At 49.8% G+C, this 71,640-nt stretch overlaps 2 pseudogenes; one reads left to right on the top strand and one right to left on the bottom strand.

Annotated features, from left to right (window-relative positions):
• Positions 1 to 23,867: 23,867 nt before the first annotated feature.
• LOC134389499 (selenoprotein F-like) lies at positions 23,868 to 24,346 on the bottom strand (annotated as a pseudogene).
• Positions 24,347 to 41,300: 16,954 nt separating this feature from the next.
• LOC134388114 (rho GTPase-activating protein 27-like) lies at positions 41,301 to 49,451 on the top strand (annotated as a pseudogene).
• The last annotated feature ends 22,189 nt before the right edge of the window (positions 49,452 to 71,640 follow it).

Here is a 71,640-nt window from a genome sequence, read left to right on the forward strand (position 1 = left end):
GTTGATAATGATCCATTTTTGCCCATTTTTCTGTTGAATTATTTACCATTTTCTTATTGATTTGTAGAAGGAGTCAGTTTAGACACAGTGATTTTGGGAAAAAATACTTACATTCAAAGTAATTAACTGGCAAAAAGAAAAAAAAAAAGCAAAGTAACTAACTGGCATGATCTTTCCAAATGATTGGACAGATAGGATGTTAAGATTCTGAGGAGATGCCTCATGGTTTGTGCCTGTGACCCCACATTATTTCTCTATTAATTATGCAAACTGATAGCTCTGGAAATTGGAAAGCTAGTATTTTCCATATTTGAATATCCCCCATGAGGTTGCCCTGACTCTTTTACTTATTCTGTTCATTCTTTTCCTACTTATTCAAAGATATGAACTGTGTTTCTTCACAGAAATTTCCAAGGAAACTATTTCTTACATTGAAAATAATGGGAAGCATACCATTGGACTGAGAAACTGTGAGTATATTCTCTCCAGATATGAATACAAAATACTATATGCATTGTAAGACCTTTCTTGGTCCAGAATTTTGAGGCTGATACTCTGAGAAAAGATATTTCCTCTTCCATATACCCAAATCAACCTCTACTGATTGCAATCTTATGGTTATTTAAAAATTAAATTTGGTGGGCCCTCTTTAAAATAAGTTAGGGGCAATTTATTTTCTGTTATATAAGTAATACATGACTATATTCTTAATGTATAAAAATGAAATAACAGGTATAGTGGAAACCTTCTTTGTGCCCTAATTCCTCATCCCTGAGGTAAGCACTACTCTGAGTTTGGTATATGTCCTTCCAGACCTTTCACCATGCATTTGCCTACATATATGTACACAAAGCAAAATAGGTCAAACTAAGGTTGTTGTGTGGTTTCATCTTTTTTTTTTTTTCTTTCACTTCATGATATGTCTTGGATTTCTTTCCTTCCTAGTACTTAGCGTGTTTACTCCAATCACATAAACTCCTAATTATGTGCCATACTCTGGGCCATTCTTGCCATGTGACAAGCTGGTCACCATGGGGACTCTGTATAGAAGAAGGCCCTCACCAGATGTGGCCCCTGGTCCTTGGACTTCCCAGCATCCAAATTAGCTGAGAAGAAGAAGAATCTTGCCAAGTGAGGCAGTGTGTGCAGAAGAGGGCTGGGCTCCAACCCAACACACCCCACCTTCCATGTCCAACCAAGGCTCCACAGACCACCTGCCATGTTCACTCGGGAGAAGCATAGCTCATGAGTCATTTGTGTTGAAATCTGACAGAACCAAGTGATCCTTGGCCAGTCTGCTCTAAACAGGGTGGCACATAAGGAGAAAGTTGATGGACAGACAGTTTCCTATCTGAGGTCCTAGGAGAGAAGTGCTGCAGTGGCCAGCTCCCAGGTTCTCAGCAAGTGTTGGGTGATGCATTCAGATGGTCTTGCTGTTGTCTAGCTTCAGGAAAGACCCTCAACTTTTCTGAGCCCTGCTTTCATCCTCTGTAACATGAGAATGATAACACCCACCTTGCAGGACTGATAAAGGGTTAGAAGTCATACCTAAAAGTATGCACACAGTGTCTGGCACATAGTAGGTACCCAACTGTTACAGACCAAATTGTTTCCCCAACCCACTCCCAAATTCATATGTTGAAGTCCTAAACCCCAGCACCTCAGAATGCAACTTATTTGGAGATAAAGTCATTGTAGATATAACTAGTAAAGATGATGTCATATTGGAATAGGATGGACCCCTAATCTAATATAATTGGTGTCCTTATAAAAAAGGGGGAATTTGGACACAAAGACCCACACAGGGAGAACACCATGTGAAGATGAAGGCAGAGACTGAGATGATGCTTCTACAAGCCAAGGAAGGGCAAAGATTGCCAGCAAACCCCAGAAGCTAGGAGAGAGGCCCAGAACAGATCCTCCCTCACAGTCCGCAGAAGGAACCAGCTCTGCTAACACCGTGGTCTGGGACTATTGCCTTCAGAACTGTGTGACAATACGTGTCTGTTGTGTAAGTCACTTTGTTATGGAAGCCCTAGCAAATGAATAAGCCAGCAGATGGGAGCCCATCATCTTTGATAATCCCTGTGGCTCCATCTCTCTGCACCTTCCAGGTGGTTTCCTCCAAGGGCACCCTGCAGACAATCAGGGCCACCACTTGGAGGGATACACAAAGGAAATGTGCTGTTGGTGGAATCACTGGGTGTTGAGACCAGAGAAGTGATGATTTCCCCTCCTCATCTAAACATCTCTGCCACCCACAGCTCAGTCTGGGCAGGGTCTACCCCACTGCTCCCCCTTCTTGTGTTCCTGTGCTCATCTTCTGCTCCTCCTCTGCTCACATACCCATCTGTGCAGCGGGGTCTTAAAGAAGACCATTGCCAGTCCCAGTGAGGCTCCTGGATCTGCCAAACAAGGATGCCTGGCTTGGTGGAGGGATCTCAGGAAATTGTCATGACAACTTCCTGTGCTTGGGAAGTGCTTTTGCAAGCTGCATTCTTAGCTTTTGGCCATCAAAAGTGTCACAACAGGGCACAGAGATAAGTGGAGCAAGCTGGGTTCCTGTGGGTTGTGTGGCCAAACAATGAATAAGTTTAAATAGTGAGAACAGGAAGATGATAGTGTTCTGAGTTATTTAAAATTCTACATCTTTTTTTTTTTGGCAGCTGGCCAGTGTGGGGTCAGAACCTATAACCTTGGTGTTATAAGGCTGTACTCTAACCAACTGAGCTAACCAGCCAACCAGTGTAGGGAAAAGACTGCAGAGAGTGAACAGAGTCCTCAAGGGGCCAAGGGGCATAAAGAAAAGGCAGTTCAAAGAAGTGAGCAATCAGAGCATCAAGAGGAAACAGAATGGCCAGCCATTTCTGGAGAACATTGCTAAAGAAAGAAGGCTCAGGATACCAAACCTAAGAGAGCTGGAACAACTTCACATGGTGTGGAGGCCCAGGAAGTTAGTGGGAAACCCCTTCCATGTAGGGCTTTCATTCACAGAGGAACATAAGGACACAGTCTCTTCTTTCCTGAATCAGTTGTCAATGGCAGGTCCTCTGCTTCCACCACTGCAAAATCCCTACCTAAGATGAGAAACAGATCCAAAGACTCAACCCACACCATTTTTGCTTTAGAAGATGCAAGTGCTAGAGTTAAAAATATGAAGGCTGCTAAACCAATCTTACATTCCTTAAAAAATCACCATTTTCATAAAACTTGCTTTCATGTGGTCCACAGAACACCCAAGGCCAAACTGAGTCAAAAGCTCAGAAAGGAAGGATCACTCAAGAGTATGATGTTTGCAAAGAGGCTTCCATTCTCTGCAGTGAGGAGCCTTATAAATTCCCTTTTGTGAGGGGCTTTTACATCTCAGGAGACTTGAATTCTCAGGAAAATCCTTTCCCAGAATTGTTGGCTCTTTCACAGCCTTCCATAGAAAAAAACACTACCGAAGAAAACACTACTGAAAGAAATACTTCCGATTAAACCGTTTTTGTAGGAAACACTACTGTTCCAACAGAAACTATCCCTGAAAACACAATTAACAAGAATTCTGCTGCGGATTCTGCTGTGACTGCATTAAAGTCAGTGCCTGCTAAATAATCCAGTGAAACACAATGGGAATACCACAGCCTGGAGACTGACTTACCCCCCAAGCACAAAGACTTCAGTTACCAATCGCTTTCAACCCCAGGTGATCATTGTTCTTATCCTAGGGCGCTCCAGGAAGCCTGAAAAGAGGATAGTCCTGTTCACAGATATGTAAACAGAGGACACCGGTGTACATAGATATGTCTGATGAGGGAGAGGAAAGCGAGGTGCCCTAGGGGTACACAGAGTGACCCTGTCCTGCCTCAGCCATCTGCACATTTTATTTTCTTGCCTTTCAGCACTGCTTGTAAAATGCTTTTTTTTAAAAATTAAAATGTATAAAATTCATAAGCAATTCTAGCCATGTGGTAAGAAATTAAAATGTAAATACTTAAATATTTATATAAAAATAACAAGGGCCATGGGCAAGAAAAGCAGGACTGAAGGTGGAATCTCTTGCGGGAGCCAGTGGTCCCATAAGAGGCAATGTGGGCAAAGGATGAACAGAGCTTCTCTCCCTCATATACCAATATAATCCATTTCTGGGAACCTTGAAGGGTCTTCCTCAAGGGGTGTAGATTTTTAAATCAAATACCAGTTGCTTTGGTGCTCTCTCCCCTGGTTTATCAAGAATCAGTCACTTACGGGCCGAGCCCGTGGCGCACTCGGTAGAGTGCAGCACTGGGAGCGCGGCGACGCTCCCGCCACGGGTTCGGATCCTATATACACGAATGACCGGTGCACTCACTGGCTGAGTGCCGGTCACGAAAACGACAAAAAAAAAAAAAAATCAGTCACTTACAACATACTTGAGTTCCTGCCCACAGGGCATCATCCACCTTCTGGCCCCCCTCTTTGGTCTTTGGGGTTGTAAGAATATTTGGATCACTGAGCCTACCGGCACTGTGGGGCCAAGTCCTTTCTTTTCTCCCAAGCCCTCAAACTCATGCATGAATGTAAGAAAATAATTCATTTTCAGAAATAATTCAGGCCCAACCCAAAAGTTGTCTGACTGGTCAAGCCCATTGGGGGGGGATGCTGAATAAAGTTCTCCTTCCAAGGATAATGAGTTACCAGCCCTTAACTGCTTACTTCAAATGGATAAAGTTGTCCTTGAGATGGTAATGAGTTAATAACCCTTTATTGTTCTCTTCATTTGCTAATGTTTCTCCTTTCATGGGTTTTGGGTGGGCCTTTTCACAGGCTTGTCCTGAGCCCTCAGACAAATTTCCTACAAGGGGGTAGTAAATTGGGGTACTCTTAGACATCATCTGGGAAGACTGCGCATCCCATAGTACTCTCAGCCAATGAGGAGGTGGGGGCAGGGACTTGCTCAAAAATTGCTTTTTACAGCCCTGCCCATCAGACACCCGAATCTTGCAAGGTCATAATTAAAGTCTTGCTTTGCTGTACCTTGTGTCTCCATGTCCATCCTTTGGCCTTCGATGGGTGAGGGTGTTTCTCACAATGAATGTGTGTCCACCCTTACAAGCTAGTGGAAAATTCATTGTTTTTGTTTCTGCTTTTAAGAATCCCAACCCTTGTATAGCTAGTAGGGAGGTGCTAGAGGGACAGGACAAAGAATGTGAGAGAGCAGTAATTTCCCAAGAAAACATATGGGTAGGGTGACATCTCCAGTCACATGCACTGCTCTCACCTCTCCTGACCCCACTGAGGGTCAGGTATGTGCTGCCCAGCTTGTTCTAGCTCTGCCAGCAACACATCTACCCACTTCCTGTCTCACCCCATGCAGACCCATGGCTGCATGATTCCCAGGACAATTTACAAGTACAATTTGCAGAAGATGAAAGCCTTCCCCCACTCCATCTTCAAAGAAAAAGCCACTAATAAATCACATTTAGTAAGTCCATGAAAGTTAAACATATCAGTAAAAGAAAATCTGAATGAACTGGAATTGATAATCCACCTATCTGAGCACAAATCAATGTTGGCCGTTCAGTAACATGGATAAAGAATGGTGCCATCCACAGGAGAATGGTGTGGAGCCCCCAAGGACAGCAATACACACTGGGGACTGCCCATCAGTTCTTCATCTGGTTGATCAGCTTGCTGATGCTGGGCAAGACACCTGTTCTCTTGATGTCTGCCCAACTTACCTCCCAAAGTGACTTACTGAGAATGAAAAACTTAGTATTTCTCTAAGTGGTGACTTCAGTGAGCCAAGAAATACTGAGTTTAAAGTACAAGACTAAATAGTAATAATAGGAAGCAATAGCAGCAGCTACCAATTACAACTTGCTTAGTTGGTGCCAAGCCCTGGCTGGCTTAGGCATTTTCACAGTCTTAAATCATTTAGCCCAACAATCCCTGGAAGCATAGTATCATTAATCTTCATTTGACAGACGAGGAACCAGGACTAAAAGAATGTAGGTAACCTGACAAAGTGCCCAAGGCCACACACCCATCAGGATGAGTTAGGGTCTTAGACTTGAACTCACTGTCTAACAGACTGCTAGTCTCCAAAGCCTCTTAACCATTACACTGCCCTGCTGTAGGGTATAGGGATATAATGAAGTATAAAGTATAGTGCCATCAAAGAGTCAATAATAATAATACTGATGGCGAGGAGGATGGCTGCTTATTGAACACCAGCTCTGGGCCAGGTACAGTACTAGGCACTTTAGCTATACTAAGTCATAAGGACAGAAACTCCCATGCCAGCTTAAACTCTATAAATAGGGCTGGGGTATTGATTTTAAAGAGTGTTGGACATAAGCAGGGAGCTGACAGAAACCAAGAACAGAGATTCTTGTACTTCTGGGCTTCCCAAAGTCTAGACTGGGATTCCAGGTAACTCTAGGTTCCTACTTTGGCAAATTTACGTTATTTAAAATTTGGTCCACAGACTGAGGCTTAAATAATATTTTTTGTGTAACACTGTCTCACATTTGTACAATTATTATTAGTTTCAAATGCTACCCTACTGTATTTCTAAATTAAAACTCCCAAGAGAGATTCTGCTTGGCCCAGCTTGTCCTAGATTGGACAGGGTTTCTGCCTGAGCCCACAGTTTTTACCTGTGGGTAAACTTTTACCTGTGGATGAACTTTCCCTCTTTTGGCTAGGTATGCACTCCTGGCTGTAGTCTGGAAAGGGGAGGGGTGCCCAGAGTCAGGTGGAACAAAACACAGTTACAAAGGGCTGCCTCTGTCTCCATCTTACTGACGGGCAAACTACAGCTCAGAAGACCAGCTCTTAACTGAGACCTGATTGATGGAGATGGATGGACCCAAGGCCAACAGCTACTAAATGAATAAAATTTCTCACTGATTCTGATAAAACCTGTCGGAGAGACATTTTTAAAAAGATGATGAAATGAGGCAATGCATGGCTAGGGCAAAAATGATACAGAAAAGAAATGTAGCATTTCAGAGGAGGGAAGGTCAGGCAACCTAGAGAGAGCCTGTGAAAAAGAGGGACCTTGCACTGAGCCTGGATTATATACCAGACACCATGCCTTGTGCTGGAGAAAGAGCTGACGACTAGGACAGAGGCCCTTTCCTCAAGGGACTTGTAGACTGAGAAAACAGACAGACGTGAATACCGAGAAGACCATGTGTTAGACAGGACAGTGGCAGTGGACCAAGACGTGGCTCTTGGTTGGCTGGAAACGAGTAGATGTAAGGGATGGCTCAGAGGAGGGGAAGTGGAAGAAAAGTTTTTAGCTGAGAAGAGGAAGGAAAGGCATCCTAGACGGTATGAAGGTAGAGGAGCATGAAAGCTCAGGGTCTGCCAGAACTGCCTGCAGGCTGGTATTCCGGAGCACGAAGTGCGAGGAGCAAAAGGCAGTGCATGCAACTGCACAGATGACAGGGAGCCAAGTCCCCAACAAGAGACTCCTGTCACCCAGGAAATTTCAAGGGATTTAGGAGCTCTGTGTCATGACTGGGGCCAGAGACCAAATGTTAGAACAGAAGATGCTCCTAACACCCTATTGCTCAGGAAGTTACAAGGGTTTTAGGAGCTCTGTGCCAGAAACTGGAGACAGAGAGCACATTTACATTTATGTCACACCACAAGGGAAAACAGAAACCACTCTAGGTATTTCAAACAAAAAGGGATTTTATACAGGCAATTAGTGCTTATCACTGGAGGGGCTTGAGGTGGTGAAAGTTGGGGCATGGCGTGAAGGATCGTTATTCGTTAAATCACAGCTGATTTCCAGAGAATCAAAGTCAGGAAACTTGAGAAAACCACACTGATGTCATTGCAGCTCCTTGGTCTCCAGGCTGGTGACTGGTGGGGGAATGTGGAGTCCAGCTGGCCACTAGAGCCGGCATGTCTGATGCTCCAGAGGTGACTTCTACTTCCTCTCCACCTGCCAGATTTCACATGAGTACCTTTTATTGGCAGTACCATGCTGGTAAGGGAGTCTTAAAATGTGGTTCTTAGACTTTTGGCACCTGCATAGACAGGGTTGGGAATGGGTTCCAAGAGGCAGCCAACACTCTGCAGCACACCTCCATATCCAGGTGTGGCAAGGAGGTATAGGCTTACGGGTGTCCAAGAAGAGGGGTCTATGTGAAGTGACATGGTAGAGACTAGCTAAGTCAAAAGTCCCTGGAAGGTGTCATTATAGCTGGGCAACAGGTGAGGTGCAGGTTGCTGATGGTGTGCAGTCATCTCCAGAAGTGATTGGAGAAATGTGTGGGGTTGATTCTTACTTTGTTCTGGAATGTTCTCACTGGAATAAAAGCTGGGTGGTCTGTAGGCCAAACAGTATCAGAGAAAATGTAGCCCCCATTCAAATGGGTTGCCAGAGAAAAGGTGACCAGAGGGAAATACAATTTCTGAAAACATAGTCTATGAACTTCTATCCTCAAACATCACTGGGATGCTTGTTTCAGTGGCTGATCCACAAAACCTTCCTTCCAACCCATCTGCCGCACCTCCTGAGTCAATCTCGGAGACAAAGGGACCTATTTTAACAAGTCATTTTATGCTCACTAAAACTACTGATGTATGATGCTGAGGGCAGGGAGGAAGCGGAGGTTCTCTGGCAGGAGATGAGGGTGGAGGAGGCAGGACAGGGTGTTACAACAAGGAAGACGATTCTCACCTCAGACTCCGAACACAGGTAATGCTGCCACTGCCTCCCCCACCCTGGAGTCAGGGCCTCTCACTCCTGGGGAGCAACAGGCTGTACTGGCTCTGGCTCCTATCATCCCGATGGGAGTGAGATGGGAGTGAGAGGTTGTTGAGACTGGAGGATGGGGAGCAGGAGAAGCAGACCCATTCAAGAAGAGGAAAAATCTGAGGCCTGAAGCACAAGTGGAAACAGTGGTTGGAGCTGAGGCTGTGTGTGTTGGAGGGTGGTGTTGGAAAGAGGGTTTGGCACCACACTGCGGAGCGTTTTGACTTGCAGGGCTGAAGGAAATTCAGCCTGCAACCTGCAGGCTTCATGTGGATGAGGGCCAGATCCCAAGGAAGGTGGACAACAAGATAGAAGGAAACTGGGTCCCTGACAGATGAGCCACCAAACCAGCCCTGGACTTCTTAACCAGATTGTACATGAGAGTTCAATAAACTTCTTTCTTATTTAACCCACTGTTGTGTTGGGTCTCTATTGCAGCAGCTGAACCTATTACCTAATAAAGGAGTGGGTATGTCGGTTAGCTATGTCCACAATAATGCTATGTAACAAACCATCCCCAAACTTAGTGGGTTGGAATAACAATTCTCACAGGGCTGCAGGTAGCTAGTATAGTTATGCTTTAATTCTGTGCTGGTTGGGTTATCTCTGTTTCTCCTTGTGGGTCTGCAGATCAGCTAGAGCAGCTCTGTCCCATGCATGTCTGTTCTGGAGCCCAGGCTGAAGAGGCTACCAGGAGAAGCACTTCTCATGGTGAAGGTGGAAGCCTGCAAGGGCAAGCAAAAACTCATAGGCCTCTTCAAGCCTGGGCTTGGAGCCGGCACATTTTCATTTCTGCTTCATTCCATGAGCCAAAGCAAGCCACATGGGCAGTTCAGAGGTAGGAAAGTGCACTCCTCCCGCTGTTGGAGTGAGCAGGAGTGAAGCCATGTTGTGACCTAAAACCACATGGGCTGTAGGCAAATTTTAAAGAGACAGTTTTTTCCTTGGCATGCATTTCTCAAAGTTCTTTTCCCATGGTTATTTGACATTTTGAACCTTGGTTATGGGACAAAATGACATTATTTGCATGAATGTACAGCTGTTTTACAGCCAGCCTGAAGCTGCAGACTTGCACATACTATCCAAGGGAAATCAAAGAAGATGTCAATAAAGCTATGCTGATTCCACCCCTACAACAGGACTGTGAGATAACAGCAAGGACAAGAGCAGAAACCAGTCTTGGCAAGACTTTGCATCTGAGACCTTGCCCCCCCTCACTGCTTATGTCTCCCTTCCTTCTGCTTTTCATTTCCCATGTTACACTCCCTCATCCCCCTCTTAAAAAACCCCTCAGTAAATCTGAGTTTCTGAGATGGCTTTAGCCTGCCCATTCTCCTTCAGGACACCGGTATTCCTGGATAAAACCTGACTTCCATTTTCACCAACATTTGACTTTTGTCTAATTTTTGTCTGGGGACAGGCAACCAGACCTGTGAGTTCGATATCACATTTTGGGGAGCCTCAGCCAGGAGCTGAGTGTGCTCTGTAACACCACAATGAGATTATGGCATGTGTGTGGATACAGGGAGGGGTGAGGAATTGGGGCCAATAATTCGAACCCCTGCGTGATGCATCCTGGTTTGGAGGGTTACACAACCTGGGTCCACTCTTTTAGTGGTTACTAGGAAATGTCGCATAGTGATAGTGTCTGTCACCATGAAGACTCAACCACAGTTCTCTATTAGGTCAGGAACCCTGACAAGGCAAGAATCACATTTCCTTCCTCTCCACATGGCCCCCACTCCCTTCCCCCAATGCCTAGCACCAAGCACTGCCCTTAGAGATGATTCAGGAATATTACTGAGTGAAGTTTAGACTGTTGATTCTCTCCATGTGATTCCTGATGAAATACAGACTGACTTCCTACAGTCAGCTACCTGTGAAGTAGATCTTATTCTCCCCAATTGATAGATGAGGAACTGAGGCTGGGAGATAGATAACTTGCCAAGTTCAAAAAGATATATTAGGGCTTTTTATGTTCCATTTGAATGAAATCCATCTAAAACATGCTTCAACAAAAAATGCTATACATTATACTGGCTCATATAATTGAAAATCTCTGCTTTCCTCTGTGATGGTTCCAGCCTTGGGAGGACACACATCCCACATCTACGAAGATGGTCATCAGTAATTCCAACTAAAAATATTAAATAGGGAATTTTTTTTTGTGGCTGGTCAGTAGAGGGATCTGAACCTTTGATCTTGGTGCCACAAGGCTGCACTCTAACCAACTGGGCCAACCAACCAGCCCCTAGGAAGGGATTTTTAACTGAGGGTGTGCTCCAGCAAAGAGAGGGTAAATTAAGCAAGAATAGAGGGGAGCCAGGAAAAAAAGGCCCCAACCCAGGAAGCAGTGAAGGGAATTTCTAGGATGACACCTGTGTGACAGGTCTAGGAGGTAACTAGGGCACAGGGAGGACAGAACTCAGAGAAAGGACTCTGAGAGCATGGACACTAACTGCTATGTCAGAGCACTGGAGGACAACTGAGGATGTGATAATGGCAGCACCAAAAGAAAGGAAGAGGACACTAAACACCCAGTGGAGGTTGGGGGGGAGATGTAATCAGAGCACATTATTCAGCTCTGTGGTGAACAATATTTACATAGTCACAATTCTATAAACATTATTTACAGGAAATAGTGACATACTAAACCTTGAGAATGGACTGGGGCTGTGGATGTAAAAGAGCTAAATCCTTGTCTATATTGCTAGGAATTTGAACGTTTGTCCCCATCCAAAGCTCCCATTGAAATGTGGCAGTGTTGAGAGGTGGGTCCTTTAACAGATAATTGGATCGAGAGGGTTATGGCAACATTAATGGATTAATCCATTCATGGATTAATACGTTAATGAATTAATGGGTTGTTGAGGGAGTAGAACTGATGGCTTTATAAAAAGAGGAAGAGATACCTGAGCTAACATGCTCAGCCCTCTCATCATGTAATGCCCTACGCTGTCTCAGGACTCTGCAGAAACTCCCCACCAGGAAGAAGGACCTAACTATATGTGCCCCCTCAACCTTGGATTTCCCAGCCTCCAAAACTGTAAGAAATAAATTTATTTTCTTTATAAATTACCCAGTGTTTTAGTCCATTTTGTGTTGCTATAACAGAAATGCCTGAGATGGGGTAATTTATAAAGGAAAGAGGTTTATTTGGCTTACAGTTCTGAGACAGCTGCGTATGGCACAAGCCTCAGGCTGCTTCTATTCATGGCAGAAAGTGGCAGGCAGCCGGCAGGTACAAGCAGATCACATGCCAAGAGGAAGCAAGAGAGAGAGAAGGTGGCAGGATCTTTTTAAGCAACGAGCTCTCACGGGAACTAATCGAGTGAGAACTCACTCATTAATCCTCCCTTCCCCAGGGAGAGCATTAATCCATTCATGAGGGATCCGCCCCCATGACTCAATCAGTTTCCAACACTGCCACATTGGAGATCAAATTTCCACATTAGTTTTGGAGGGGACAACAAATCCAAACTCCATCATTCCGCCCCTGGCCCTCCAAAACTCATATCACTCTCACATACAAAATACAATCATTCTATCCCAACAGTCCTAAAAGTCTTAGCTTGCTCCAGCACCAACTTAAAAGTCCAAAGTCTCATCCTAGACCAAAAGCAAAAGTTCTTCCAGCTGTGAACCCGAAAAACAAAACCAAATTTATCTACTGCCAAGATACAATAGTGGAACAGACATTGGGTACACATTCTCATTCCAAAAGGGAGGAATAGGCCAGAAGAAAGAAAAAACAGGCCCCAAACAAGTTTGAAACCCAGGAGGGCAGACATTATGTCTTAAAGCTCCAAAATAATGTTCTTTGACTCCAAGTCCTACATCCTGGGCACAATTGGGCATCTGGGCCCCCAAAGCCTTGGGCAACCTCACTTCCACAGCTCTGCCAGGCACAGCCCAGTGGGCAACACTGGTGCCTGTGGCTTTTCCAGGCCTGTGTTGCACGTCACCAGTTGCCCCGGAGTTCTGGGGTCCTGGCAGCAGCCCTGCTGCATTGGCTATGCTAGACATTTCCCTGGTGAGGGCTCTCTGTGGGGATTCTGACCACACTTTTCTGCTTGGCATTGCTCTAGTAGAATGGCCTCTGCAGTGGCTCTGCTCCTGCGGCAGGTCTCTGCCTGGGCCCCCAGACTTTTCCATACATCCTCTGGAATCCAGGTGGAGGCTGCCACGCCTCCACTGCTCTCACGTCCTACCGGCCTGCAGACTTAACACAATGTGGACGCCACTGGGGTTTTGGGCCTCTACTCTCAAGGGCTACTGCACGAACCACACTTGGGGCCACTCCAGTCGGAGCAGCTGGGATGCAGGGAGCAGGATCCTTAGGGCAGCTGTGCCCCAGGTCTGTCCTCCAGGATAACTGTCCTTCCAGGCTTCATGGTCTGTAATGGATGGGGCACCCTTCCAGACTTCTGAAATGCCTGCAGGGCTTTCAGCTCATTTTCTCTGCTATTAGCATCTGGCTGCATCATCACCAAGATAATGTCTTTAGCAAATAGTTTATCTGCTTCACCCTTGCATTTTTCTCCAGCTCTCCACTTCTCTACCACACAGCTAGGCTGCAAATTTTCCATATCTTGACATTCTCCTTCACCTTTAAATTCTGGCTTTAAGGGCCGGCCTGTGGCTCACTCGGGAGAGTGTGGTGCTGATAACACCAAGGCCACGGTTTCGGATCCAACATAGGGATGGGCCAGTTCACTCACTGGCTGAGCGTGGTGCTGACAACAACAAGCCAAGGGTTAAGATCCCCTCACCGGTCATCTTTTGAAAAAAAATAAAAATAAAAATAAAGAAAGAAAGAAATTCTGGCTTTACATCATGATTTTGCCACCATAACTCAGAGTAGGCTCTTCAAAGCAACCACGCAGCTTCCTTAATGCTTTGCTGCTTAGAAATTTCTTTGGCCAAATGCTCTGGTTCACAACTCAAGTTTCAACTTCCACAAAGTCCAAGGGCATCGACACAATGCAGCCAGGTTCCTTGCTATGGTGTAGCAAGGGTTATCTTTTGTCCAATTCCCAATAAGTTCCTCATTTCTGAGAGCTCATCATCCACATGGCCTTTACAGTCCACATTTCTATCAGCATTCTCCTTGCCACATAAGTCTCTAAGACATTCCAAACTTTCCCTCGTCTTTTTCTCTTCTTCTAAGTCCTCCAAACTCCTCCGACCTTTGCCCATTACCCAGTTCCAAAGATGCATCCACATTTTCAGGTATCTGTTTAGCAACACTCCACTCCTCAGTACCAATTTTCTGTTTTAGTCCGTTTTGTGTTGCTATAACAGAAGTACCTGAGACTGGGTAATTTGTAAAGGAAAGAGGTTTATTTGGCTTACAATTCTGGGACAGCTGCATCTGGCATGGGCCTCAGGCTGCTTCTACTCATGGCAGAAAGTGGTAGGCAATGTTCTCACTTATTTGTGGGAGCTAAAAATAAATAAATAAATACACAAAAAACCAGGGGGAGGGGAGGGAAGAAGACATAACAATTACAATTCCTTGAAGTTGATACGACAAGCAAACAGAAAGGACATTGTTGGGAGGGAGGGGGGAGAGGGAGGAGGAAGGGAGGTTTCGGTAATGGGCCACAATAATCAACCACATTGTATATTGACAAAATTTAAAAAAAAAAATTTAAAAAAAGGAAAGTGGCAGGAAGCCGGCAGGTACAAGCAGATCACATGCCGACAGGAAACAAGAGAGAGAGAGAAGAGGTGCCAGGGTCTTTTTAAGCAATGAGCTCTCACGGGAACTAATCAGGATGAGAACTCACTCATTAATCCCCCCTCCCCCAGGGGGAGCATTAATCCATTCATGAGGGATCTGCCCCCATGACTCAATCAGTTTCCAACACTGCCACATTGGAGATCAAATTTCCACATGAGTTTTGGAGGGGACAACACATCCAAACTCCATCACCCAGTGTGAGGAAAATCAAGACAGACTGGTCAGGCTCCCTCACCTCATATCCAGCTGAGCATGATGTAAATACATTAATTGCATATGTGTGCCCAGGTGTTCCTTGGCTATTTGACTTGCACCCATGTGTGCCTTGGGTATCTGACTCTAGTATAAAAGACAATGGCTCTGATCCACTGGGGACTGAGCTTGCATCCAAATAAAGCATGTCAACCTCGCCAACATCTCTCAGGATCTTTTTCCAACTACCTAGCTCACCACATGCATATGAAGGGTCTGTGACCCAGCCTGCATATGAGGGGTTTGTGACCCAGTCTGCACAATGGGTTTGAAGGATCTGTGACCCAGACCAACACCCAGTTTCAGTTAAAAGCAACAGAAAATGGACTGTCAATAGACAGTGTCTAAAATGGACAAATCAGGGCTGGCCAATTAGTTTAGTTGGTTACAGCATGGTGTCTGGAACCCATCAGTAAATTTATCATGGTCCTCTGAATATTTTCGCAATTTTTCTTTACATTGCTGTATGTTTGTTATTGCAAAGGGAACTTGGACCCTAATGGTACCTTCAGCACCTGCCACTTCCCAGAGAGGGAGGATGGCTGAAGGGGACAAAGCAGGGTACAGAGTGCCACTTCTTGTATGGGAAGGGCTAAGGGGGGGGCTGCAGGGGCAGAGATGGCAGACGTTGGACAATATGGAGGGGGTCTATTTTACCCCTGACAGACAGGTGGATGCTGAAGCAAGGGGTCATCATTTAGATCTGGAACTTTTTTTGTGGCTTTTTGGGATCGGTCTTTAAAGTTTTGTTGCATAATGAGGGGGGGCCTGATGCAGAGTTATAAAGGCCTGGACATAAGGAAACTCTGACCATTTCCCTTGCCTCTTGCAAAACAGATCTAGTAGGTAGATCGTCTTGTAATTGATGCTTCCACTTAGAGGCCACAACTCTTGGTCCCCAAGATTTTTGTTTTTTATTTTTTATTATTTTTTTCAAAAGATGACTGGTAAGGGGATCTTAACCCTTGACTTGGTGTTGTCAGCACCACACTCTCCCAAGTGAGCCATGGGCTGGCCCGTCCCAAGTTTATATTGAGACCAGGACTCATTACAAAAAAAGATCAAGCATTTTTTCTTCAGATTGTCTGGATCAAACCGGTCCCAATGGCTAAGGATATATCTGAGAAGGGGAATCCAGTGGAATTGATTGAATGCTTCCCACGATCTCCTACAAGGAAGAAAAAGGGAATGTCTAAGGGGATGTCACCCCGGGTCAAAATCCTCTCCAGAGCATCCTCTGAAGTAGGGTATTTTGCCTTTGAGGAGGATCCATAGGCATCCCCAACTAGGTTCTTCTGACCATGATTGGCCCCAGGGCCTTTTCCTTTGCCTTTCCCTAAGACTGACTTTGGCTCCTTACTCATGATCCTGTGCTTGATGAAAGCAACTCAACATAACAATGCTTGCTATTGGCTCCTTACAGTGAATTCATCCAAATCAACATGAGAGTAGGTTAATTTGTGCTAGGCCGTGAAGTGAAGGTGGGGAGCAAGATCTGTCCATCCAAGTAGGAAGAAGGGAATGCAATTAATATCCCATTGATAACAATGCTATTCCACAAGTATAACAAACCAGACTATGGGATGAGTTGAAATCAAAAAAAGTCTACCAAACAAATGCAATATCCTGGGAGATAGGTGGTCGAAGTTCCCTTAACAAGGAGTTTACAGGGTAATTATGTACTTAATCCTGTTGTTTTTCATAAGCCTTTTGCACCTGGGCTCCCAAGACAAAAGCAGGGCCAGACAGAGCACCCACAGCCTGTGAGGGAGGCACCCCTGGGAAGCCTCAGGGGAACAGGGATCAGCTGAAACACTCCATGCCAGTTTTAATGCACTCCAGCTGGCAAGGTTATATCCTTAATTATCGCTAATGGATTCTACTCTAATTAAAATCCTACCTGTATTTTGACTTGCTTCTTTTTTTCTCAAGTGATTTACAGGAGAAGATTTTAAGCTTTGCTGTTGGCCTGAAACTCTCTCTGCAGTCTTTACTGTGATATTTCCCAGGACTGCTGCTTCCCTGCTTTTTCAAAACCATGGAGTTGACTTTTACAAGAAATGCCGTGCCTTCACTGCCACCTTCCACTGCTAAAATACTCTGCACTCCATTACTAACAATGCTTTGTTACATGCAAATTAATCCCAGTATAGCCCAAAGTATTGAGCTTTTGGAAATAAAAGATGACATTGTTAGACTGTTATGAGAGACTACACATGCTCCAGCCATCCTGATGGCCTTCAAGCATGAAATGTAATTAGTTTATTATTTCCACTTCATGCAACTGTGATTTTAAAGATGACAGATAGTAATAAAGCATTAGCTTACATAAGTCATTTCATAACACAATTACATTTTTACTAGTTACATTTTACTAATTATATTTTTACCTGGTTGGACACTAGCTCCACTTCATATGATCCTGTCCCTCAACTTGGATTCTATTCCGGTATGTGATTTGATAAGTTGTGTATTTATGTATAATTGGAGCCACCTCCATTAATGTATCCTCTATTGCTAAGCAACTGAGAAGTCAGACTGTATTGACACCATTTTGATGATTTCTCAAGCTTTTTCTTTTCTAGCATTCTTTCTCATTTCCTGAATATAGTTACAGAAAACAGAGTCAGAGCATTGCCAATGCATATCAAACCTCCCCTTACCAAAGTAACAAAACGCACAAACCAAAAACAAAAGGGAAGCCAGTCTCTTCCCCATGATAGTTCAGAGTAACCTCAAATAAATCCCAAAGGGCTAAGTGTGAAAGCCCTTCTCATCTTCACAAGAAGGGAACCTAGAACATGTCTGTAGGGAAAGTGAAGGTAAGTGGTCAGTGTCCCTCAGATGTTCAGAATCTTGTCAAGCATTTGATGTAAATATGCATGTGTACCCAGGTATTCCTTGGTTATTGTCTAATGTAATTGTGCACGTGTGCCCAGTTTTTCTTTGGGTTCTGACTCCACCCAAGTGTTCCTGGGTTATTGGACTTAAGTATAAAGGATGAATGGCTCTGATCCACAGTGCTCTCACTCTCAGGATACCCCCAGGGGAGCCACAGGGAGGCTGCTACTGCTGCTGGAGGCTTTTGCTGCAAGCTGTGGCTCCCAGGGCTCCCAGGACACTCCAGGAGGCCACCACTGCTGCTGCTGAGGAAGCTAAGACTGAGCTCATCTTGGAATGAACCTGCCAACTCTGCCAATGGCTCCTGGAGTCTTTTCCCAATTACCTAGCTTGTGACCTGTATGTGAGGGGTCTGTGACCCACTCTGTACAATGGGTTTGAAAGTCTGTGAGCCCTAGCCTGACAACTGGCATAGTCATCAGGATTCTGAGCAGGTAAAAGATCCTGACAATTGACGCAGTGGGTAGGATGTCGCAAAGGTAAAGGAGCCATTAGCCCCTTGGAAAGGGGAGGAAATGTGGCTACCCTCTGGTATGTGGTGTTCAGTGGCTGCTTTCCTGTTAACTGGGGTCTGGCTGTTGATCTCTGTACTGTGAGTCAACACGGACCAGGTACTCCATGAAGTGGCATGGTTTTGAGATTTGAAACAGAAAGCAGACAGGTTGGAAATGCGAGTACACGCCCTGGAGGCTGAAGGGCAGCAATGGATCATTCCTGCTTCTAACACCGGGAATGATGACAAACTCATTGGTGAGTTGGGGGAGACTGTGTGTCTCCTGGAATGACCTGTTGTTCATCAGAAAGTGAAGCACAAGCAGCCTATGGGACTGGGCAGACTAGTAGGCAACCCACAGGTGACCCAATTCACTACCTATGTCCCACATACCCAGTTGTTGGCTTGGGGAAATAGCTTTGGCAGAAACAGGGAGAGCCCCTGGCTGCCTGGCTGCTGCAGTTCTGGGAGCTAGGGGTGGATGGTGTGATGTGCTCTGGAGAAGATGTAGTAAATGCATGTTGCATTTGTCTGACATGCAGATGGCCCACCGGGTGCCACGTATACCTGATAGCCTGCAAGGTGCCACTTAAACCCAAGAAAGCAAATGCCCATCAGGTGCCACATAAACCCATGAAAGCAGATGGCCTGCTGGATGCTGCATAAACCCAAGAAAAGAGTGCCGCACGCAGATGGGCAGATGACCTGAGGACAGGTGCCCCTGCAGAATTTCAAGTATGTTTTCACCTGGTGTAAAGGTGGAAAAGTTAGCCTCCATTGCCACGTGCCTGTCTCTGTGGCAGCAGTTACAGAATAGCTGCAGATATGCACAGGGGCAGAACAGCCACTCCTTGATGAAATGGGCAAATGCAACTGTCCGAACTGTGTGGGCAAATGCTGGAGAACTGCTCAAGACTGTAAGTGGCAAACTTATGCTGAGCTGGTTCAAGTAATTCGGGAACCAGGGAGGGGGCAGCTAGATGCTAATAGCCAAGACAATGGGAGAAAGGCCCTGAAGGCATTTCAGAAGTTTGGGAGAGTGCCCCTCCCATCACAGACCTGGAGGCCTAGGAGAACTGAGTTTTTCTGGTGGGCAAACTTGAGGTGCTGATGCCCTTGGGAACCTGCTCTCTGCATTCCAGCTGATCTGGCTGGAGCAACCCTACCTCAGGTGTCCCCAAGTGTGATTTGTGGAGGAGCTCTGGAGAGCAAAAGCCAGAAACCTTGGTGGCATTCATGTTATGTTGTTTGCAGGCCAGCAGAGCATGAGAGCAGTGGAGGTGTGACAGCCTCCACCCAGACTTCAGAAGATGTACAGAAGGCAGAGACCTGCTGCAGAGGTGGAGCTGCTACAGAGGTCATCTATGGAGCAATGTGGAGCAGAAAAGTGGGGTCAGAGCCCCCACTGGGAAAATGTCTAGTGGAGCCAAGACAGCGGGTCTACCATCAGGAGCCCAGAACCATGGGGCTGCTGACAACATGCAGCACTGGCCTGGAAAAGCTGCAGGCACCAGGGCAGCTCAATGGGCTGCACCTGGCAGAGCTGTAGGAGCAACACTGCCCAATGCTTTGGGGGCCCAGGTGCCCCATTGTGCTTCATGTCTGCCTCATTGGGTTTCAAATTTGTTTGGGACCTGTTTTCCTTTCTTTTGGTCTATTCCTCCCTTTAGGAAAGGGAATGTGTACCCAATGTCTGTCCCACCACTGTATCTTGGAAGTAGATAAATTTGTTTTTGATTTTTACAGGGTCACAGCAGGAAGGAGTTTTGCCTTTAGTCTCAGATGAGACTTTGGATTTTTGAGTTAGTGCTGGAACAAGCTAAAGACTTTTGGGACTGTTGGGATGGAATGTTATTAAATATAGCTGAAAGGATAGAGCTACAGGAACAAGCCTCAAGGTGTATAGAATGTACAATAGGTTATATGAATGTAAGGGTTAGTTACCTTCAATAGGGAACACTGTGGAAGATTCCAAATGCATAGATTGTATGGTGAAGGACCCTGAGGGGGTGGTGTGTAGGGAAAGTGAAAGCAAATAGTCAGGGTCCCTCAGATGTTCAGAATCTTGTCAAGCATTTGATGTAAATATGCATGTGTACCCAGGTGTTCCTTGGTTATTGTCTAACGTAATTGTGCACGTGTGCCCAGTTTTTCTTTGGGTTCTGACTCCACCCAAGTGTTCCTGGGTTATTGGACTTAAGTATAAAGAACAAGCGGCTCTGACCCACAGTGCCCCTTGCCCCCAGGATACCCCTGGGGGGGCCATAGGAAGGCTGCTACTGCTGCTGGAGGCTGTTGCTGCAAGCTGTTGCTGCCAGGGCCCCTGGGATGCTCCGGGAGGCCGCTGCTGAGGACTGAGCTCGTGTTGGAATGAACCTGTCAACTCTGCCAACGTCTCCTGTGGTCTTTTCCCAATTACCTAGCTCGAGACCTGTATGTGAGGGGTCTGGTGACCTAGCCTGACATGTGAGGGATCTGTGACCCAGTCTGTACAATGGGTTTGAAGAGTCTGAGCCCTAGCCCAACAATGTTATTTATTGCCATTCTGATGAATACAGAGGTTAAAGACAGCACTTAAATTCAAATACAGGAGAAAAAAACTGCAGCTATATTAAAAGGTTCTAATTTGCTGCTGCTCCCAGATGTCACTCCAAATTTCCATTCCATATCTATAATCTGGTTAATCATCAGAATCTGACCTATGATCCATCAAGCAAGGGTGGAGGCAGTCTGTTTCCACTTTTCAGAAAAGTGGCTTCCTCCTCACTAAGACCCAGAGTTATGAAGTCCACCTGGACCTGCTCAGCTGTGAGACCCTTCTTCAAGGCACCCTTTGGAACCAGGAGGAACTGCCCAATCGCACTCTAGATGCCCCTTGGTCTAATGATCCCCAGATGCACCTCATTAACAACCGATGGTCAATATCCCACCGCTAGAGAAATTGTTGGGAGGCTCTTCCACTTCTGTCATACGGCTCTGCATTTTTCTCAATGAAACCTTAACAGAGCATGAAGCAGATCACAAACGCAAGAGGCTAGTCAGCAATAATTGCAATAATCGGTGAGGAAACACTTAACATGGTTTAGAAGGGTATTTCCCTAGGGAAAATAAGACCCCACAGCCTGAAGGGCATGAGGCTCTTACCTCAATGCTGACTTCATGTCCAGGCAGCAGGGGAAGGACTCCAGCTGGAGAAAAGGCAGGCCCAGGCGTTTCACCTGCCTGCGCCAAGCCGAGCGGGCTGGATGAGATCCCGGCCAGTTGAGGCTTAGAGAGCGGTCAAAGGCACGGGAGCAGGAGGAGGAGGTAGAAAGAAAATGGCAAAAGTGAAAGCAGAGGTAAAGAAAAGCAGTTACCTTTTTCTTTCCCGGCCCACGCACCAAGACGTTGTGGGAAATTGCAGGTTTTGCCAGCTAAATGAGGGTTCTTGGTGTCTCAAACAAAGAATTGGACAAAGATGAAAAGCAAAGGACAGTTTAGTAAGAGAGAAGGTACACTCCAGAGAGAATGGAGCGGGCTTGAGTGATAGTGTGGCTCTAGAGCCCTAGACGAAATGCAACAAGCTTTACTTAGAAAGAGAGAGTACCTCCATCAAGACGAGCTGGCTGGAGGGAAGACAATGCCTCATCAGCCCCAACGGTTACATTGAGGCGGGGGTTAACCCCTCCCAGCTGGATTCGTGTCCTATGGCCATTGGTAGTCTGTTGATGGGCACCTTAATTGGAGGGAGCTCATTGGTCCAACGGAACGGCGCCCTACGTGGAGGTGGAGCTCCCTATCTGTCTGTATTTCCCGTGGCTGTGCATGCTGACATCCTCAGGGAATGGGCAGTACTGGCTACCCTACTAACAAACAACTAAGTTTCCTTTTCCTGCTCTCGTCCTTTTCTAACTTCTACAACAAGACCTTTCCGGGAGAGGTGAGGGTGCCCAGGACCCCTGGCCAAGGTCAGTGGAGCTTGCTTCCAAGAGCTGGACTGTCCCCCAGTCACCCCTGTGCACTCTTAGGACCTGCATATAGTGGTACCTCTCCCTACCCCCACCTCCCACCCCCCGCCTGGCCCACGCTCAGGCTGTAGTCTCCCATTTGACCAAGACCTGCAAGTGTAAAGTGTCCAGAGCATGGTACCTGCTGACACTCCCTGCCTTGTCCCTCATTGGCTTCGGTCACTACTCTTTCTTTTCTTTCTTTCCTCTCTTTCTTTTTTCTTTCTTTCTTTTCTTTTCTTTCTTTCTTTCTTTTCTTTTCTTTCTTTCTTTTTGTGGCTGGCCAGTATGGGGAACCGAATCCATGACCTTGGGGTTGTAAGGCTATGCCCTAACCAAGTGAGCTAACCAGCCAGCCCCCTAGGTCGCTACTTTTGACGTCTTGTTCTGAGTCCATTTGAGAGAGGTGTCACTTCTACGATGGAAAGAAAACATAAAATTACATGGCCAGAAAATAAGCCGGCTCTTGAGCTTCATGCTGTGTGGGGCTGATGGGCAAGTTGAGTACAGGAGAGTGCCCAAGAGTGCCCTTGGGAGAGTGCCCTTAAGGTCCCTTGGTATAAGGTGTGGTCAAAACAAGATTTTGGGGGGCCGGCCCGTGGCTCACTTGGGAGAGTGTGGTGCTGACAACACCAAGTCAAGGGTTAAGATCTCCTTACCGGTCATCTTTTTTTTAAAAAAAGGTTTTTTTTAGATCTTTGAAAATTTTTATTTATATCTTCGTCTTACAAATGATCGTTCTTAAATGGGCTTTTCTGTAAGAAAGTAGAACACAATAGTTTGCCAAATACCTGATCCACACAACTACTCTTACAGTAGTTCTTTTTTCTTTTTCTTTCTTTTTTTTTTTTTTTAAAGCTGACCGGTAAGGAGATCTTAACCCTTGACTTGGTGTTGTCAGCACCACGCTCAGCCAGTGAGCTAACCGGCCTCCCTATATAGGGATCCTAACCCATGGCCTTGGTGTTATCAGCACCACACTCTCCCGAGTGAGCCACGGGCTGGCCCTCTTACAGTAGATCTTGAATCTGTTTTACAATAATGAAGCACAAAGTTTTTATGCAGTATATTCACTATAAACTATAAATAACATTCCTATTAGAAAGTTGGGTAATACAAAAATATGAGAGACACTGAGGAGCAGGCAATCTATTGAGGGTCAGTGTATCTTACGTGCTTTGTAGTTTTCTGTCACTACTTTCAAAGAACCCACAGCACATGAGGAATAATAATCATCTCCCTTATTAACCTCCTTAATTAAAAAGTCTGTTGTTCGTAAAACTGGACCAATTATCACAAACTCTCATTTGCGTAATTAACCACAAGTCTGTTGCAAAGCATTTCGTTGGTGGTATCAACCAACGCGGGAGGATGGAGATTTACAAAAAATGGGTTTTTGTTAAGTTTGCCAAATCATGGGCTGTGCAACACTTCAAATTCTTTTCTTTCTTCTTTTTTTTTTTTTTTTAAGATGACCGGTAAGGGGATCTTAACCCTTGACCTGGTGTTGTCAGTACCACGCTCACCCAGTGAGCTAACCGGCCATCCCTATATGGGATCCGAACCCATGGCCTTGGTGTTATCAGCACTGCACTCACCCGAGTGAGCCACGGGCCGGCCCTAATACTTCAACTTCTAATTAGATGTTTAATGCCTCACAGTAAAAGACTGATCACCGCAAGCAAGCAAAGCTAAATTATTTTCTTCGTGCTGTAATATTTCATTTGATAAGCTAACAAAAGGATAGATTTATATACCTTCCAACTTTTCAGTCAGGAATTCTTCTACACTGCGTTCCATTTGAGGATGCTTAGTTCTTCAGCAACGTTCCCATTGTCGTCCAAAAAGCTTTAGCACGGGGTCTGAACCGTGAACATACTCGATTTGTAGCCCTCTGAATAGTTTGGGTTTATCACTCCTGACAAAAGCTTGGACTTGAGGGAACCTCCCCAATTTTCATACACAGACTTCAAGAATAGCTCCTGCATACAGTTTTTTGGTTTCAAATTGTGCTTCCTCCTGACAGCATCCTCTGCAATCACTGTCCAAGAAGATCACAAGAGCTGCACAGCAAGTTGCTAGAGAAGCCTAACTCTCTGCCCCATGCCTCTGATGACGACTCTGCCCCGGAAGCAGACACCGCTCGGAGCACAGTCGTCAACAGCAACCTCAGCCCAAACGCCGGCCGGCCGGAGACACCCACCCTGCCCAGCCGCCATCGCCACCATCTCCAAACAAGTTTTCCTGAAAGCGCGAGAGACTCCAATTAGCGCCCGAGCTCTGCCCGCCAGGCTGCGCTGATGCCCTCGGGAGGCAAAGGTCGGGCAGCCGTTATTGGACCCACTCACAGTGGGCAACCTTCGGCTGAGGGAGGCGATGTGACAGCCCAATGTCGTGCTGATGGTACGGAAGCCGAGCAACGCCACGAACCCGAGAGACAGGAGCCAGCCTGTACGGTCACCCTCCGTCCGGCGCCGGTGGCCTCGCCTGTCCACGCCAGGCTGGCGTCCTGGGGTCCCGGTCACCCAGCGTACCCAACGGCTCCCAGCACGCGGCGCTCTCCGGCTTCCGAGAGCGGTTGGCCCCGCCCCGCGGCTCCTCCAGGCCTCGCGATTGGTTCTGCGGGCCAGGGGCGGGGCCGGAGCGCAGAGCCAACCTGATGGCGCCAGCGCCACGGGCGCCTCTTCACGTTGTCAGTGGCCAGGAGGTGGGAGGCCCAGAGAGGAGAAGAGGAACTGAGTTTGAGGGTTAGAGGAGGCAACCTGGTGCTGCCCTGCCTTTGGGCTTGGCCCCTCCATCCTCGGCATAGAGCCTCTGAGGGCACTTCCTTCTCTCCTACTGCCTAAAGGAGGATGGGAGGTTTGGAGATCCCAGTCCAACCCCAAGAGCTCATCTCATAATAAAAGTGGTAATAATAACTAATATATTGTGTGTACTTACCAGGTGTTAGGCATTGCGCCTAGTGCTTCTCACTTAATCTTCCCAACAATCCTATAAAATAGGGGTTACTTGTATCCAGCTTATACAAAAGAAAACGGAGATGCAGAGATACGGCACAACTCCCACGTTCTAAAACTCAGCAAGTGCCAGAGTTGGGTATCAGGCCTGCCCAACCTCAGGCAAGGACCATGACCACTACCAGCCACTGCCACTGGCTTGCTGGGTAACTCGGGGACAGGTGGGAGTTAGGAGAGGGTTTATCCAGCCATTATTTTCTAAGTCGATTGCTGAGTTCTGCCATGCATTGTCCTGGAGGATCCCAAGATGCCACCAGGCGTCAGACACACTGAGATTCCCAGCACAATGTGGACTCACTGGTGGGCAATGCCTGGCAGGGGCAAAAATGTGGAGGTAAGGGGCCGAGCCCGTGGCGCACTTGGTAGGGTGCTGCGCTGGGAGCGCGGCGATCCTCCCGCCGCGGGTTCGGATCCTATATAGGACTGACCGGTGCACTCACTGGCTGAGTGCCGGTCACGAAAAAACGACAAAAAAAAAAAAAAAAATGTGGAGGTAAGGAAGTTCGAGAAAATGTGGCTAGATTCAGGTTCCAACCAAACCCTGAGCCCTCACGAAGTGGTATCTGGAGGGGCCATGTCTGGTGTCTGGAGAGGCCACATCCTCTCAGAACACCAGCCTGCAGCAGGCAGCTCTCAGCACATGCACCCAGGTGGACACACATTGTTCCCTGGGGGCCTGAAAGCAGAGGGCCCATGTCCGGAGTGAGTACAGGGCAAGTTGTTACACTTCTCACTGTGTAACGGAGACGGAAAAAGGATTCCTCAAAGCACCATGAATGTGATGAGAAGCCCGAAGGGACTGCACCTCAGAAACTCCTCTGTTAGAGAAAACTGGGTACAGCCCCGATTCAAAGTTGGCTTCTGGTTTTTATTGTCAAGACAAGGAAGTTTCACAAGAAAAATCAGTTGATTCAATCATTTCAAAAGGACACAAAGACACGAGCAGTGTGACAAAAGTTATCTATGGCTAAGTATAGGTTAAACAATGGAAACTAGTAACATCAGTAAAATTAGCAATGTGACATTCCAAAGTACAATTTGTGAAAAGCTAAGTTGGTCAGACTGTGATCATTATCTAAAACACAACCTCTCCTCAAATGATTTAAGCAAAGTTACATTCTTATGATTAAATCTAAGTATAATTATCTCTAAAGTTTCCACCAACAGACAGCTTGCCCCTCACATTTTTTTCATCTTTTCCTTCAGCAATTCTTAAAATCTTTTAACAGGATCAGTATGACAACCATCTGTTAGCTCTAAAATCATTAAAGTATACAATTCCATACCTAAGCAGTGATTAGAGTTAATTAGATGGGCTGTTGCCACACTATCTGTAGACTGTTGTCTCCTAATCGAGGACTTTTGTCCTATACATAAATTTACCTAAAAACCCTATTCTAAAAATCAAATGAGAATCAAGATTTCTAGCCCTCTACACAAGTCACAGGAGGTGAGGCTGCTTTCCTCAAAGAGGGATATGATTTCGAAGATAAAACCCCCAAGGTGGAGGGCCCTGGGGCTGGACTCAAGATCCTGGCCTCCAGGAGGTTGCTCTGAGTTGACCCTGTGGACAGACTGGGGATGGTGGCCCTCCTCCCCCACAAGGATCAAAGAGGGGGTGGAGTGAGACAATGGGAGGGCAATCTGGCCAGCAGAATCTGGTGGGGGGAGGCTTCTGCCCCCCTTATCCCGCCATCCTGGCCCTGCTGCCTCCTCCACCCTGGAGACAACCAGGTGTGGCCCAGGATCCCGGAGGTGCAGGGGGAAGGGGGTGGTGCCTCTGCTCCTGGGGCGCTGGCCTGGCCCCCGAGGGGACAGGGAGCCAGGACACCAGGGATTTTCTCTGGCAACCGCACCCCAGCCCCAGCCCCAGAGGAAGTTTGGCCGGGCGCTCTCCGCCGGTGCCTCCCTCCTATATTGAATAGGAAACAGGGCAGCGTGGGAGCCGGGCGGTCGAGGAGGGAGCGCCGGACGCCGAGCCCACGCACTTCTGCTGGGGCAAGTGGAGGCAAGGTTAGCGAGCGGACGCCTGGAGGTGCCAGGGCTGGCAGGGCCGGGCTGGGGCGCTGAGCCGGGGTTGGGGGGTGCCGCAGGTGGCCGGTGCTTATCCGGGAGCTCCGCGCACCTGCTCCCCTTCAAACGGCGCTGTGGCGGGAGCCGCGCAGGCCGGAGAGGAGGACCGCGTGCGCCCGGTCCCCCTGGGGAAGTGTAGGTAGGCTCCTCCTCGCCCCTGTCAGACACAGCTGATTTGGGGCTTGGGGACCTGCCTCCGGGGTCAGGAAGGGAGCAAGGCCAAGGCCCCCAGCGCCAACCCAGGCGTTGGCGCCATTGTAGCTCGCGTCGCCCGGGCGGTGGACGCAGGGCACCTCCTGGCGACGTGTGCATTCTTGCGCTCCAGGGACCCTCCCCGCTCCCCCAACCCTCCCCTTCTCTTTACTCCCCCAGGGTGGGGTAAGGAGCCGAGGTCCGGGTCCCCTCCCTACCCAGCCGGAGAAGACTGCGCTCCGGTGGGCTCCCCTGCCGTGGGAATCCCGCTCCGAGTTTTTCCAGACCCGGCCTGGCTGCGCCGGGAAAGGATCCGGAGAGGGCGGAGGTGGGCCCGGAGCGGGTAGTGCCGGCAATCCGGCTGCAAAGGACTTGTAGTCAGTGATTCAGGTTGCAAATGGCCTTGTTCCGAACGGGAACGCCCGGGCGAAACAACCAGTCCCAGCCCGACCTTCCCAGAGCAGCGCGCCCAGGGGCAGGGGCTCGCGGACAGCAAATCCCGCAGGAGCGGGGCCCTACCCTCTTAGAGCTCCTCTCGCGACCCGCCTGCGCCCCTGCAGACGCAGCCCTCCTGGCTCCGGCCCCTCCCCAAGCCTTCTCATGCTCTGGGCCTCGTTCCCAGTGCCCCTCAAGGGTCCCGGCACAGGCATTCTGGCTACCTCTCGCCCCTGCGAGACACAGCTACGTGGGAGTTGGGGACAGCCCTTCTGAGCGTCCCTCCCCTTCTTTGCTCCCTTTCCAGCTCCTGCTCCCCGCGGTCTCCAGCTTTGCCCTTGGAAGCCCTGACCAGGGAGATGGTAGGGGCCCGACCTGCCATCGGCCGGCTCCGCCCAGCCAGCCCACCCGCTCCCTGAAGCCCGCCCAGACAGCGTGAGTGAGCGGCGGGGTGCCGGGGGAATGTGGCGGGACGGGAGTGTCCTCTACCCTGAAGTTTGTTGGCTCAGCTCTGGGCAGCGCACTGGCCCCGCCTCCAAGTCCCACTGTGCTCAGTGACTCAGTTTACATCCCTTTCCGCATTGAGGAACGCTTGAGAAAATAGAGAAGTAGCGCTCTGGACCCCCGACGGACCCTGTTCCTGGGATCCTTCAGCCTCAGCAAGCGGCCAGGCTCCCGGCTGCTGGTCCTGGGCCACCTTTGTGGGGCAAGAGGTGTGGTCAGCGTAAGGGTTTGGAGGGACCAGGCGCTTCCGGATGAGGCCACCGACTCATAGCTTTGATAGAGACACACAGGCTGCTCCCCTCCCCCGACACACCAGGAGCCAGGCTGAGCCAGCACGGGGGCTGGGGAGGGGGGACTTACGGTGATCACTCTAGAGAGCTTCGTGGGCCCCTGAGGACACGGCAGGATAGTCACTGTCATGAAGTGCATTCTTTAGGGGCCACTCTTACGGGGCAGTGTAGGCATCACAGGACAGGTGGGCAGGCCTCGATGGCCGAGCCTCTCAGGATGCGACGTGGGAGCTGGAGAGCAGGGGGCGGTGCGTGCCAGGCTGGGCTGGCCGGACTCCCGGTTCTCGTCTGGACAGCCCCAGGGTAGAGCGGCGCAGGGGCCGGTGGCGCAGACGCCTGGAGGGAGGGGGCACTGCGGCGCCTCCGCGGCAGGACAAGGCGGGGCGAGGGCGGGGCAGGAGGGAGAGAGGCTGTTCTTCCCACTTCCCAGACGGGGAGACCGAGATTCGGTCAACTTTTAGGCAAATGTGTCGACCTTATCGCGGGCAAACTCCCCATGTCTTTGAGCCAAGGCTTCCCTGGCAGTAAACCTGGACCAGTGTTACCCTCAGTCTCCCCACTACAGGACTGAAGTGAGGCGCAAACATGATCATCAACGCCGCAGAATGAAGGGGTTGTCCTAATTCCATCACTGGGTGTAAGAGTGGGAGCCGTAGGGATTATTTTACTCAAGTCCCCATTTTAGGGATGGGAAAACGGAGGCTCGAACGCACACGGTGAGTGCAGGCTCGGGACTCAAACTTTGGTTGGTATTCTGTCCCCTGGCGCGGTGCTCTTCCCGTCTCTGCGGCCCTGACCTCTGTGCCCCTGTCCTTGCTGCCCGCAGGAAAACGCCGCGGCCGCGATGGCCGCGGGCGTCGAGGGGCACGTGTACGTGCTGGTGGAGCACCCCTTGGAGTCCACCGGTAAGGACGGTCTCCCTGTGCGGCCCTGCGCGGCGCGGCGCTGCCATCCAGCTCAGCAACCCCGCGCCTGCCTGTACGTGCGGCCCGCGCAGTCCCTGGACGACCTGGGCAGCGCGGGCAGCTTCAAGGCCTGCAGGCTGGCCGGCTCCTGGGTGTGCCCGCGGCCCCTGGCGCAGGGCGACTCGGAGAACGTCTACGAGGCCACCCAGGACGTGCGCGGCCCGCCGCGGGAGGAGAGCCCAGAGCAGGTAAACGGAGCTGGGAGGCGGGCAGGGCGCGCGAGAAGACTCGCTCAGCTTAGTGTCCGGCTCGACACCGATCTCCGTGTCCACCGCCAGCTCGCCTTCTACCTCAGGGATTGGGACACCCCTGGGGGAGAAGGGGGCTGCCACAGCAGTTTTCCCACTCTCTTCCCTCCCACCCGGACTCACCACCTGGTCCTTCCCTGTACCCATCCTAAACCCATCCAGTGACCCCCTCCTCTCCAGATCCCAGGCCTAGCACCTACTTTCTGGGACAAACTCCAAGGACAACCTGAGGCAGCTGTGATTGAGATAAAGGAACCAGCCTCAGGACAGACCCACCTATCCCCCACCAGGGCCAGCCAGGGGGCCTTCTAGAAGGGGGAGTTGGTCAGAGCAGGGAGCTGAGGCCAAATGGAGGGTCCAGTGAGTCCCCTTGTCTGTACTATCTCCTACCAACAACTCCCCCGCCCCTAGCCAGGGCAGCTGACCTGGGGTGGCTCAGCAGGTTTCTTCACACCTGGCCCCACCTTTCCCTTTCTACCTGTGACTCACCTGCAGCCCTAGGCTGACCCAGGAGCCAGGAGCCCCACTGGCTATGACCTGGCTTGTGAGAGAGGTATCCCTCTCCCACCCTCGCATGCCTGGCCGTGGAGAGCCCTCCCTGCCCTGGAGCCTGGAGCTCATTACTCACCTCTTAGTTTCCTGTCCCTGCAGCCCCAGGCCTCTTGAGATGGGCCCCATGACAATCCACCTGCCTGTCCCATTCCTTCTGAGCCCCAGCAGCTGGCCTCACTCTAGACCTATTTCCTCTGCCCTTCCTAGAGCTGTTTCTGTCCAGTAGCAGGAGACGATGGGCATCAGTGCTAAATGCCAGCCCTGATGGGTGGTCAGTGCCAGACCCTCGGGCATGGGGAAGTTCATGATCACAACTAGGGGGTAGCTTATGGGCAGGAATGTGGTCAGGGCTCCGCGCCACAGTGCTGGGGAGATTCGGAGCTGGGTCTGGGCTGGGGAGCCAGGGGACAGTGGCTATTGTTTGACGTCGGGGGAAATGGGGATGCCAGGGCTGGAGCCCAGGAGCATGGGAGCTCTTGCTAAAATTAGAGAGGCTCTGCTTCCAAATTGAGGAAGGATTCTGGTGTTGAAGGGATTTCCAGAGCTGCTGCCAGGGCAAGATGAAGCATGCGGGACCCTTCTATCTATACGCACCCTGTATCCTCTCCTCCTGGCTGGAGGTTTCCTTTGAGACATGAAGGTGAGTCGGGCAGGGGTCCCTTCTGGACCTCTGTGTCTGTCCCAGGGGCTGGGCCAACTCAGTCTGAGAGAAGAAGCAGAGGTAGCAGAAGGTGCCCTGCCTCCAGATCCCTCAGCTTTCTTCCTTCCCTGCTGCACAACTAGAGACCCCCTGGCCCATTTGAATGTGTAAATGACTGTTTCCCCTATAAAAATACTTTAACCTTATTACAAATATTTGGGTAATAGGGGGAAATTTCAACCTAATCACCATTAGCATTTTGGTTTCTTTCCATTTATCCCACTTTCCTAGGCTTTCATGTGGGGGAGCTCACCGTAGGGGCCTCATGGTGTACTGACCACTGTGCATCCTTTTCTGTCACTTACCATGTTCACTTAGTAAATGCCATGTGCTGTATTGGGCACTGAGAAGTGATGAAAAACAAGGCGTGGCCCCTGCCCTCAGGTAGTTCTGTCCAGGAGGAGAGATTGGCCAGCAAATCCAGTTATGGTGTGGGGGATACATCTGCAAAGTGCTGTGGGGGGCACATTGGAGGAGCTCCCCTCCTGGGATCTTGTTGGTGAGAGGCAAATCTAGGAATGCTTCCTGGAGGAGGAAGGTGATGTCAGAGGTGACTCCTAAAGGTTTCTACAATTCCTTCCCATGAAACCCTCTGGACCCGGAGCTTTTTCAGTAGCAGATTTTTTTGTCTCACGTTTTCTACTAGTTCTCTAGTTAATTTTGGCCATTTTTACATTTTATTAGGAAAGCATACATTTTCCCTAGATTTGTAAAATCTCCACTTTTAAAATTTGTTATGGGTTTTTTTGATGTCCAAGTAAATGATTATTCTAACTTTTTTATAGACGTATAGAAAAATTGTTTATTTTCTGTTTAAGGGATATAAGGTTCCAGATATAGCAAATTAAGTTTATTGATTATATTATTCAAACTTCCACTTCCTTTCTATCCTTTTTTTGGTCTTTTACTCTGATTCTGACAGAGGTTTGTTAAACCTCCCACTCAAGTTTTCTCTATGAAGTTATTTTTGTGTTTTCAATAGTTTTTGCTTTTCATATTTAACTGCAATGCTGTTGGGAGCATGCAGATTTTAACTGTTCTGTCATCTCAAATGGTGCAGTTCTATCATTACACGGTGTCCCTCTTTCCCCCGTCTTAGCACTTAACCTTAAATATTACCTTCCTATATTATTCATATGGCCACTCTTTACTTTATTTGACTTTATTTTTGCAGTTTCCCAGTAGTTCTTGGTATCCTTTTATTTTCAACCATTATCAACTTTATTAAAAAGTGTATTTCTTGTATATATCACATCACTGTATTTTTAAACCCAAGCTGACTCTTTGTCTTTTAATTGGAGAACTCAGTCTCTTCACACTTCACTTAAGTGATATCAAGTATTTGATTTTATTACTCTGGCCTATTTTACATTTATTAGTTTACTGTGTGGTTTTTTTTCCCCTTCGATCGTGTCACTATTAATTCCCTTTTCTTCCCCTGTTACGCTTCCCATTTCATTAATGGCTTCTGCCCCTTTCCCTGGGATTCCTAATCAAACACATGTTCTATAGGATGTGCCTACACGGGGATTCTTTTTCTCAGTGCTCCCATCTGGAACTCACAGGACTTGTCAGTTTTCAGTCGGTAGACTCAGGTCTTTTTCAGCTTAGTAAAATCTATTTGTTGCTTGATTGTTGTTTCTTTTCCCTTTCTTTCATTTGCATGTTAGCTCTCCTGACTGGGTCCTCCCAGTTTCTTATCTTTTTCCTCTTTATTTCTACCTCTATGTACTTTTGCTCTGACGTTTGAGATATTTCTTCTGCCTGATTTTCCAGGCCACAAATTTGAACCTTAAGAGTGAATATGTTCTCCTTCAGTTGGTACAGTGATATATTTTAAGTTCTAAAAAACAGTGATTGATTGATTGATTGATTGATTGATTGATTGGTGGCTGGGACCTTGGTGTTATTAGCAACCCCCCCCCTTTTTTTTAAACTTTTTGCTTGACTTGAATATCTCCTTAAGATTTCTTATTTTTTATTCCAGTGGTAATTGCATTTTCCAGCACCTCTATCTTGCTAATAGCCTTGAATTTTTTAAACTAGGTAATATATTTACAGGTTTTTTAAAAAATCAAAACAATATTAGAAAGTGTATAGGGAGACTCACACATACCCCTGCTTTCTTGCCCTGTTCTCCATCAACTCAAGTCATCACTTTCATTCATTCTTTCATGGTTTTCTTCTGGTGTTTCTTTATACAAACATACACTGGTATGAATAGATATCTGATTACTTGATTTTCTGTCTCTCTTACACAAAGGTAGTACACTGTACACACAGTTCTACACCTGGTTTACTTTTTGCCTTTTTGATTTAACAATATGTCTTGGAGATTGTGCATACAGAGGCTTCATCTCCTTCCCCCAGCTACATGGTTTTCCATTGTAGGGATATGTCATAATTCATTTAACCAGTCTCCAGTTGATGAACCCTTGGGTTGTGTCCCAACTTTTGTTATTATGAACAATACTATAATGAATAATCTTTTGTACATGCAGAGGTAAACGTTGGAAAGATTCCAGAAGTAGGATTTCTGGGTCAAAGGGTAAATTATAGGTATTTGATAGGTATTGCCAAATTGCCCCCCATGAGCCTTATACCAATTTGCTCTTCCACCAACACAGATGAGAGTGTCTGTTTCCCCACAGCCTTGCCAACTGGGCATTGTCAAACTCTTCTTTTCTGCTAGGCTGACAGTAAAATATATTATCTTAAGGGAATTTGAACTTACATTTCTCTTTCCAGTGAGGATGAGTATTTTTGGTTGTCTCATAAATCTCTTTTGAACAACCCCACTCTTTCCTTCTGCCTTGACATTGACTTGTTCAAGAGTCCAAACCAGTTGTTGTTGCCTGTTTACTTCCTTGTGGGGGGTGTCACTATGTTCCTCTAACCCCCATATTACCTGAGAACCAGTGGGTCTGGAAGGCTTAGGCAGCTGGATCATCAAGGCTCAGAGACAGATGAGGGTAAGGAAGCCCACCGAGGCTGACTCCAGGTCTCTGTATAAGCAACAGAGGTGATGCTGAGACGGGGAAGGGAGGAGGGAGAAGACAAATTTGATTTCGGACATGCAGCTTTCGAGGCATGCAAAGGACATGCAGGTGGCAGTTGGGTATCCAAGCCTAGAGATGGAGTTGTGACAGCTGGTTGAGCTCTCCCACGGTGGCGATAGCATGAGAAGCAAGGTGAGACCTCAGGCATCGTCAGGCAAGGGGCAGAGGAGGCCGAGCCTGTGCCTGAGAGATGAGAAGAAGCAGAGAGGGAGGAAGAAAACCAAGCCCACGAAGGAGAGGATTTTAAGGAGTGAACACTGGAGAGAAGTCATCCAGAGGAGGACCAGACTGTCACTGAGGAATCTGTGGGAAGCCTTCTGAGCAGTGGTACTGAGTGAGGGGACAGAGAATTCAGTTCTGAAAAGGAGGAAGGGAGAAAGGAATTAGTTGGTAAAGGGGGCGGTGCAGAGCTGGGCCAAGGGGGTGCACTATTTTTGGTGGTGGTGGCTGGCTGGAACAGGGATCAAACCCTGGACCTTGGTGTTAGCAGCTCTAAACAACTGAGCTAACTGGCCAGCCCACATTCTTTCTTTTTAAGATAGAGAGACCTTGAGTTTGTTGAAATGCCAAAGGGACAAAAGTAGTCGGGAGGGACGGAGGGACTGGAGATTTGAGGTGAGGCCACCTCTAAGCAGGTGGGAGGCTATGGGTTCCCCGGGCCCTGGTTGGGAGATTGGCTTGGGTGGGATGCCCCTGTGCCTTCCATCAGGGGTGGGAGAAGGAGTGGTGGGTGCGGATGCAGATACCTTTGAGGGGGTGGGCAGAAGGTGACCACCTTTGATCCCATTTTCTCACCTCCCTAGGTTGGCTCATACCCGTGGCCTTCAGTGGCTGGGGGGTTCCTTGCTAAACCATTTCTGTTCTTCCCTGGGACCCTGCTGGGTCTCGCCAGCCTTACACAGGTGGTGTGAGCCAATGAAGGGGCCCACCCCAGATCTGCCCCACCCTAGAGGAGCAGGCCAAGCAGGCAGTCCTGTGAGGTCACCCAGAGGCTGTGGGCAGAGTCCAGGGCCGAGGGTGGCCAATCAAAACCTGAAGTCAGGAAAGCAGAAGTGCAGCCCTGCTTTTCCCCATGTCCCCGTGAGTGCGCGAACCCAAGGGCCTGCTCAGCAGTTTTACAGAAACCAGCCCTGTGAGGGAGGTGGGTGACAGCCCTAGTCTACAGATAAAAAACCAAGGCCCAGAAATTCAAGTGGTTGCTCAGAGAGATGCTGAGGCAGTCTACACAAGAGCCCAGGACTCTGGACTCCTGCTCTGTTCTTTTTTCCTTTTAATCAACTGAAGCTTATGCCCGAAACCCAAGCAAAGAGTCTTACCTAAAGCCGTTACATTTGGAATCTCATGCTACATCCATGTAATGAGATTACATTGAGCCACGGCACCTCACTTATGCTACACAGCCGAATCATCGGAGAGTTCTTAAAACAAAATATGTTGCCCAAACCAGTTCCATCAGAATCTCAGAGGGCTGAGCCAGGCATGGTCCCCTGCTGTTTGGGGGCATTTTATTTTTGCCTCCAGCCCCAGAGGATAGGATTTTCCTATTGCACCTGCTCCTGCCCAACACTTCCTCTTAGGGTTTGTGGGAGAGATGGCGTGATGTGCAGCTGGTCCTTCTGGTACCTCCCCATGTGTCTCTCAGAGGCGTGAGGGTGTGGTTGAGGGACAAAGACCCCACTAGGGGAGGGGCAGCCCGGACAAAGGCCTGAGCACCAACCTCTGTGGCCAAGAGCAGGCTGGGCCAGTGCAGGTTTGTTCGGTCCCTGTGGTATGGGGCTGGAGCCTGCTGGGAGGCCACAGTCATGGGGGCCAGGCCTGTCACTGGGGAAGAGAAGCCCTAAGATGCTGCCTGACAGTTCTGCAGCCCCAGCCCCCCCATCACTCCTGCCCCTACCATGGGGAGACCCTGTCCCCCTAACCTACCTGCAGGGCAGTGCTAAGTGTCTGGTTCCCACACCTTTCTGCCTCCCTCCCCTCCCCCACCCTGCTCCTCCCTGGTGGCTCAGAGTTTCTGGATGCTGTGGAATTTACAGAGGCTGTTTCTGTCTCCTGGTCCTGGCTCCATCTCTCTTGGTGACTTGTCACATGTGTGTGTGCATGTGTGCATATCCAGGTCCCTGGTCTCAGGGTGAGGACAGTGAGGTGTGTCACGTGTGTGATGAGTAAGGGGTCTCCAGGCCTCGGCATTTCCCTCTGTTCTCCACCCTCGGCCAGGAAGGAGAGGACTAGTCTGCCCCTGGGGGTCTGGGCTTCTGAGTGGGGGCACAGGAGATGGGGTGGGGAGTGACACTAGAGCATTTGAGGGCAGAGTAGGGCATAGGCCCCAGACTTGCTCTGAATGTGATCTTACCAAGTGTCCCACACTCCAAAGCCACACCATGCCTTGCTCTACTTGGGTGTCCTTGTCCTGAGCCCACAGTGGGCAGGGGAGAAAGGAGAGCAGGGTGGGGCAGGAAGATTACCAAAATGGAAGAATGGGGCCCAGGGTAGGATGGTGGGGGTCAGAGCCTGAACTAGGAGGGAGCTGGGCAGACACTGCAGGAGAGTCTTTAGGGGGTGGGCTGATGGGTGGGCAGGTGCTGTGTGGCCCTTGGGGCTGGTGAGGAAGCGCCTCTGAGACAGGGAGGGAAGACAAAATGGTCCCCATGGGCTTGAAGGAGGGGCTGCAGCTTCTCACCCAGGACATGCTGTGTCCACTGTGCATGGCCGGGGTCTGAACACCCACCTACTTAAGGGGGTGAAGGGAGAAGAGGCCAGGAGGAAGGTCTTACCTACGTAGAGAGGGGAAGCTGGTACCTGTCCCCTCTCTGGGTCTTTAGAGAGTAGGGGAGGGGCCTGGGCATACTCATTCATGTATGTGGACATGCAGTTGGGGGTGGGTGCATATGGGCACACAGGTGGCAGAGGGCACATGCGTCTTTCTGACCAGTTCTGGAGGAGGGTGTTGCAGGGAGTCAGGCAGGCAGATGGCGGTGTGGTCAGATTCCCTCATGTCCTCCACATGGCTGGTGGGGTCCAGACATCACTCCCTCTGATACCACATCTGCCCAGGCCCCTTCCTCTTTGGGCACCCTTGCCCTGCCCCCACAGGCTTTCTCTTTCCCATCACATCTTCATGGGCCTTGAGGGAGTTGACAGCCACTCCTTGTCCATTTCTGCCACAGGAGCTACTTCAGGGCAGCCCAGGCCCTGCACACAGCTGCTCCTTCTGCCTGCCCCATCTGCACAGCAACCCCTCCTCATCTGCCTGCGGCTGCACGGTGCTCTTCTCTCTGTGCAGCCTGCTCCACGGCTGGGGCTGGGCCTGGGATTCCGAACTCACCAGTAATCAGAGCACTGAGTGGGGCAGTCAGTGGTGGCCCTGGAAGCATACAACCCCCCCCCAGCCTGAGGCCCCTGCACCCCACCCCCATGGCAGGCAGTCTCTGTCTCAGGCAGCACTTCTGCAGCCCCAACAGGACATGGGCTGATGGCTCAGCCTCCTGCCATCTCCTGGCAACTTCTTGTTTCCCTGTTTCCCTGTGCCAGCCCTGGGGTTGTGCCCCTCAGCTCCACCTGCAAAACATTCCCAGGGCTCTGTCCCAGCATCTCGGAGGTGACAGGAGGGTGGACATGATTGCCAGACTGACCAGGAGGCAGAGTCGGGCCCTGCAAGCACAGGTAGGGGACGCTGATATTAGGGGTGAGCTCAGCCTCTGCTGGGATGGCAGAGAGGCCTCTGGGGTGCAGGGGCTCCCAGTGAGCCTCCATCCCCAGCCCTGCTAGGAACTGCAAGAGCTGGGGTCTGGAGCAGGGAGTCTCAGGGAGGAGGGGTATGACCCTTCTTTCTTCTTTCCTTCTCAGAGGCCCTACCTGTCTGAGAGGGGTGGCAGAGAGATGCTGAGAAGTGGTCAGCTCAGGGCAAGAGGCAGGACTGCCACCTGCTTGTGGACAAGGGGAGGGAACTGGAGACAAGGGGAGAGCCACTGTGGGGACATGCTGGGGGGCCGGGTGGCTGGGTGTGGGTACAGCTGGGGCCCTCTTGCCTCTGTCCTGTGGCCTGAGGTGGGGAGGCCACTTCCTCTTTCCCACTCGGTGTCCCCTATGTTTCTAGGATACTACCCAGGAGTCCTTAGTGCCATCATTAGGACCCTGCTCTGGCTCTTCTCTAGGCCTCCAGGAGTGGGGAACAGGGGTAACAGGCCCTGCTGTAACCCTTGAAGGCTAGAGCATGTGGAAGGCCTGGCCCCACCTAGCCCCCAGGAGCCCATCAGAACCCAGCTGAGGCTCTGCCAGGAGAGGAAAGCACCCCTATCTTGGCACTGTGAGGGCTCTATGGAGAGTCTAGAGTTTGAAGGGGCTCCAGGATGCTGCAGTTCAGTGCCCTCCACAGGCCTGTGGCATCTCTAATGGGGAGTGGGCTCTACCTCCTCTGTTCCACCAAGCCCCCTCACCCCCAAAGGCAGTCAGGCTTCTGGGACAGCCCCAATCCTCAGAGAGCTTCTTTCAAAGGGGTACCACCCTGCCCCCACAGTATGATTCTGCATCTTTTCTTCCTTGTGACAGCCTTGTCACTCGGGGGACCAAAACTTCTACCTCCAAAATATGTTCTACCTGCTGGGACTCCCTGTGGACTCAGCCATGGCCAGTGGCCTGCCAAGTACAAATCCCTGCTTCAAAGAGCCTGGCTCCTTCCTGGCTTATCCAGCCCCCATGGGGCCTTCCAACCTTTGCCCCAGGGAGAGGCAAGGCCACTGCCTCAGTGGCTCCAGCTGGGTGGGTAGGAGGTGTGTTTGGTTCATCCACCTTCCTCTACCCACTGCCTCCATCCTGTCCTACCGAGGAATCTCCTGTTTCTGTGGCTGAAACCCTCATTCTCAGGAAGTTCTTGCTCAAAGCTACCCCCAGTCTCTCCTATAGTGTCAGGAGTATGTGTTTGTTGCTGAAGTTTGGCATGGGATTGACTTGGGTACCAACAAGCAATAAGTGTTTCTGGTAGATTTGCCATATGCTTCAGGGCATTGGCCCACCGGCTGGGGGCAAATGGATCCTGGGTCTTCCTCTCAAGAAACAGTTACCTTTTGGGGCAGAGAAGGTGGGCAGATGCGTGGACAATTAATTGACCACCAAGGCAGAATGTCATTGGGCCCTAACAGAGTAACAAGCAGAGTGCCAGCAGGTTAGACCTCTGTCCAGAAAGGTGTGTGAGCTGAGCGCCAGCGGAGGAGCAGGATCTGGGTAGGCAGGGAATAAGAGAAGGAATTCCCAGTGAGGGGATGACTGGAGCAAAGCCGTGGAGGTAGCAAGATGCCTTTCGTGTTGGGGGTGGGTAGGTGGCCTGGTGCGTTCGGAATACAAGATGCCGAGCAAGGGCTGTGGTGGGGGGAGAGTGGGGTGGAGGGGTGGAGAGTCCCATCTCAACCACACAGGAGCCTGGAGAGGCGGGGGTGGGGGGAATGAGGAGCAGATGGACTAGTGTCCCTAGCTCTCCCTGCCCACTGCATTCCTGGGGACAAGACACCCTGTCTCAAACTGCACACCCCCTTCTCTGACAGTATTTTTGCTTTCCTGCTGAGCAGTAATCATCATTGACAGGCTGCACTTTTCATTTATCATCCCCCACGCCGCATGTGCATGCACACGCACTCAGGGTCAGTCCTTCCAGGGCAGGGATCTGTGGCCATTTGTTCACAGCAGCATTCCCAGTGCGTAGAACTGTGCCTGGACAGAGCAGGCAAACTTTGTTGGACGAATGGATATTTTTTTAGGCACCTGCCTACCTTGAGCAGAACGAGCTTCCCTTTTGAGTTTACAGCTCAGTGAAGGTGTCACAGTTAACACAGGAACTTCTATGATTTTTAAAACATTCTATTGTACAAAATTTTGAGGCCACAGAAAAGTTTAAATTAAAAAACAAAATGAAAAAATACATAACTCCAATAATCAAACTGCCCAGAGAGGACCTTTGTTAGCATTTTGGAAGGTTTCCAGAAACACAAAACTGGAATTATGTAACGTCTATCATTTTGAAATCTTTCCCCCTGGAGCATTATGTATTCTTAGAAAATAGAATTAATCCCTGCATGCTATTCTGTTACCTGAGGTTTGATAATGTAGTTATCTATCCCTCCAGTGGGCTGATGGGCTGGGCTGAGTGTGGTGGGTACACTGGGGGAATTTGGGGATGGGCTTGAACCTGGCACCTGTGCTGAGTCCGGAAGCAGGACCAGGAGTCAGCCAGGTGAGCAAGGGGTGGAGATGGTCCTGGGCAGGCTAAGAATGAGCCAAGGCCTGAAAGAGACACAGCAGAGAGGGTGGGGATCTCTAGCAAATCGGTGCTACTGGAACTTGAAGTTCTCAAGGCAAGAGGTAAGGAGTGGCAGGAAATAAGGCGGAAGCACAGGCAGGTGTTAAACCTCTTGGTGACAGGCATCTTGGGCCTGGTCAAGGACTTAGAGATTGCCCAGCAGCCAGCAGGGAGCCATGAGGTGTTAATCAGGAAGACATATTCTGTGTGACTGAACCCCCATCCATCCCCACTTCCCCTTGGAGGGGAACGGGGACTTCCATTTCTTTGTCCCTCACATTTGCCAGTCCATCTGCCTGGCATCTCTCCCCCTTGTTGTCTGGAATTGATTCTGACACCTGCAAACCCCACTCTGGGAAGTTCCAGCCCCAAATCCAGAGGCAGTATTAATTCCAATCCCAGAGCTTTGTCTGGGGTGGGAGCTTTCAGCAGGGGCTGTAGAATACAGCAGCGTCCTGAATGAAGACCAAGAAGAGGGATGGGTCTCAGGCCATATCTCTGTTCCTACCCAACCTCTGACTTGCCTCTGTGAGTGCCGAGCTGTGAGAACTGGTTTTATTATCATTAATAAATAATGTGATTGTCCCACCCATCTGGGGCACTAAATACTTTACAAAGCACTTTCAAGAATATTTCCTCATTCTCTCTACACTACGATTTCTGGAATGGGCAGTGCAGATCTTTTACACCTAGGGAAACTGAGGCAGAGAGATCATGTGTCATGTTGAAGGTCGCCTAGGTGGCAAGTGGCCGACTCGAGACTGTGTTATTCCGGGGCTCCCCTAAAAGTTATGTCTACCTTCCTCCCGCCGCAGGTGGACGACCGACCCCCCCAGAGCTCGTGTATGCGAACATAGGCAGCCTCGAGCCACTTCGCCAGGCGCCACAGCAGCGCCCCGCCCCGGCCCATGTGGGAGACACACACGGACGCGGGCACCCGGCGATCCTACTGCTGCAACCCGGACATGGGCGTGACGACGTGGGAGTCGCCTTTCAAGGCTGCCGAAGGCGCCACCAGCCCGGCCATCTCCCGGGCTTCGGTGGGCAGCCGCAGGTGAGAGCTGCGAGACCGAGACCGAGTGGCGCCAATACTGGGCTAAGGACAGTCGCGGGGTGGTGTTCTACAACCCGCTGACGGGCGAGGTCTGGGAGGGCGAGCGGAGATGCAGCCCGGCCTGAGCCCCACCAGCCCCGGGACCCGAGGGTGAGGGGCTGGGCTGGGCGGGGTTCTTTCCGAGAGCCTCCGACCCCGCCTCCTGCTCGCCACCGCCCCAGGGACAAGAGGGTGAGGGGCGGAGTCAGGGGCGGAGCTATCTCTGAGATACCCCGACCCCGCCTCCTACTCGCCACCGCCCAGGGACAAGAGGGTGAGGGGCGGGGCCGGGTGGGCGGAGCTATCTCTGAGATACCCCGACCCCGCCTCCTACTCGCCACCGCCCAGGGACAAGAGGGTGAGGGGCGGGGCCGGGGGGCAGTACTTGCACCGAGCCTCTGACCCCGCCTTCTGCACTCTGCAGACCCCACACCCGAGACGGACTAACCCGAGGCGCTGACCACTTACCCCGAGGAGGACTGTTCCCCAGTGGGCTCTTTGGGTGACCCCGGCCCCTCCTCTCCCTTGACCACACCCCCCGGTTGGTCTTGTCACATCGGCCCGGACAAGCAGACGCTGTACACTAACCACTTCACCCACGAGCAGGTAAGGGCACGAGCAGATGGACCCGGACAGCCGCGGGTCGCTCCCCCGAGCTTTCCTCACTGTGGCTCCCCTTATACTCTAAACTGCAGCTCCACACAGACCCCAAGCCAGCCAAGATGCTGAGTCACTTCCAAAGACCCTGACGCTATCTTGGACTCTGGTTGGAGGGAACCTTTTCCTGCCCTCTCCAGAGCTGCCTGGGGGCCCTGACCGTCCCTCTTCTCCTCTTCCCACAGTGGGTGAGGTTGGAGGACCAACACGGGAAGCCATAGGTCTACAACCCAGATGACTCCGTTGGGTGGGAGCTGCCCCAGGTTCCTGTCCCTGCCCCTTGAAGCATCTGCAAATCCAGCCAGGACAGTGACACCCCAGCCCAGGCCAGCCCCCAGAGGAGAAGGAAAGGGAGGGGGCACGTAGGCCTTGGCAGGACTACCACAGAAGAAATGGGGGGTTTCTGGAGGTCCTGGGGACAGGGTCTGGATGGGATATAACTGTCTTCACCATAGGCCCCAGCACTAGGCCCCAGAAGTGGGTGAAGTTGGGAGCTGGGAGGAAATCTCTGCCACTGCTGCTGTGGGAGCAGGCATCACACCCCCACCCCCACCCCCAGCCAGGTGGCTGGGCGGGTGACATGGGTTCAGTGGAGACTCAGCCCAGCCCGTGGGGAGTTGCCAGCTGAAGGGGAGACTAGCCTCTGCCCCCCATGGCTCACCCCATTAACTACCCTCTCTTTCACTTTCCTTTCTTAGATCAAAACCCTGGACAAGGCAGGTGTGCTCCATTGCACCAAGATGGTGGACAAGGGATAGCAGCTGCCTGAGTTATGAGATTCACTGAGCACTTCCTGTATGCCAGGCTTATTAATCGTCATAGCAACTTCATGAGAGGTCCTGTGAGGAAACTGAGGCACCGAGAGATAAAGTGACTTGCTCAAGGTCCCTGGGCTACCAGGTGTTAGAGTCAGGGGTCAGACACTCAAGGTCAGGTGCCCCAGAATGTGTTTTTGAGCTCTGTGCTCTACTCCTGGGGGTGAGAGGTGGGCCTCGGCCCGTGACCAAATCTAAGTCCTGCCCACCCCCCACTTCTCCACTCCCACCTAGGAAGAAGCACTGGAGTGCCTCTTGGACAGTGCTGGAGGGTGGCGTCCTGACATTCTTCAAGGACTCCAGGATCTCAGCTGCAGTTGGCCTGGTGAATCCCAGACTCCCAGACCAGGGACCACCCCCTCTGCTCTTTATCTGATCTGGCTTGGGAAAGGCCAGGTCTGAGATAGTGGCACATGAGTGTTACAGGAGGTGGGTCTTGGCAGAGAGGGAGCGATGACAGCAGAATCACCCCAGGACAAGCAGTTCCAGCCACCTTGGGGATGGGGAGCAGTCCTTGAGGCCGTATAGCTCCAGCCAGGAGGGCAGGGAGGCTGGGGACTGGGAATGCCTGCTCACAGGGATGGGGGCTGTGCTCCTTTCCTTTTCTCTCCTGGGGAGGCAGGCAGCAGTGGACAAGCCAGCCAGAAGGCTCCAGGGTTAAGAAGCACCAGGATCTCTGGGATCCAGGAACCCTTGGGCCCCTTTCCCCCAGAGCTGTTCCCTGGCCATGCCAGAGACCCCATCCTGTCCATAGAGCCATGGGGAGCCTGGTGGATCGGAGCCAGGGTGCTGTAGCAGGCCCCTCTGAGCTGTGGGCTCTCTGTAACCTTGGTCTCCCCACAGAGGCAGCCTTCCAAGCTCCCCACCCCTGAGTACTCAGTGGAGCTGACCGGGATCTCTCTCACCTGGGCCCCCAAAGACAAATCCAGCAAGAAGAGTGCACTGGAGATGAGTGATGGGGTGGGGAGACGGAGGAAAGGGGCTTACTGGTGGCCTATAGCCCTGACTATGGGCAAGCCCGAAGAGGGGGTACCTAGGAAGAGTTGGGGCTGGAATTCTCAGAGCACAAGGCCTAAGCTGCCCCTACCTTGGGGATCTGTCCAGCCTTTCTGGCATCAAGGATTCTGCAGTTCCCTCTCAAGGAGCTGAGTTAATAATCCTTGCCCCAGAGGGTGGTGAGAAGTGGGGGTCTCTGGGAGATGAAACTTTGTCATGCCTAGAATGGCGCCCTCGTCCCTGCTGCTCTGGCTTGAGAGAGACAGGAGACTCCCTGTCCCCTGTCTTTGGCTGCTTGCTCAGACTGACTGGGCTGGGCAGCCTGCTCTGGCTGGCCAGAGCCCAGCTTCCAACTGCACTGGGTTCCCAGTGAATCAACCAGGGCAGTGGACAGGCTTGTCAGGCTCCTCTGGCAGGAAGAGAGAGAAGACCCAGGCAAGAAGGTCCTCTTAGTGACATGCCCTTCACTGTTCCACATGTTGTCTTGTTTTAAAGCACTTTTTTTTTTTTTAAATTTTCAAAGAAACAATATTTATTCCTTACAGTTTCAGAGGCTGGGAAGCCCAAAGTCCAGGGAAGACATCTGGTGAGGGCCTTACACAGTGAGGCAGGGTCTCACGTGGCACGTGGCGATACTAGAGAGAGTTTTTTAAACCAGTCTCACCCCTACCTCAGGCCCTAACAGTTTTGAGGCAGATCACAACAAAAATACATGTGGTGAACAGGTAAAATCCACCGAAAAGCCAGGGCCAGGCAAAACAAGTCAGAGATGAGGTCAAGGTGGAGGGGAATTGGGAGGCAGATGATGCCAAGGTGGCTGGAAAAAATTTAGCTCCAGTTTTCCTGGTGGCTAAGGAGAAAAGAGAAGGCTATCAGTTACATGGCTCTTATGTTGAAAATAGTAATAATAATAAAGTCTATCCAGATTTTGAGGGAATCAAAACTTTTCCCTAACGCTTGGCTCTTGGAGAAATTTCTAGTGCGTAGCTCCACGAACATGGGGTCTCAGGGAATGAGGACAGTGTCCTGCAAAAGAGCTCCATGGCAGTCTGAGGGCTGCCTCGGGTAGCATGTTATGATAAAAGCCAAAAGCATAACCTTGTATCTCAGCTAGAAAAAGCACTTCTGCAAGGAGCCTGCAGTGTGTAGTTTTCTGATGTTTCACCAAGCTTTATTCAGTTCTAGAACCAGGGTATCCACAGAGCAGGGTTGGAAAATGGGTTTCATCTCATGAGTTACTCTGATCAGTAGGTCTGGGGCCTTTTTGAGAAGAATTCTAGAGCCTTCTCCAGGCTTGGCAGGGTAGAGTTCTATGATCAATTAGCAATGTCTGCCATGGTGTCAAATTGGGGAGGGACATCACATTGGCTAGGCATGTTCCTTCCCTGACCTTGAGAGACATCCTTCAAGCAGTTCCCTATACAGGTCATGTTTCTGACTGGGCTTTTTTTTTTTTTATGACCAGTGAGGGGATCTTAACCCTTGACTTGGTGTTGTCTGCACCACGCTCTCCCAAGTGAGCTAACCGGCCATCCTATATAGGGATCCAAACCCTTGGCCTTGGTGTTATCAGCGCCACACTCTCCCAAGTGAGCCACAGGCCGGCCCCTGACTGGGCTTTTGATGAAAGTTTCAGAGTAGGCCTTTCTGAGTCATGTTTTCTGGCAAGGGCTGGAAGGCAGATGGTACTCTTGGAAGGCTGACAGTCTTGAGTGGGAATCAAGGCACCCCCTGCCTCCTGGCTGGCTGGTGGCCATCCTCCGTCCACTCGGGGGGGGGGGGTTCGTTTTCTCCAGCATCAGCCATGATCTGCTTTCAAATCCTCTCTCTCCCCATTTTCTTAACTGTTAGTCCTGGCAGCCAGGGGTCTCCAACAGGAGGTTTCTTTCACTTTGTTTTGTAGGCCAAGGCTCTGGGTGAGGCCTGCCATGCTCTGTGGCTCACGGGAGGTAGGATGGGATGGGGGAAGTGTACTAGACAATTGAGCCACGCAGATCTGCACACCATCACTCATAGCTGTGTGCCCATGAGTAAGCTGCTAAAACTCGCTGGGCCTCAGTTTGCTCATCTGTAACACAGAGATGCTGTCACCAACTGCTGTAAGTGAGGCAGAAGACCTTGGCCTGGGGTGAGGCCCTTGCTCCATTACGCTCTGAGTTCCTGGGTGCAGGAACACGTCACCTCCATCTCTGTACCACCTTGCCCCCCCCCCCCCGGGCCTACCATCAGGGCAGACCCAGGGAACCAGGGATGACCGAGTTACTTGTGTCCCTCCAGCTGCAGAGTTGGGATGGCTCAGAGTACCTGATCCAGCACAACTCAGAGGCCATCATCAGCACCTGGAATAAGGCCATTGCCCAGGGCATCCAGGAGCTGGTAGGCAGAGCCTGGGGCCTCTAGGGCTGGTGGAGAGGGGGAGGGCAGCCATTATGCTGGGCAGCTGTGCCCACTATGGGTGGGGACCTCTGGTTAGGCACAGGGAGCTCCATGGCACCAGTGAATGCCCCTCCTTGCAGATGCAGTACCCCCTTATAGCTGGGATGGCAGGATGGGCTGCTGAAGAAACAACCTTCCTTAAGTATGTGAATCCAGCCCCAGTGGTTGTCTCTGAAGGAGGACTCTACAGGTGGAGGTGGGGGCACATCCTAGAATAATTTCCCATTTCAAGGGAGGCAAAAGGAAAAAGTACATATTCTGAGAACCAGTCTCAGGCCAGAATGACAGGCTCAAACGAAGAGAAAACTTAAAAGGATTCAATGCAAGAGTCTACCATATTTTAGTTTCAAAATATCAATTACATAAGTAGAGATGGGACAGGCCCCCTCTGACAAATATTCACCTGGAAATGATGTGGGACTTTTTGACCCTTAACTCCTCATAAGCCCACAATGGGTGCAGCTTTTGGTTTTATTAATAGAGGTAGGAATCCAGATCCAGGGAGGTGATGGTAGTGCGGTTGTCGATGGTGCTCTGGCCCCAGGTGGAATTGCAAGCTCAGAACCGGGAGTCACGTATTGAGGCGTGCTAGCCTAGTGCCGTGCGTATAGAGGAGCTGAGGACAATATGGAAGAGGGAACTGGGAGGTGGGCAGGGGCAGCAAGGATAAGAAAGGGGGGGAGGGGCGGAACAGGATGACTGTCTACAGCACCTTGAGGGCTCTCTGCAGCTGAGAGAGGTGAATGTTCTGAGGTTACCTGGTGGAGGTGAGGGGAGTTAACCTGGGTAAGAGAAGAGAGAACTCTTTGCTGGGGTTCTCCATGCCACCCCTGCTGGGAGGTCCTTTCGGGTCACTTGCTCCATCCTGGAAGGATCCCCAGCTGCTCTCATAGGCTGCGCGATTCCAGTCCACAGACCTGACCCGGGAGGAGGAAAGCGAGAGCAGCAGCATGGACTTCGGGTCGAGTGAGCGCCTGGGAAGCTGGCGAGAGAAAGAGGATGACGGGTGGCCGAGTGCAGGTGTGCGCGGGGGGGGGGGGGGGGGGAACCTCTTTCGCGGTGGGTGGTGACACCCCAGCTGGGGCCTGCCGGCCAACCCCGACGCCACCGACTGACTCAGTCCCGCGTTCCCCTGCTGCAGCCCCGGGCCCCGGGGGCCTGGAGAGTGACTTGAGCAAGGTCGGGCACAAGCTGCGCAAGTTCCTCCAGAGGCGGCCCACGTTGCAGTCGCTGCGGGAGAAGGGCTACGTCAAAGGTACCGGAGGGCGCGGGAGGCGCGGGAAGTGCGGGGCGGCCGCCAGGGGGCGCTGACGAGCCTCTCCCCCAGACCAGACGTTCGGCTGCGCGCCGGCCGCGCTGTGTGAGCACGAGAGGAGCCCAGCCCCGCGCTTCGTGCTGCAGGGCATCTGCGCCGTCGAGGCCCGGGTATGCGTGGCGGGCGGGGCCGGGTGGGCTCGGCGCCCGCTAGCCCTCTTCTGGGGGCGCAGGGCCGAGGGGAAGGAACGGGAGGCCCTGAGTAGGAATCATAGCAGGGATTTAGACCCTCCCCAGCCCACCCCACACCACCCCACCCGGGGTCAGCGCCTCCCTCTGCTCCAGGGCTGGACATCGACGGGCTGTACCGCATCAGAGGAAACCTGGCCACCACCCAGAAGCTGCGTTGTAAGGTAGACCACGGTGAGGCTGGTCCCCAGCCCTGCCCCTGACCCTGGGCCTGAAGGCGCAAAGGGATACTGACCTCTCCTTCGTCCTCCTCTCCGCCCCGCCGCAGGTGAGCGTCTCGACCTGGAGGATGGGCACTGGTAGGACATCCACGTTATCACGGGCATCCTGAAGCTCTTCTTTCTAGAGCTGCCCGAGCCCCTCTTCCCCTTCTCGCACTTCCGCCAGTTCACCACGGCCATCAGTGAGCACCTGGGGGCGGGGGGCAGATGGGGGAGGGCAGGAGCTGGCCTGCTTGGGGGCACCCCCATGGCCCGGCTCCCGACCCTAGACCCTCCCTCTCGTCTCTCCCCGGTCCGACTCCCTCTCCCTCCCTCTGATCTATCCCTTCTCAGAGCTGCAGGACCAGGCCTGGCGCAGCCGCCTTGTGCGTGACCTGGTGCGCTCGCTGCCGGTCCCCAACCACGACATGCTGGGGCTGCTCTTCCAGCACCTGTGCGAGTGAGCAGGGCGAGCTGCACAGGAGTGGGAGGAGGGTCCTGGCAGGAGCCTCCCAGCTGTGGGACCTGATCCCGCCCCACCCCCGCTGCAGGGTGACTGAGCACAGCAAGCAGAACCGCATGTCAGTGCAGAGCCGTGGCCATGGTGTTCGGGCCCACGCTGCTGTGGCCCCAGACGGAAGAGACCAGCATGCCCATGACCATGCATAGGAAATTGTAGGGGAACTGTAGAAAAATATAACTTTAATATACGCAGTTTTGTAACAAATGCTTGCTAAAAACATTTTAAATAAAGCAGCTTCTAAGGAGCCATACAAAGGTCAGGCGGACCCGAGCACACTAAACATTCCAGAGAGGGAATGACCCCCACCCGGTTCCAGGAACTATTTCCTTATCTAAAAGCCACCTGGCCAGACCCCGGGAAAGATAAACAATTGAGAAATGTGCTGTTCCTTATCGGGGTACCAGCCTGCTAAAGCCCACCTGTAAATCTAAAGGTGCCACAAATCTATCAGGGTACCAGCCTGCTAAAGTCTACCCATAAATCTAAAGGCGCCACAGATAACCAACAACTCATCCTGTCACAAAGATCTGTTCAGAAAAACTGTATAAAAGGTGCTTGTGCTGTAAACTCGGGGTCGCTTCTGTCCAGGAGACTGAGTGACCCCAGCATGCTGGAATAAAACTCCTCTTGCCTGACTGCAGCGGTCTCTGTCTCATGGTCTTCATGGAGTGAGCCATCCCTGCGTGTGTGGGATTTGTGCGTGGTGCACGGGTCTTACACATGGTGTTCCAGAACCAGGTGGTGGAGCTGATCCTGCAGCAGCACTCAGAAATCTTCCTGCAGCACTGACTGCGGGTTTGGGACTGGGGAGGCCACTGTGGTCCCACCACACAAGCTGGGCGGCCACTGGACTTTCTGAGATTCTCCACCTCCCCCCCGTGTGCTGGCCGGTGTGACTTCTGCACCCCTCAGTTCCGAGAGTATGGTGACCCCTGGTGGGCTGTTCGCAAAATGTGATTTTTCCCCCCCGGCATGTCCTGTTTTGGGGTTAGATTCTGTGATTCCTGACAGCGCCGCCTACTGTGCATGGGCGACAGTGTGGGGAGAGGGAGTGTTTTCTGGGACGGCCTGTGCTGGGAGGAGGAATTTGGTGAGGGGCCTCCTGGTTCCAGGACTTAACCTGGTCGAGGCCTTCATGGAAGCCCTGTGGACCCGGCCCTGTGTGGGCTCTGTGCGGGTCATGAAGCAGAGATAGACAATGTCCCTGCTCCCAAAAGAGGACTGACCCTAGTCCCCAGAGTGGGCAGCTGAGCAGAGCCCTGCAGGCTGGCTGTGGACCGGTTTCATCTGCTTTCCTGTTTGGGATTCTGCCTCTGCCCTCCCTGAGCCATTTGCGTTCTGCGCAAGGGTTCTTCATATGCACTAAATGAGCACCCTGCACCGGCTGCTTGACAGGCACCATTTTCACACACAATCCCATTTTACGGATGAGAAAACTGAGGCTTGCAGAGGCAAAGTGACTTGTTCAGGATCCTGCAGGTGACATGACTCACCAACAAAGGCTCCCACACTACAGCACAGCCCGTTAGGCGGGGCAATCAATCCTTTCAGCTCTCCCCCAACCTCCCAGCATGGGTCCATGGGCCAAGCAAAGAGACTAAGCCGGGTGTGTTCTGTCTGGGCCTGCAAAGGTGCCTGAAGGCAAAGAGGGAAGCTGCCCCAGCTGTTCCTTCTGGGAGGAGGTGAAATAGCACTGGCAGAAGCCCTCGGCCCCTTCCAGTGCCCTGGGTGTCAAGTATGCCTACCTGGCACCCACTTGCCCTGAAGAGCTGGCAGAGGCCTGCAGGGTGGGGGGAGTGAAACAGTAAGGCTAGGCCTGTGAACCAAACTGACTCTATTTTCCCTGCTGAGGACACTTTGTTATTTTTCCACTCCTCAGTCATGAGACCCCCAGGGCAAATGATGTACCCCATGGGCTGCCCCGACAAAATAGACTGAGATAAGAGAGGAAACAGATACTTACTGAGTTGCAAAACCCCTCCCCAAGGCTTGTTTACTATAATTGTAAAAGTTACAGGTTAACCTTAAGACCCCTTTAGGAATTCCCACCTGTGCACAAAGCATCAAGGTGACTGCTACAATGACCCTTCTGGGGTGACAATACCACTGCCATTTTGTGCCTACTGAGCATGCGACCATGACGCAACCAGGAAGAACAGAATGGACCACCTCCAGTGATGCTGGCCTATACCCCTGAATTCCTTTCCATGTAAAGACTCTGAAACACCACCCCTTGGTTGCTACCTCCCTTATGCATAAGTCTATCTCCTCTTTTTTTTTTTTTTAAAAGATTACCGGTAAGGGGATCTTAACCCTTGACTTGGTGTTATCAGCACCATGTTGTCCTGAGTAAGCCATGGGCCGGCCATGTCTATCTCCTCTTTTAATAAAGCGTTGCTTGCTTTACTGTTGGGTACATTGTTCATTTCTATGACTTTGGAATCCGAGAGCCTAATTTAATCACTGGCAAAAATTGGAAAGCTTTGGGCACCAGAGAGGACTCTAGCTACAAGAGGCAAATGGCCACTGGGACTATTTTGCTCCCATGTCTCTGCTGCTGGTAGATCTCTCCTGGAGTCCCTGGCTTAAATTCTGACAAGGCAATGCTTTATTCTCTTCTCCTCTCTCTGATTTTCTGAGCCCTCTTCTGCTGTTTGGTTGGATTGTATCCACTACTATGTAGGTGCACCCTGGAGGGCTCCCGGCTATGCTTTTGTTTCTGATTTTCCGAGCCTTCTTCTGTTCTGTATAGGTGGGCTCCTGGCTATGCTTTGTTTTTCTGATTTAAATCTAGTCGATACTTTTCTTTATGCTGAAAACAGTGAGGAGAACTGCTTTTATCAGTTACTGTTAATGGGATAGTTTGGCCCTGCTGATTGGGATTAGGCTAAACTGGACCCCACTGCTCCTCTTTCTCTTTGTTTGTTTGCTTGGTTAGACATTTAGTTGAGTACCGATAATCTGAATAAACCTTCCAATCCTTGCATCAACTTCTGGACTTTCAGGTCATTTGTTTAATGTGAGAGGGCAAGCCGGGCCTGGCCTATTGGTAACAGGAGGAGGACATGACCTCAGGAAGGGACATGTGGACTCCTTCCCTCCTCATACACAAACCACCCCAGTTGACGGATCTTGGCCCCCCAGACCCACCTACCCATTCAACTATTCAACAAACAATAATACCTGCTATTTATTGGACATTTGCACCATGCCAAGCGTTTTACTTGGATTCTCTCCTCCGTTTGTCACAGCCAATGTTTATTGATTGCTCCTCTGTGCCAGTGTTGGGAAAATAGAGTAGTTTGGTCAGGGCCCTCGCCTCAGGTCCCATTGGGTGTGGCTCAGCATCCTTTGTAAGCAAATTGTGTGTGTGTGTGTGTGTGTGTGTAGTTGGTGCTCATGCACGCCAATGTATCTTTTTAGTTTTGTTGCTCCTTCTGTGTTCTTCAGAGAGAGAAGGAAAGAGAGCGAGAGGGAGGGAGAGGGAAAGAGAGGTAGTTTTAGTGAAACAGGCGGTGGGTGTTGGCCTTGGGCATCTGCCCCACGCAGCCATGCTTTTCAACCTATGGCTCCAAGGACCTTTTGGCTGGTTACCTAGCTCATAGAACTAAGTGAAGGGGTCTGGTGACCCAGACTGGCGTGTGTAGGGTCTGGTGACCCAGCCTGGCGTATGAAGGGTTTGTGACCCAGTCTGTGAATGGGCTCGAGTGGTCTAGGAGCTCCAGACCCAGCCCTAGCTCAATGATCGGCCCAGTTGGTGCAGGGTTACCAGCAGGTAAAAGAACCCGACAACTGGCGTGATCACCTAGCTGGAGCACCACAGTTGTATAGCTAAACAATTGACGTCAGGAACAGGATTAAGAGCTAGACGGCCAGGCACTGCTCTGGGGTAGGGGCATGGCACAAGCTGCCTGCCCTGGTGGAGCTTATGGTCCAGCAGTGAGGCCAACCCAAGCCCACCCTTCAAGACAGCAGGGCCAGGGCAAGAGTACACATGGAGGCTTCATGCCATATGTTTATATATTTAAAAGTTCTAAATGAAGCAACTACTTTGACAAATGTACTTTGATAATGACCTGGAAGTCAGGTTCTAATGCAAACTTCTTGGACTTTTCCACATTCTACACCCAAATATGGTGGCAGGAGAAGAGCTGGCGCTGGCCTTCAGCCTGTCCCCTTATCTTCCCACCCTCAGAGCCATTCTGCCCCAAGGAGAGGCTCATGTGGACACCCCAGTCCATTGGTGCAAACTGCTCATGCCTCTCTGCCACCAGCTGCTACTTGTCCACTCCACTGGTGACACAGTTTACCCTTGAGGGAATGGACCATTTGGGGTCTCACATATTGGGAGCATGGTCTAAAAGGAAAGGCATGACCCCCAAGAGGGCCCCACATATTCCTTGCCTGTGGGGAGAGCTGCAGACAGCTCTAGACAGGAGCCTTCCAAAGCAGGGGAGCCACGGCAGGGACCCCTTTCATCCGAGCCCAATGGCAGAATTGGACAGATATTAAACAGCTGATTACTTGGTTAACCACATTTGTACAAGAGCTAAGAAGCACAGAGTGTTCTGCAGGTGTGTCGAGGGGTGTGACTGTTCCCTAGGGATCCCAGATGCCTCTGCAGAGGCCACATTTGAGAGAAGCAGTAAAGAATGAAGAGGAGTCAACCAGGTGAGAAATTAAGGGAAGGGTGTTTAGTCAGAGGGAACAGCATGTGCAAAGGCCCTGAGGCCAAAAGGCTTGTGGGGAGAACAAAATCTGAGAGAAGACCATTGTGACAGGAGCCCAGAAAGCCAGTGGGTGTGGTGTGAAGTGATGCTAGCGAGCTGGCACGGGACAGAGCATGCAGGGTCTTGTGGACCACATTGAATGGGGACCTGTGGCCAAGGATGTTGGTGATCAGTACAATGAGCTGGAGGATCCTTGAGTGGGGAGGTATTGGGAAGTGTCAATCCTCACCGCCACCTCAGGCTGCTGGCACTGCCAAGGCCTCAGTTAACAAACAATGTAGCAGCAGGCAGAGAAGTCCCAGAATTATCACATTTTGTCACCAGGAGAAGCTTCCCAAGTCACCCACTGCCAGTGAGGAAGCTCCTAGAGAGATGACGTAACTCATCTGAGGTCGCATGGCGGGTTGGAGGCAGAGCCTGGCCCAGAGCTTCATTTGCACAGTCTGGGGACCTATTGTGCACCCAGCAGAAGTTTGAAGCTCAGCCACACGTCCTCAGCACAGCACGGTGCGTGGTGAGCACTGTAGGTGCGTGGTGGGCACTGTAGGTGCGCACTGAATGTTTTGAATGAATTGGGTTTTTGTCTGGAAACACAAAGATATACAGAAACAATGTCTGCTCTCTTGAAGCTCCATCTGTTTGGGGGAGAGACATGAAAAGGGGTGACAGTGGCATAGTTGATCAGGGCTGCCATAGGGGCCTCTTCCCAAGCCTGCCCCCTCTCAGCTGATGCCCCTACATCTTCCTGTGGCCTGGCGTCTGCCCCTGAAACTACTCCCGAAAAGGCCATGGTGCCCACCTGGTTGCTACGTCTGGTGGACATGCCCAGTTCTCATGAGGGTGGACTCGTGAACTGCCTGTTGTCTCCCTGGAGACACGCTGTTCCTTTGTCCACAGCAGTGGTGGCCTTCTCCATCACTCCACGCCTCCCTTCCTCAGCACTTCCTCTCTGCCCACCCTGGCAGTGGTGATGCCCCCTGGGTTGTGCCCTTAGCCCACTGCTCTCTCCCCTCCACCCTCCCTGAGGGCCCTCATCCATTCCACTCCGGGGACTCAGCCACCGAGCCTGCACATGTGTCACCCACATCTCTATCACCAGCATGGACCACTCTCTCCTGAGTTCCAAGTGCAAATGTCCACTTGCTTGCAAGACACCACGTGGATGGATGCCAGACACCCCAAGTGCAGCGTGCCTGCAGCGGAACTCCAAAACCAGCTCTTCTCCCTGTTTCTAGGCATGGCACCTCCATTCACCACATCCCAATCTTCCTCCTAAATATTTCCCATATCTGCCTCCCCTGTCCTCCCCGAGTCTCTCATCTGAGTGACCACAGCAGCCTCTGAACAGGCTCCTGTCCTCCCCACTCCATCCTCCACCCAGCAGCCATCTGACCACGTCACATCCAGGGCCCTTTCCAGCTGTGTCTCCCTCTCCTGCACACCAGCTATGCCAGGTCTACAGCTCCCAGCTCCTCCAGGCAGTGTCTTGCCTCAGTGCCTTCGGGCTGACAGTCCCCCTGCCTCCCTCCTTTCCTTGGGCTGACACCTGGCTGATTCCTCTTCCTCCTCTAAGCCCCAACTCACACCTGCCCCTGCACCCTCTCAGCACGCTCTTGGGTGCACCTCTCTCATCACACTTAGCTCAGTGTGTATAATTGTGCTTCTGTGTCCATCTACTCCCAGTCCAGTGCTCTTGCCATTTTACCCTGCTGCCCAGGGACATTCTTACCATGCTACTCTGTCCTAACCCTAGTCTGTGACCCTTGCCCCAGCTACAGTTCCATGGCCTGACACTATATCATGTTTCTGCCAGGCACAGCTAACTCAGGGTGGCAGGAGCCATACTAAAGCTTTTCTGGTTTGAGGGCATCTCCCCAGGCCCCTCGGATATTGACATAAATTGGAGTGGAGCTCACATTGCCAGACTGTGATGTCCCTAGGAGGTGGCAGACAAAGGCAGACAGAACCCATGAGCATGACTGGAATGGTGGGTTCCAGAGGTGCCTGCTAGCCGCCCACAGTGAAGCCTGGTGGTGGGTGACATTCTTCCCGTGGATTACCCTTTGGACCATGTCTCATCCACCCAGAGTCAGTTTCCATGACAACAGCCAGCTTGCAAGACACCACGTGGATGGATGCCAGACACCCATTATTTTCATCCTTAAATATTCCCACCCCAGCTGTCTGAGCCTGGGCTCCTAGCCCAGCTGCCACAACAGCTCACAGCTCCAGATCCCAAGTTCAGCAGTGAGTTGCTGAGCTGCCAGATAGAGCCTCCCGGGAGGTGCCTGGTAACCAGCATAGCCCTTGAAAACAACCATGTCATCACTTCTTAATTGGAATAGGAACAGGGAACTTGCTCTTGATGGCTCTCTTTTGCTCCCGTGTTGGAGTCACCTCCGTCCTCTCCTTTGGAGCTTAGCATTGGAGATCTTCCCCACTCCCCTCTGCCCAACCTCCCAGGCCAAGTTATTGCTAACAAGGGCTGCTCCAAAGCCAACTACTGACCCAAGGGGAAAAGGAAGCCTCCAGCTTTCTAGGGCCCAGGTACACTTGGGGAGGAAAAGCGCTCAGGGCCATTCTCCCCGGCTCCCAGCCAGCCCTGCTCCTGCTGCTTTCCCTCCGGGTTCTGCTCCTGCTCCTCTTCCCTAGACGGCGCCTCCTTCACAGCCCAGCTCCACACTCACTCCCACCAGGACGTCTTCCTTTCCAAACTGTTTTTCTCTGCATCCTCTGAGTGGCTATATTTGGTTCCTGCAACATAACTTCAAATATGTTGTGTCAGGGAGGGGGGCAATTCCAGAAGCTGTATTTTTTTCTGAAGTTACTTTTTGGTTTTTTTTTTTTCTATACTAGAAAATTCTTGTAGTGGGCGTATGTTGTTTATCTGCCCAGCATCTGCTCTTTGGACTACATGCCCTATCTCCTCTTGCTGGTGACATTCTCTTCTTCCCGTGGAAACCTATTCCATGGGATTCAGCTAAGGCTGCCCCCTGAAGCAGGCCTGGTCAGTCAGAGCTCGCAGTAGGCCCTGTGGCTGCTTCAGGGACGGCCACATGACCACACAGAGCCAATCAGAATCTTCCTCGGTATTCCTATAGACACAGCTGGTTGCTTGGCCAATATCCATTCTCCCCCTGGTTCTCACTAACAAAACTCCAATTTTGTTGGTCTGGATAGAAGCCCAGTTGAAAATATTTGTCTCTCCAGATCTTCTTGCAGCTGGGGGTGGTCATGTCACATGCAGTTCTGGTCAATAAGATATGGGCAGAAGTTGCTGGGAGAGACTTCTGGGGAAAGGTTTCAAAAAGAAAAGACTCAGCTGGTATGGCCCCTTCAGCCCTAATCCTGTCACTGAGATCAAGACATCTTAACCTTGAGGCTTTTATCCTAGTCCTGTAGAGAGGCTACATAGATAGAGATAACTGAGAGAGAGAGAGAGAGAGGGAGAGGGGGGAGGAGAGAGAGAGAGAGAGAGAGATAAAAGGACAATATCAATTAAGCCCCTGGACTGAGTCATGCCTGAACTCTCAGAACTTCCCAGTTTGGGGAGCCAATAAATCCCTTTCCTACTTTATTGGGAAGCCAATAAACCCTTCCCTGCTTAAGCCGGTTTACATTGGATTTCTGTCTCTTGGAGTGAAAGAGCCTTGAATGAAACCCTCCACAAGACCAAAACCATGTCTTTGCCTGTTTCTGTTCTCCCCTTCCAAGCTACCCCACATAAGATGCTAGCTGCAAAGCTGGCACATAATATTAATTCAAATGACTTTGAGTCCCCCAAATTCTTGTCTCAAGAGCCAAATAAGAGCTTGAAAAGACTTGATGTCTCAACTAGACACATTAAGGAACAAACTCCCACCTCTGAAACAGTCTCTTCAGAGGAATCCATTCTCCTCTTCAGCAAACCATTCCTTCAGCACTCACCTCCTGCAGGAGGCCTTCCAAACCAGGTCTTAACTCTGTCATTCTAACTACCTTTGCAATGACTCACTTTTATTAACACTTTGGTCCTGCTGAACTTGGTTTCATGTGTCATCTGAGCATAGCTGTGTGTGTCTCATCTCTCCTACCCCAACTTCGCTCCGCTCCATTCCACCCCCACCAAGTGACTGAAGAGCTCTCCAGAACAGGGGCTGTGCCTCCGCCATCAGACTAGGAACTCTCAGAGGGTGGGAGCTCTAACTCCCCTATTAGATTGGGGATCCAGACGCTGCCTCTCCTCACATCAGACTAGGAGCTGGACAATTTTGAGTCATCCCTCTATGCCTCATGGAGCCTCACTGGCAAGACAAGAAAATATGGAGTCTGCACTATGACCCTGTAGAGATGGAGAGTGGGAGGGAGAGGGTAAAAGTGAGCAGTTAGCAGGAGGGCCCATCTTAACCTTCAGGGAGAAACTAATTAAGAGCCCCTAAGGGCCGGCCCGGTGGCGCACTCGGGAGAGCGCGGTGCTTGGGAGCGCAGCGGCGCTCCGCTGCGGGTTTGGATCCTATATAGGAATGGCCGGTGCGCTCACTGGCTGAGCGTGGTGCGGGCGACACCAAGCCAAGGGTTGATCCCCTTACCGGTCACAAAAAGACAAAAAAAAAAAAAAAAAAAAAAGAGCCCCTAAGATTAGTCCTGGATCAGAATCTGTTATTCAGCAGCTCCTGCAATATTCTAATTCAGATCTTGTCCACACCTGTGTAGCATGTAAGCAGAAATCCCCTCCTCACATAAGGTCAGGATTCTGCCTTACAAGCTTTCCTCACTTCTCTTGCTCCTTGATTGTTGTGTAATAATGAAGCTCTTTACTGGGAAGCTTGTCCAATCTGAGCAGACCCTGAGGGGGTGGCCGTGTGTTTTCTGTCTCATGGTTCCAGTTGGATGGGAGTAGCCTGCGATGTCACCAGTGGCGGCAAGAGAGGATATCACCGCTGCCCTGTCTTGGTATCTCCCCACACTCGTCCCGAGACTAAAGCCCTTTCAACAGCTTAGTGAATAGTTGTTGAGGAAGGATGCTAATGCAAGGTCTTGCAGAAGGTGATGGATTCCCAGAAGAGTCAGGGAAAGCCAGGCAAGAAGGAAGAATAGCCCGTGTAGAGGCGGCAGGTGTGAGGTGAGTCTGAACCACACAGAGTGGAGAGCAGAGATGGGGAGGGATGAGGTGGAGAGGACACCAAGGTTGGTTTGTTTGGTGGGAGAGGAGGGAATTAATAGAAGCCATTGAACGCTGGTTGAACCTGTATTTGGGAGAAAAAGTGATGGAGAAATTGGCCAGATCTTGGACAGGAGAGAGACATGATAAAAATAACATTAATGATCCAGACATCTGCACGTGGGAGATGAGCACTCAGGGAAAACGGAGGTGAGGCTCTCCCTATTATGCTGCAGTGGGTGTCAATGTGCATGGTACAGTTAGGGAAGTGGGAGGGAGTTGGGGATCTGATTGAGCAGCTCCTCAACGTTGAGACAGGCTTTGTCTCCTGGAGAAAGGCTATGGGAGCTCTGGCTCAGTTCCCCATCAAGGGGCTGATGGCTCCAGGAGTCAGCTGCTGCTTTGGAAGTTGGTTGCTGCCAAGTGTCATTGGCTCTCGGCCACCCTACCAATATCCCATGGAGAGCTCCTTGTCCTCAGCTGTCCAGGACTTTCTTTCCATTAGCAGCAACTGGCCAGGGAGCCTCAGAGGAAACAGGAATGGGAAGCAGGCTGCCAAGAAGCTTTGGCCCAGGTAAACCAACTCGGAGGGCAAGGGAGAGAAGTGAAATCTTCAACCTCAACATGTTACAGGCATCCATCACACCCCAAATAAGGAGAAAGATGAGACACATTTGCACAATAACTCAAGATAGGGTCTCCATGGCAACAATTACCCAAAAATCCTCTCTTGACAGTTGCAACAGCAGGAGCTAGCAAAGAAGACTCTGGGGGTGGGAGACGTGCATGGGGGCTTACAGAATGGCTTCCTTTTATTCTTAAACTGAGGAAGTGCTGATGGCAGGAACCAAGGTGTCTCAGAGCCTGACTAAGCCAAGAGCCATTGGAAGCAGGATCTGGAAGGAGCCTTAAAGATGAGCTACTCTGAGGCCTGGGTGTGGAACACTCCAGGAGGATGTGCAGGCTCGGGGACGAAGGCTGGTCCATTGGCACCCCGCTCCTCCCACCACCTCTGTGGACAAGAGTTCTCCCTGGTCTCCAGAGGGCCGGGGTGGGGTGAGGAATGGACCCAACTTCCTGGGAAGTCAAAGGCTCTGGGGAATTTGAGCCTTTCTAAAGACCAAGTCCAGTTCATACAAATCTCACACATGATATGGCCTGGGAAAACTGAGCTGTAGCCTACTCTGCCTCCTTCAGACTTGCTGTGTAGACCCTTCAGTTTCCCACAATGAAATGTACAACCTACCTATACAGGATGTGCCCAGTTTCCTTGGGTTTGGGTTTCAGGACATGCCCACAGGGGTTTCCAGCCACTTCCTGAGGTCTCAGCCCCACTCCTCTGGGCTCTTCCCTGGAGGAAAGTTATTGTTGCCAATTAGACCTATTTTTAGCACCAGCACAGGGAAAATGAGACCATGGGGGACTGGTTTATGCAATCCAGTGGCTGGGCATGCTCAATAGAGAGCACAGAACATTCTGGTGCATATAACTGGGAGCCACCCCCTTAATTTAATGTTCATCAGGTAGAAAAACTGTAAAAGCCAAATTCCAGCTGAAGGCAGAGTTATTGCTCACTTTCCTGGAGGCAACCTGCACTTCTCTGGCTGAGGTGTGTATATTTTTACTTGTATCTAACTTACTTTCAGCAAGCAGCTGCTCATTCTCTTGAGCCAGCCTGCACTTTGTACTGAACTTTAAGTATGTTTTTCTTGCTTTTGTGTTAGACTTGATGTCTATACTGAACTTACTTTTGTATTAAACTTGGTGTGGGACCTGCTCAGTCTCTGGAGCATGCCGCATTCTCTGTGGAACCTGTATTTCTTATCTATTTTACTAAACTTGTTTTCACTGTCTACTGTGACTTTGCCCTCGAATTCTTTCCTGTGGCAGAGTCAAGAACCTGGTAAGAGGGCAGGGTGGGTTGAGGCCGACTCCCAGGCCCCCCAGACCCTATCTCTGATGTCACTACCTGGAAGAACTACTCCAGGGCTGAGTGAATAGCATGAGACAGGAAATGCTTTCACCACTGCAAAGTCCAATGCAAAGACAAGAGGTCTCTCTGTGGCCATGCAGTCATGTGTGTGTAGCCTGACAAAATTAGCTGCACCCATGGGTCTCCTCAACAGGCAGAGACGTCTCCTATGCTGGGTGCGAGTCAGTGTAAGGAGTGTGATGGGAACCTAGGGTGTGGCCAGAGATGAGGCCAGGGAGATGGCACCAGGAGCATCATCTGCTGCCTACCAGCAGACAGATGGACAGATGGACAAACTAAGCTCAGAGACAGACAGCAAAGTGTGCAACCTCCAATTTCTGATTTGTTTAGAAAAAGAAGTTTGGCACAGAAAGGAAAAGCATTCTGCTTTCTTTTTGGAAAAATCCAAATCTAACCTCCTCCCCCACCACACACTTCTAAGTTTATTTCTCTTTTTTTTTTTTTTTTGTCTTTTTCGTGACTGGCACTCAGCCAATGAGTGCACCGGCCATTCCTATATAGGATCCGAACCTGCGGCGGGAGAGTCACCGCACTCCCAGCGCCGCACTCTCCCGAGTGCGCCATGGGCTTGGCCGGTAAGTTTATTTCTCTTTGGTTGTGCTCAAGAGCCATTGGCTATTTTTCAGATCCTGAAGCTCAGGTTGCATCAAAATCTTTGGAGAAAGGAGAGGTTTTTCATCTTTCTTTTGGGAAAAAGGCAGTTTGTTTGACTCCATCTCTAGAGCAAAGAAAAAGGCTCTGCAGGATCTCACTTGCACTCAGAAGCCCAGATTTCTGGAAGAAAACCACTCTCAGGAGCTGAATATTATAAATGTTTTAGCCATGTGATTGTCCCTCACTTTACGAGGTGGAGGGCACCCAAAACTCTTCATACCAACTCCCATGGATAGCAGTCCCTGGACACCGAATTATGGGGAAAAGGGATTAAGCTACAGCGTTTCTTGAGCACTTTTCCTATTCTAGGGTCTCTCCTTTGCCATCCCACTCTCCACCCCAAACCTTTTCCCTTCCTTTTTGACTCCCTAACCATAGAAAGTCCTCCCTCATCCCTGGAGGTCCTCAGAAGCCATTCTTCCCACCCCTGGAGCTCGCTTTCTCCCTCCCCTTCTAGATTAAGCAGGAAGAGTCACAAAAGAGAAGCAATCTGAGGAAAGCTGGCTGGGTCCTCAGGCAGGACCTCAGAGGGTGACTTCAGAGTGGCCACCATGGTCATGGTCTGCTCCTCAGCAGTAGGGTCCAGAAATTCAGTTGAGTAAGGACACCCAGAAGTAGTCAGCCTCTCAGGACTGACTCATGCTGACCAAACTCAGTGATGGGAAACCACAATGCCAATTGCTAAATCATATACCTATCAAAAGACTTGTATTCAAAACATAGGAAGAACTCTCAAAGCTCAGCAATAAAAAAACAAGCAAACCAACTTAAAACATGAGGGGAAAACAAAAAAAAAAGGGCTGGCCCGTGGCTCACTTGGGAGAGTGTGGTGCTGATAACATCAAGGCCATGGTTTCAGATCCTATATAGGGATGGCCGGCTAGCTCACTGGCTGAGCGTGGTGCTGACAACACCAAGCCAAGGGTTAAGATCCCCTTACCAGTCATCTTTAAAACAAAAAAAATGAGCAAAAAAGGACTTCCAGTCAAGATGGTGGAATAGATGGTCCCAGCATCACTCTCTCCCACAAATCAACCAATTTACAACTATAAAAAAGCAACAACAGCCAACCTGGGGCCGCTAGAGCTCAGGGGAAGTGGAGGAGAGACCTATGGAGTGCATGAAGGCGGGAGAGGTCATGATGAGAGAAAGAAAAAATCTCTCAGACTGTTTCGAGCCTGGGCCACGTCCAGGCTGGAGCTGCTGAGTGCATGGAGCAGAAGGTGGCAAAAGCCGCAGCTGTGCCCTTCAGATGAAGTTGCTTGAAGGTGGAAGGGGAGAAGAGGGCCTTGGTGGACCCCGGGTCAGTAAGACCACTAATAGGGTTCTCATGGACCCACATAGGAACAAGGAGCCACAACAATGGAAGAAAAGGAGCCACTCAGAGGCTGGTGAGTCATTGCAAGGGAACAGCGCATGGCCCATCCCATGGGAAGTGGTTGGAGCATGGGCGGTGGGGGAGACGGGCCCACCGCAAAAACACTGGGGCACAGCAAGGACAGCTGATCTGCCCCCCAATCAGTGTAGGACCACTCAGAGGAGACTGGTCAGGAATTATAGAATTGCATGGGGTTAAGATTGATGATAGACTCAGACCCAGATCAGAGTTTCCACATAAGCCAGGTGTACTGGATCTCATGAGAGCTGGAAGTACCTATAAAGTCAACCATTATAATCTGAGCTACACAAAAAGCCTTCTTCAGGGAACCAGCAGCAAAGCAGCAGTTTAGCTCAACCACACAGCTCAAGTACTGGTTCCCACAGGAAGTTCACCCATTTTAGAAATAAGCAAAGGACATCTAATTAGTTCCAGCACAGAGTTTAAGTGGTGTGAACAGCAAATAATCTAACACAGAACTTAAAGAAAAAACAAAGTATCCACAACCAGAGACGAAGTCTGGTGTTAACTAGTAAAGGTCTCATTTCACCAAAGAACACCTATAACACCTAGAAGGACCAGAAGTCCCCTGGGCTACCAAGCCAGAAAAAGGGGAGGGCCGGGAACCTTAGCCATGCCCCCCACACACCTGCAACCAGTCCAGAGGGTGGGGGCCTCGAGCCTCAGCTACACCCCTCTGACATGCACAACCAGCCCAGCAACAATCACCGAGCTGCAGCAAGAAGAGCCCCAGTTTCCCGAGCTGGGGTGGTGGGGGGCAAGGGCTTTTGCCACACCCCCATGACATCTGCATCCAGCCCAGCAATGACCAAGCCACCCCTGGAAGCCCCTGGTCTCCCCTGTGGGAATGAGGGGGGTGCCACAGGCCTCAATCCCGCCCCTCCTCCTTCCTCCTTCTTCCATCCCATTTCCTTCCCCTTTCCCATCTCCCTCTCCCTCTCCCTCCCAACTGCTCCACAACAACATCATAGAATGTAAAAAAATAATAATATTAATAAAAGTAATAATAAAATAAAATAAACCAAAAACCCCAAGCAAAAGACACTTTACCAAAGAAGATGCATGCATGGCAAATAAGTACATTAAAAGATGCTCATTAGGAAAATACAAAAAAAGATGATCACTAGGAAAAGACTCATTAGGAAAATACAAATTAAACCCACAAGGAGATACCACCATATATGTACTAGGAAGGCACACATACAAACAAGATACAAAAAGTGACAATATCAAGTGCTGATAAGGATATGGAGCAACTGGAACACTCATACATTGCTGGTGGAATGTAAAATGGAGTCACCACTATGGAAAACAGTTTGGCAGTTTCTTATAGAGTTAAGCATACACTTTCTATGTGACACAGCAATCTCTTCTAGGTGTTTGCCCAAGAGAAATGAAAGCTTTTGTTCACACATCCACAAAAAAACTATACAGTCATCTCTCATTTTCCTTGGGATTGGTTCTAGGTCCACCCTGGGATACCAAAATCCTCAGATGCTTAATTCCCTTATATAAAAATAACAGTTTTGGGGCTGGCCTGTGGCTCACTCGGGTGAGTGTGGTGTTGATAACACCAAGGCCCCAGGTTCGGATCCCATATAGGGATGGCCAGTTAGCTCACTGGGTGAGCATGGTGTTGACAACACCGAGTCAAGGGTTAAGATCCCCTTACCGATCATCTTTTAAAAAAATAAAAATAAAAAATAATAAAAAATAAAATAACAGTTTTTTCATATAACCTACACACATCCTTCATATACTTTAAATCATGTCTAGATTACTTATAATACCTAATATAATGTAAATGCTATGTAAATAGTTGTTATACTATATATTTTTAAAATTTGCATTATTTATTGTTGTATTATTTTTTGGAATATATTTGATCCACAATTGGTTGAAGCTGCAGTTGTGGAAACTGCAGATGTGGAGGGCCAACTGTACATGAATTTTTATGTTGGCTTTATTCATAATCATCAAAAACTGGATCCAACACAAATATCCTTCAACTGAAGATAGATCAAAATAAAAGTTGAATTTTGAAAACCTGTGATACATCATATGATGGAGTATTACTACTCAACAATAAAAGGGAATGAACTGCTGATACATGAAGCAACACAGATGCATTAAGCTAAGTGTAAGAAGCCAGAAAGAAAAGGCAACTTATTATACAATTCCATTTATTTGACTTTCGGAAAAGAAAAACCATTAGGACAGAGAACAGATCAGTGGTTGTCAGGAGTTAAGGGAAGGAGGAAGGGTTTGACTAGAACTTGGCAACATGAGGTTTTTTTGTTTGTTTATTTTGTTTTTTTAAAGATAACAGGTAAGGGGATCTCAACCCTTGGCTTGGTGTTGTCAGCACCATGCTCAGCCAGTGAGCCAACTGGCCATCCCTATATAGGATCCGAACCCATGGCCTTGGTGTTATCAGCACTGCACTCTCCTGAGTGAGCAACGGGCCGGCCCTGCAACACGAGTTTTTTGTGGGTAGAACTGTTCTGTATCTTGACTGTGTTGGTGATTACACAGCTCTAAGCATTTGTTAAAACTCCTAGCACAGCACACCAAAAAACTGAATTTTACTGTAAATTTAAAATAAAAATAAAAACACATTTATAGTGACTACTTTGAAGAGGTTTAAAAGTAAAAGGTGGGAATAAAATACTAGAAAAAACTAACTTTGTAGATGAGAGAGGTAATCAGATTTTAAACATTTAAAGTCCTGGTTTTCTCCAGGATGAAGGTGGAGATACTGGCTAATTTCAGACTTTTCAACAAGGATGCTGTTAAAAATTGTAGAACAGAAATAAAATACATAGCTTCCAAACCAGTAGAAGGCATGAAAGAAGGAAAAGAACCAAATAAAAAGAGTGGTAAAAACAAAGCACAAAGCTGGCCAGTTAGCTCAGTTGGTTAGAGGTGGTGCTGGTAACACCAAGGTTCCAAGTATGAGCTCTGTATAGCCAGCCGCCAAAAAAAGTAAAAATAAAACAAAGCACTAAATATGATGGTAGAAATAAATCCAAATATATTAGTGATTAGAATAAATGAAAATGGATGAAACACACCAGTAAAAAGATATTTTTAAAAAATCTAGCTATATGATACATACCTAGAATATAATGACGTGGAAAACTTGTAAGGAATAGGTTGAAGAAAAAGTATACAAAGCAAATATTAACCAAAATAAAGCTGGCATAGAAATATTAATATCCAACAAAATATGCAGCCTTTATTTCATACCTGCTGTATGCAGAGCCCTGTCCTAAGCCTGAGGGTGAATATAGGAGAAACAGAAACAAGACTCCTGTCCTACAGGACTATAGTTAGATTATTGACCACATAATTCCAAAATACTTTATTTAGTCAACAAATATTTGTTCCAGCACAAGATGATATTTTTAAAAAAGGGATAAGGGAGTGGAGCATACTTGGAGTTCTGATAATATAAATATTTATTAATCTATGTTGAATTGGTTTCCAAATTCAACATCCAGATACCCGCTCACCAAATGAACCATGCTTCCTAGTACTCATGCCCTGTGTAGTCTCCTCCCGCATTGAATCTGGACTGGCCTTGTGACTCATTTTAATAAATTGGATGTGGCAGAAGAGAAAATATGCTGATTCCGGGCCAATTATGAAGGCCTGAAAACCTCTGCTTTGCACTTTAGGGAAGAAAGCCTCCACGTAATAAGTCCAGCTATCATGCTGTCTAGACTGTGGAGAAGCCACCTGGAGAAGGAGATGCCTTGACACTACAAGGAGAGGAAAGAGATCCAGCCATCTCACCTGAGCCCAGCCTCCCAGCTGTCCCCACCAATGGCTAGACTTAAACACTCTGGCCCGTCGATCTCTAGATGGCTGCAGTTCCAGCAGACATGCAACAGGACTGCCCAGCTGAGCCCAATCAACCTGCAGGATCATGAGAGATAATAAAATGGTTTGGGGATTGTTTCTTTATGCAGCTGTAGATAACCAAAACAATCACTTTCAACTTGGGCTTGACACTGTGCTTGCTAATCATTTTCATAAATGGCATTATTTAATCCTTTCAACAATACTTGGAGGTATATATTACTAACTCCCACTTTACAAGTGAGGAAACTGAGGCTTGAAAATCATGTCACACAGCTAACAAGGAATAGAAGCAGGACTTGAGTCAAGGGCTTCTTAATTACGGAGTCTGCACTCCCAACCGCTGCATTACGTGGCCAGGTGGGGGAGTTGAGGAGTGGAAAAAACAAGACATTTCATAGCAAATCGCGATGTGTCCCATGCTGTGTCTCTTCTAGTGTGACCTCCCTTTAAGCTTTCCCCTTTTTGTTTTTTCATCCTGTGCTACTAAGGAGGGAAGTGGATTCTGGAAAGATTATCAGGTAAGTAGGCAGATGATATAGTTGGGGATTTGATTATAGTTTTGACACATTTCATAACAAGCACTAATCATCCTCAGTGTTCAGTTGTCATTGGAGAAAATGTAAATGCTGCATCTGCTCACTGCCTGTCTTTTCCTCTAGACAAAAGAACACATATTCCTGACAAAGGAGTGTGCCTTGTCCCTCCCCCCCAACCTCAATCGCAGGAAATATCTAAATCTTTATGGGGTCTCCTCTCCCCCCAGCCCAGGCAAGCTTCCAGACTCTTCTGCATCCATCAGGTCTTAGTGATCATCTTAGTCACTGTATTAGTGCATTCCTGTTGCTTATAACAAAATACTGGGAACTGGGTAATGCATAAAGAAAATGAAATTTATTGCTTACAGTTTCTGAGGCTGAGAAGTCCAAAGTCCATCTGAGGGTGGTGACAGTGACACAGGGGTCTCATCTTGCAAGATGGTGGAAGCAGAGAGAGCGGAGAGAGAGACAGACTCTCCTCTTCTTTTAAAGCCCTCAGAACAACACCCCTGACCACCATCTTCAATCCATTCACCACTGCACGGTCCTACAATCCAATCACCTCTTTAAGGCTCCACCTTTCAATTACCATAATAGGATTTCCCACCCTCTTAACAGTCACAGTATGGGCTAAGTTTCTAATAGATAAAAGGTGGGGGATACAATTCAAGCTTCGGGGAGTTTGGGGGGGAATATAATTCAATCCACTACAGTCACCATCCCTGGTTTCAAAGATGAGAAAACAAAATTTCACAGATGACGTGTGGCTTCATCAAAAACACACTGAGAGCAAGTGTCAGAGTCAGGCTAAGACACATCTCCAGATTCCTCCTCCAGTGCTGTCCAAACTCCAACACCCTCTGCAGTCTCCTCCCCAGCTGCAAATAGGTTCTGAGACTTCTGATGGAGCTGATCAGAATCCAGCAGTCTCTAAGAGCACTGAGAATAGCCAGAATCTGTTGAGAACAGAAAATGTCCCAGAAGCCCAACAGTCAGTCATTCAGCACCACGGACAGCTCAGGCGACCTATTACTGGGGAGGCGGGAGGTGGGATGTTGGTTGCCCAGCAAGGCAGAGTGTCAAGGAAGGGAGAGAAAAATATCAGAATGATCTTAGAGACCATCTTGTCCATCCTCCTCAGTTTGCGCAGGAGGAATATAGAGAAGTGACTTGTCCAAGATCACACAGCTAGAGAGCAGCAAGCCAGAGATGGGGCCCAGGAGCCTACTTCCTCACACCTCTTCAAGGCCCTCAGATACTTGTTCCCCATGGCTTATTAGGGGCATGGCCAGAGCTTGAATCAAGGTCACTGAGACCAAAATCTCCTGCCCTTGGGGATGACAAGAAAAGGAAAGAAAAAAAGGAGAAATAAAGGAAACTGAAAGAGCACCTGGCCCTGATGGGAAGGTTTGTGATTTGGCCTCTAACTGCAAGTTCTTGACAGGAGCTTCTTACTTCTCCAAGGTAATGTGGCCTTTCAGAAACGATTTACTTACCATGGCAACCTCATTACAGGTTTCATCTCCATGGCAATTCATCGGAGTTTCTCACCCTCTGTTAAGTACACATGTGACTGCCCATATGTACATCCCAGAAAAATTAATATAAAATCACATTTTTGGAAATAGAGTATCTGATTATCCAAGTCTGCAGCCATGAACATAACAAGACACTTTGAGGGTGGACAGGGATCAGGGCATAGAGAAAGGACACAGAGTGGTCTTTGGCATAGAGAAAGGATTCAGAGTGGTTTCAGGGCAGCTCTGCCTTCTCATTGCCATTTCAAACCTCTCCCAATCTTTTTTTTTTTTTTTTTTTTTTTTTAAGATGACCGGTAAGGGGATCTTAACCCTTGACTTGGTGTTGTCAGCACCACATTCTCCCAAGTGAGCTAACCAGCCATCCCTATATGGGATCCAAACCCGGGGCCTTGGTGTTATCAGCACCACACTCTCCCGAGTGAGCCACGGGCTGGCCCAAACCTCTCCCAATCTTTACAGCTCAGTGCATCTTAAGTTCACCATGGATACAAATAATTTCTCCTTTTCTGGATCCTCCCTAGTGCTCTGTCCATGGCAAAGCCTCAATGTTACCTGCACTGGCAAGAAGTGCTGGGACAAGGAGAGAGGAGATTGGTCCTTCTGACCACAACTTCTGCAGTACCCCAGGGGTGCCCCTCTTGCTTCCCTTGTCCAGTGCACCTCAGTTTGGAGCAGCCCTAGAGTTGGTCACTCCTGTTGCAGACCTCACTTGCCTGATCTGTGGACTGTGGGCACCCCCTTCAACCTGACCTAATCTGCCATCCATTTTCCAGGAAATCCTCATGGTTTCTGATCTAATGAAGACACAAGCCTTCTGTCTTCCAGCAATGCTATGGATTCCTTGAATATCTGTCCTGATGTTTATAATGATGTAAAGCTACCTAGAATGAGTATTCAGTCCACAGCTTGACCTAACCCTCTCTTCCCTCTCTCCTTTCAGTGTTTATCATCATCTTCTCTATCATCATCATCGTAGTAGTAGTGCTATTTCATGATTGACAGGTCATCATCACATTCTGTAACAAAGCAGGAAGTGCCCACAGAAAAGTTCCACCGGCATCCCAAATAACGAAACAGAAAAATCAAGGCATGGTTTCACTTCAAAATTTCAGTTAAAAGTGTAAAATGTACCAGCTATGCACCTTCAAAATATCTTTTGAATTCAGACTTGGATTCAAACTCTGGTTCTGTCGATTATCAGCTGTGGTTTTAGAGGAATAACCTAAGCCATTTGAACCTCATTTCATTAAGTGGACATGACATCTGCCTTGCAGGAATTATTAGATGTGAGTTATGAGAAGAATCAGAAAGGATTATGAGATGAAATATGAAAAGTGCTTCACACTATTCCTGGCATGTGAAGGAGCCTCTCTAAATGACAAGTATGCTTATTGGCACTTCAAAGGGGAGCAATTCCCATGGAATTTTGTTTGGATCTGATGAAAGAGAGTGCTCACCCTCCTTGTGTTTTGTTTATTTGATTAAATATCTTTGATCCTTATGGAGCACGAAGCCCCTTGAAAGCAGGGCTGCGTCTTCAACCAAGGTTGGTGGTGTTCCTGCACTGAATCATGCTGGATGCTGCAGAAAACACAGACGTGGGGAAGACAGTTCTGGTCCTCAAGCGTCGTGCAGAAGGGAGGCAGATGTGGACGCTAGTAACCGTGACAGTGCAGAGCGAGGCACATGCCATGCACTGCAGCATGTTGCCAGGTCTTTTAGAGTGTGAGCTCAGAAACCAGTCTCTCCAGGTTTGGATCCCAGCTCTGCCACTTACTGGCTATACAACCTCAGACAAGTCTCTCAACCTTTCTAGGTCTGTTTCCTCAAGTGTAAAATAAGGATGATAATAGAAGCCACCTATTAGGAGAGTTAATATATAAACAGTCCAACACAGAAAAGGGCTCAATAAACACTAGTTGTTGTTACCTAGACATACAAAGATTGTGTAGAGGGACTATGTGAGAAGCAAGTGTACTTCTGTTTCATGGATGAGGTTGTGCTTGAGCTTGACCTTGGAGGATGAGTAGTCCTCAAAGGGCAGAGGAGGGGAAGAGAAGCATTTGAGGGAAGCAGAGTAACAGGAGCAGAAGCATGGGGAGTGAACTCTGCAGAGGTTTTAGGGCATAACATGAGGGCTGGGTCACAAGAGCACAGAGAGAAATACTGGGACGTGGACTGATGAAGAGGTTTAGGACTTTGGACAGTTCCGTAGGCAATAGAGACCCATCACAGGCTACCCAAGAGGGGAGTGACATGATGCCATCTATGTTCTGGGTAAATCATCTTGGTGGCAGTGAAGGGGGGATCAGGGAAGAGGAAAGTGGTGGGGGTGGGGACCAAGAGGCCATTGGGGGTTTCTAGCACAGCCCAGGCAAAAATCTCAAGGGCTTAAGCCAGGGAGGTAGACAGGAGAGGAGAGGCACTGTGAATGTGGAATCTGCCAAACTTGCTGAAGGAGTGGGCAGAGTCAGACACGGTTTCCCGCTGGGTGGCTGGGAAGACGGCAGAGCAGTGCTCTTACAGGATCAGGGCTCAGGAAGGGGCCGGGCTTGGGGTGGGGGCCTTCTTCAGCTTGGGGCACGTGGCATGGTCCAGTGCAGACGTCTGTATGTCCTGGCTGCCATTCTTTCTCCCCAGCCCTCACAAAGCCCCATAGAGCACCCTGCACAAGTCAAGTGTTCAGCAAATACCTCTGAGTAAGGAACCAGGGGATGGAGGCCTCCAAAGACCAGTCCCCCATCTTCCTCCACTCCACATCCAGCCACACCCTCTCCCTCTCCAGATAATACAGGACTATGGGATGATGCGTGCTGCTACAGTGGGCACTCCCCAACATCCCTTCCTGTTTCTGAGTCATTAGGGGGAAAATGCCCCCAACCCTGTCTCGTGGCACTGCCTTCCTCCCCCGTTCCATCCCGTTGAACCCGTGACATCCATCTTCTGAAGCCCTCCTGATGGGCACCACGGGTGCAGAGGCAATCACATGTGAACACTCACAACCAGTGACCCAACATCTACCGAGGGCAGAGCACTGGGCCAAGCTCGTCGAGTGTCACGTTGTCAAATCCTCTCAACAAATGCTGGTGATGGGCTTTCTAATCCCCCTTTTACAGAT

The sequence above is a fragment of the Cynocephalus volans genome, chromosome 10, assembly GCF_027409185.1.
Source record: "Cynocephalus volans isolate mCynVol1 chromosome 10, mCynVol1.pri, whole genome shotgun sequence".
Lineage (NCBI taxonomy): Eukaryota > Metazoa > Chordata > Mammalia > Dermoptera > Cynocephalidae > Cynocephalus > Cynocephalus volans.